This window comes from Muscardinus avellanarius (assembly GCF_963383645.1).
Source record: "Muscardinus avellanarius genome assembly, chromosome: 1".
NCBI classification, from domain to species: domain Eukaryota; kingdom Metazoa; phylum Chordata; class Mammalia; order Rodentia; family Gliridae; genus Muscardinus; species Muscardinus avellanarius.
The window spans coordinates 229,697,693-229,769,140 of NC_137786.1; the positions used below are offsets into that span (position 1 = coordinate 229,697,693).

Sequence of the window (71,448 nt, forward strand, 5' to 3'; positions counted from 1 at the left end):
TTGGTTAGAGACCAACTTAACCTGGATCAAAAATCAAGGTCAAGTCGGGAGTGGTTTGAGGACAGCCTCAGCTACTTAGTGAAACCCTCTGCAAATCAGTGAGACCTGGTTTCAAAATAAAGAATAAAAAACAGGGCAGGGGGTGTAGCTCGGTGGTTGAATGCCCCTGGGTTCCATCCCGAGTCCCAAAAAAGACAAAACAACTTAGTGAGAAGGACCTGTTTCAAAATAAAACATAAAAACCGATGGGATAGCACACATTTGTAATCCCAGTACTTGGGAGGCTGAGACTGGAAGATCACAGGTGTGTGGCCAGCCTCAGCTACTTAGTAAGGACCTCCAAATTTAGTGAGACCCTGTTTCCAAATAAAATTTAAAATAGGTCTGGAGGTTTGGCGTGGTGGCACACGCCTATAATTCTAGCGCTTGGGAGGCTGAGACAGGAGGATCTAGGCCAGCGAAGACCTTCAGCAATTTAGTGAGACCCTTTATTTATTTATTTGTTTGTTTGTTTGTTTGTTTTTGGTGGTACTGGGGTTTCTGGAAACCCTTCTACCTCCGGGCTACACTCTCAGACACCTTTTTTAAAATATATTTTTTGGAAACAGGGTCTCTTAAGCCAGTGAGGCTGGCTTTGAACCTGCGCGATCCTCCTGTCTCCGCCTCCCAAAGCCAGGAATTACAAGCGTGCATCACCACGCCAGGCTAAGTGAGACCCTTTTTTGGTTTCTTTGGTGGTACTGGGAACGGAACCCAGGGGCCTTCTACCTCCAGGCTACACTCCCAGACCTATTTTTTTATATTTTATTTGGAAAGAGGGTCTCTTAAACCAGCTGAGGCTGGCTTTGAACCTGCTCGATCCTCCTGTCTCAGCCTCCCAAGCACTGGGATTACAAGCGTGGGCCACCACCTATGGCGTAAGTGAGACCCTTTAATTAAAAAAAAAAAAAAATAGGTCAGGAAGTGTAGCTGGAAATAGAAAGCTTTGGGTTCCACCTCCAGTACCACACACACACACATACACACAAATGAATGAATGAATGAATGAAGAAAATAAAAAATAAAAGCCGGGCATGGTGGTGCACACTTGTAATCCCAGTACTTGGGAGGTTGAGACTGGAGGATCGCAGGCTCACCAAACTTGAGACTGTTTCAAAATGAAGAATAAAAATTAAGGCTGTGGAGCCAGGTGTGATGGCACACTTTTTTTTTTTTCAGTACTGGAGATGGAACCCAGGATCATTCTACCTCCGAGCTATACCCCAGCCCTATTTTTGACTCTTTATTTTGAAACAGGGTCTCACTGAGTTGCAAAGAGCCTAAGTAGTAGTTGAGGCTGGCTTCAAACCGTGATCCTCAATCCTTGGTCTCAGCCTCCCAAATGCTGGGATTACAAGAGTGCTCCACCATGCCTGGCGATGGCACACTTTTTTTTTTTTTTGGTGGTACTGGGGATGGAACCCAGGGGACTTCTACCTCCGGGCTACACTCCCAGACCTTTTTTTTGTATATATATATATATATATATATATATATATATATATATATATATATATATATATATATTTTTTTTTTTTTTTAAATTTGGAAACAGGGTCTCAATCTTTTTTTTTTTTTTTTTTCTTTTTTTTTGCGGGTCTGGGGATGGAACCCAGGGGACTTCTACCTCCGGGCTACACTCCCAGACCTTTTTTGTGTATATATATATATATATATATATATATATATATATATATTTTTTTTTTTTTTTTTTTAATTTGGAAACAGGGTCTCAATCTTTTTTTTTTTTTTTTCTTTTTTTTTGCGGGTCTGGGGATGGAACCCAGGGGACTTCTACCTCCGGGCTACACTCCCAGACCTTTTTTGTGTATATATATATATATATATATATATATATATTTTTTTTTTTTTTTTTTTTTTTAATTTGGAAACAGGGTCTCAATCTTTTTTTTTTTTTTTTTTTTTTTTTCGCGGGTCTGGGGATGGAACCCAGGGGCATTTGACCTCTGAGCTACACCCCCTGCCCTATTTTTTATTCTTTATTTTGAAACCGGGTCTCACTGAGTTGCAGAGGGCCTCACTAAGTAGCCGAGGCTGTCCGCGAACTGCGATCCTCCAGGTCTCGGCCTCCCGGGATGACAAGCGTGGCCACCGCGCCCGGCTCTCTCAATCTTAAGCCAGCGGAGGCCGGCTTTGAACCTGTGTAATCCTCCTGTCTCGGTCTCCCAAGTGCGGGGATTTCAAGCGTGCGCCATCATGCCCAGCTTGATGGCACACATTTTATTTTTCTTTTAGATTTTTTTATTGGTGCATTATATTCATACAACATATTGGGGTAAAAAACTTGTGTGTACAAACATGTACTCATCGCTGATTTAACCCCTACCCAATTCCCACCCCATTCCCTCCCCGTCCCTCTCTCCCTTGCCTGGCTTAGTGGTTGACTTCGATATGTTTAAGCACATTGTGAGCTTTAGAGATTTTCCTCTTCCCCCCCTCCTTTCTCCTCCTTTCGGTTGTCTTGTTTGCTCCTCTATAGGATTTCCTCTTTCAAGAGTTCCTCCTATGACCCATTTCTCCCTCACTCTCACATATTAGGGAAAGCATCTGATTTCTTATTTTTTGGATGGCACACATTTTTAATCCCAGCACTTGTGAGGCTGAAACAGGAGGATCCAGGTTCGCGGACAGCCTCAGCTACTTAGAGAGGCCCTTCGAAACTCAGTGAGGCCCTGTGTCAAAATAAAGAATAAAAAATAGGCTGAGGGGAACCGGACATGGTGGCACACGCTTGTAATCCCTGTGCTTGGGAGCCTGAGACAGGAGGATCACACATGTTCGAAGCCAGCCTCAGCTACTTAGTGAGCCTCCCAGCTCACTAAGTATTTATTTATTTCCAAATAAAGTATAAAATAGGTCTGGGAGTATAGCCTGGAGGTAGAAAGCCTCTGGGTTCCACCCCCCAGTACTACCAAAAAATTAAAAAAAAATAAAAATAAATAGAAGAAAAAATAGGGCTGGAGGTGTCGCTCAGAAGTAGAATGCCCCTGGGTTCTATCCCCAGTACCGGGATACATATATATATATATATATATAGATTATACTATAGTATATAGTATATATATAGTATATATAGTATTGTATGTATGTGTATATATATATACACATACAATACTATATATACTATATATACTATATACTATAGTATAATCTATATATATATATATATATTATAATCTCATACTGAGGGTGAAGCTCAGAAGTAGAATGTCCTTGTGTTCCATCCATAGTACTACAAAAAATATAAAAATTAAAAATAAGCCAGGTGTGGTAGTACATGCTTGTAATCCCTGTACTTGGGAGGCTGAGGCAGGAGGATGGCAGGTTTGTGGCCAGCCTCAGCAATTTGAGGCCCTCTGCAATTTTAGTGAGACCCGATAAGGAATAAGCTGGGTGTGGTGATGCAGGCCTGTAATCCCAGCATATGGGAGGTTAAGACAGGATCTCAGATTTGCAGCCAGCCTTAGCTACTTAGTGAAGCCCTTTGCAACTTAGTGAGACCCTGTTTCAAAATAAAGACTAAAAAATAGGGCTGGGAGCCAGGCGCGGTGGGGTATACTTGTAATCCCAGCATTTGGGAGGCTGAAACAGGAGGATCACAGTTGGCTACTTAGTGAGGCTCTTTGCAATTTAGTGAGACAGTTTCAAATTAAAGAATAAAACCGGGCGTGGTGGCGCAGGTTTGTAATCCCAGCATTCAGAAGGCTGACACCCGGATGACTGGTTTGTGGACAGCCTCAGCTACTTACTGGAGCCCTCTGCTAGTTCCACCCCCAGAGTCCCCAAAAAAGAAAAAAAAAAGTGCACCACTATGCTCTGAAGGAAATCAAGGTTCTGAATATCAGACCGGAGCTCATGTGGGCAGCGGGAGCTGGCTTAGGGAGGTGCAGGGTAGACATTAAGACTTGGGGTTGGGGATGTAGCTCAGCATTTAGAGTGCTTACCTAGCATGTGGAGACCCTGGCTTCAACACCCGCAGGAGAGATGCTATGATCCGGAACAGTGTACAGAAGGAATGAGGGTCATTCTGGCCCTGCTCTTCACATACAAGTCATTTCTGTGTACGCACATATGTGCATGTGACATGAGATTGAACCCAGGGGGTTCTGGGCTACTCTTTTTGGCAGTACTGATAGAACCCAGGGACATTCTAAGGTACACCCCCACCCAATTTTTTATTTTGAAAGTGAGTTGTAGAGGGCCTAAGTGGCGAAAGTTGTCCCTGAACCCAGACTCTCCTGTCTCAGCCTTCCAGATGCTGGGATTATCAGTGTGCATCTCCACGACTGGCTTTTCACTTTTTTTGCAGGTCTAGGGATGGGACCTAGGGGCATTCTACCTGTGAGCTACAAGTCTCCCCTCTTTATTTTGAAAGGGGGTCTTATAAGTTGTGGAGGGCCATCTGCAAACCGGGATCCTTGCTTTCAGCCTCCCCAATGCTGGGGATTACAAGTACACACTTTTTTAAACAGACTCTTGCAAAGCTGCTGTGGCTGGCCTGTTACCTGATCCTGCCTTCCCAAGCACTAAGGTTATAGGCACATAGGCACACACAACTAGACCTGCACCACGGTTGAATTACGTGCAGTAATGGGATAAAGAAACTCAGGACTTCCTGCATGCTAGACAAGATACCTCTGAAGTACATTCCCAACTTTTGGTCTTTTTTGCAGACCTGGGGATTGAATTTGGGAACATTTCTCCTGAACTTTAACCCCAGCCCTCTTTACCCTAGGTGAGGCTGCAAATTTCAGTGGGTGGTAAAAGGGGGACAAGGGCACTTAAGGCCTTCAAACAATTTAAGGGCAGATTAAACCAAATCCTCAGGGCTTATTCCCCAGTAGGGGAAGATCCAACACCAGAAAGCAGAATAAAGGTTAAAAGGCTTTATTAGTAAAATGACTGTGTCAACAACTGGGTTTATGAGTAGAATCTGCAAATTTACTGATATTGAACCTTTGATCACCATCCAGGAAAGTATTTGATAGAAAACAAATAAATATGCAGGTTTCAAGCAAGGGGCTGTGCTCAAAACAAAGGGCATGCTTCCACATTCTTCTGTTTGCCCCGGTTCCTCTTTCTTCACATCTGTAAAAAGCAAACAAAAGTTGAAACATTTTCCCAAGTGATGGTTCTTCCCTTTCCCACATAGAAATTCTGATGATCCCTCAGACAGTTCCTTCTGGAACAAGCTTTCCTCTTTTCCGCCAGCCAGCCCCAGTGGGTTCACCTTTACAGGCTCTGGGGCTAAGACAGGAAGTAAGACGTGTGAACGTTTCTTCATTGGGAATCATCTCACTCCACATTTAGGTTGAAATGACGACTCACCTCTGAACTTCAGCCTGGAGTTGAACAGACTTCACATTCCCTGCAACAAGAATGAGATCAAGTCTTTCAATCATCTGCTGCCTAGAGAAAAGGCACATTAACAAAGCCACACACACAAAGGCTAGGGGCATAGCCTAGAGGTATAACATCCCTGGGCTCAACTCCCAGGGCCCCCAACAAAAATTAGCCTGGTATGGTTTGTACATACTTGTGATCCCAGCATTTGGGAGGCTGAGACAGGTGAATTAGAGGTTTAAGGTCAGCCTTAAAGAGCCTCAGCTAATCAGGCCTACAACTCAGAGAAGGCTTTGTTTAAAAATAAAATTAAGGGCTGGGCATGGTGGTGCACGCTTGCAATCCCTAGGATTTGGGAGGCTGGGATCACACAGGTTTGAAGCCAGTCTCAGCTATTTAGTGAGGGAGGCCCTTTGCAACTCAGTGAGACCCTGTTTCCAAATAAAGAATAAAAAATAGGGCTGGGGGTGTTGCTTGGAGGTAGAATGTCCCTGGGTTCCATCCTCAGTACTGAAAAAAATAAATAGGGCTGGGGATATACCTTGGAGGAAAAATGACTGGGTCATACCCCTAGTACTTGAATGCAAAGCAAGCTCCCAACTCAGAGAATACCTTTCTTCACAGTTAATCAGACTGGGGCGGTATTCAATTCATCACTGGAGAGCAAATAAGGAAACAGCAGTTAACAAGTATCGCAAAATTATTTACCTCAGGCCATTCCTGGGACCCAGAGAAGAAACTGAATCTGAAACAAGACTTCAAGTCAGTAATGCATACATCTTGCACGGTGTCCTCACTTAATCATTATTTCTAGAAAATCAGAATTCCGAGTCTCAACAGCAAGTTATCAGCCGAACGAGATTCCATTAAGTCATCATATATGCACAGGTCGGAGGCTCCTGCCCTACACGTGCATGCACACCCCGAAAGCTACTCACCTTGTGCCCATCACAGGGTACTGGCAACAGTGCCTGGAAAAGGAAACCGGTGTGAAGTGCTTGCACATCCTGTACCCCCTACTCCCTTTATTCCCCAGTTTCTCAGGTGTTCACACATATTCATTATCATTCATAGTGAGCTAGTTTGATTCATCATAGAAACTGCCCACCTGCTGGCCTAAACCACAAGATAAAAGATCTCCCAAAGTACTAACCTCTTAACGTTGGGTAGGTTTCAGCGGTATATAGAAACAAGCTGCTCCTAAACCAGGAAATGACTTAAATTAGCAACGTATACAAAACAAAAGGTACCGGCATCTCACACTTCAACCGTCATCAGAACTCTAACATGCTATTTACTGCTGAGCCTCACAGACCATCAGCTTATAGATTCAAATCATCTGACAGTGATGTGACACGTGGGTGAGGGAAGATGCTGCTGGGCTGCGCTCTCCCTCCCCAGAGAGTGGTATCAAAAGTACAGGATGGAAGGAGCAATGCAATACTGTCAACGGATAGTAGAATCGGGACAGTTACCTGTTTTCATCCTGGGAGATAGATGAATCCCTCAAGATAGGTCACGGGATGCTGGAAGGAAGAGAATAGAAGCTTACTTGTACCTAAGAGCTTCCATTATAAACACCCCTCTCTGTGCTGCTGGCCCACTTCTCAGTGTTAAGATGACATCACTTAGACCTCAGCCATATGCTTGTCAATCTATGTTCATCATGGAGTGATACTCAAGAAGTCTCCCTTCCCTCTAACCACACACTATACCCACCTGGGGCATCACTTTAATGCTGTAATTAAAGGATGAATCTCGCCTCATTCTCCAAGCAGTACATTTATCGGAGCAGAACCACATCTGAAAGAAAAGCACTCTTCAGCAATACCTCAGCAACTCAGGGAAAGCCCGTTTCAAAATAATAGGGCTGGGGGGGTGTAGCTTGGAGGTAACCCCCCACACCGGTTTCAACCCCCAGCACCACAAATTCGTACGTCTCTCACACAGTGCTACTCAGAACATTATTTTCTCCACTAAACCATCAGAAAGAGAGAGTTCAATTTTGAGATCATCCCGGTAGCACATCCCGTGGGGATTCAATGAAAGAACAGGGTTGAAAGCCAAGAACACTTACCGTGGCCTCCTTGGTTGCTGCTTGAACGCGCACCTTCAATCTGCAGACAAGACAATCAGATTAGCACTCAGTATTTTAAAAACGCGTTGAGGTCTTGAGCTAAACCCCCCGTGCCACCAGGACAAGTTTTCAAAAATGCTTAGTTTTCTGGAGCAGCAGCAGAGTGGACCACCGAATGTGCTGGGCCCCTCTCCTCAGAGTTAAGTTATCCTCACGGAGCTCAGTACAGGTCTGTGAAAATGTCTTCATCACTGGGAGGGCGACCGGCACGGCCCGCTACCGCCATTTTGTCTTTCACAAAACCGCTACTGTTTCGATGGTTTTCGGGCCCCGGAGGCCTGCCGCACCCTCCTCGCCCTGGTCACCAAGTAGGTTAGACAAAACGTATGGAGGGCGTCATGCCACACGATCATTTAAAAATGAAAAAAATCAGCCCACGCAGGCCGTGATGGCGCACGCCTGCATTCCCAGTACTTGGGAGGCTAAGACAGGAGGGACGCAGGTTCGAGGCCAGCCTCAACTTAGCGTAACTCAAACGATCTAGCGAGAGGCTTTTAAATAAAATAAAAAGAGCTGAGCGCCGGGCGTGGTGGCGCACGCTTGTAATCCCCGCGCTTGGGAGGCGGAGACAGGAGGATCGCGCAGGTTCGAGGCCAGCCGCGCTGGCTTAAGAGACCGTTTCCAAATAAAAAAAATATAAAATAGGTCTGGGAGTGTAGCCCGTGGGAGTGTATCCCGGAGGCAGAAGGGCTTCCAGGAACCCCAGTACCACCAAAAAAAATAAAATAAAAATAAAATAAAAAGAGCTGCGGGTGTGTGTAGCTTCGAGGTAGAATGCCAAGAGCTCAACCCAGTTCCCTACACAGACACAATAACACAGAAACAACACTCACCGGCAGCAAAAGAAAATGAGGCCGAACGGCCCACCGCGAGACCCTTAAGTATCACGCCGCAGAGGCCCACGGGATTTGGAGGCGGGACTCTGACCGGCTCATGCGCACAAGGGAACATCGTCCTCGCCCGGGGAATTGTGGGTAGAGCCGCCTAGAGACCGCGGACGTAGAACGCCTGACTTTTGCGGCGCGAAAAGAACGCGCATGCGCCGTAGGGGAGCGCTGCGGCACGGCGCTGGGCAGCTGTGTCACTGCGGGCGGGGCCGCAGCTCTGCAGTCGCGGCTTCGGGCTGCTTCTGGTGGCTGCCGAGTACCCCTCGGACCTGCCCCTACCCTGATTATCCCCCTGCCCCCGCACACGCTAAACCTGGGTGCAAATCCATCTCCATGGACCCCAAGCCTACTGAACCCGCGACCGGAGATCTTTCGGTTCCGCCCCAGCCGCCCAGGGCGCATTCAGGGGCTGATGCCCAGGGTCACAGCGCGGGGGGCGACTCAGGTACTGGGGCCTGGGCTGAGCTCGGGTGGAGGTCCCTTGCATGGAGCCGTATGGGGACAGAGTCAAGGGAGTCCGTACTCCACTTACTGCTGAAGACAGGGTCTGATTTTTCCTGACTGTCAGGACCGATTAGGCCACCAGCCTGGCCCGGGCATGGCCAACACGAGGGATGTTTAGGGTGCAGTCCTCACCCCACCCCAGGCCAAGGAGCAGCCCCCGCCGGCTAGCCTGAGTTCCAGGCCAGTGCCCTACCCTGAGGCATCGTTTTAAGCTCTCCGTATGAATTGGTGAATCCTATAAAATCCCAAGAAGTAGGAACAAAGACAAGCTCTATTTTACAAATGAGAAGCCTTAGGAATGAAGTGCTCCCGTGGAGCTGCTTACAACTTCCTCGGGTTGTCTGGGTCGCTGTCAGGTAAACACCTGCGTATACAGGTGTGTTTTATTCCTACTGCATGCTCTTCTGCATGAACTCAATAATAGTGTTCTCGGAGGAAGTGTTGAGGTAATGTTAGATGAAGAATCTGAGGACGAGAGAGGTTTTTTTTTTTTTTTTTTTTTTTTTTTTTTTTTGGGTGGTACTGGAGGTGGAACCCAGAGGCTTTCTACCTCCGGGCTATACTCCCAGACCCATTTTATATTTGGAAACAGGGTCTCACTGAGTTGCTGAGAGCCTCACTAAGTAGCTGAGGCTGGCTTCAACCTGCGCGATCCTCCTGTCTCAGCCTCCCAAGCGCGGGGATGACAAGCGTGCGCCACCACGCCCGGCTAGTGAGAGAGGTTAAGTTGCTGAGTGTTACCCGCTAAGTAAATCAAGCCAAGGTAGGAATCTGGGCAGTGGATTCTAGAGCCTGCACTTCTAACCTCTCAGCGTAGCTGGGGAGCAAGGAAATACAGCGAGCAACAAATGGAATAATCCTTAGGCACTGTAGCTCAATCGTTTTCAAGGTTTAATTTTCACAACCTAAAAAATCGTGTTATGCTGGGCGTGGTGGCGCACGCTTGTAATCCCTGCGCTTGGGAGGCCGAGACAGGAGGATCGCACAGGTTCAGAGCCAGCCTCAGCTACTTAGTGAGGCTCTCAGCAACTCAGACCCTGTTTCCAAATAAAATATAAAATAGGTCTGGGAGTTTAGCCCAGAGGTAGAAGGCCTCTGGGTTCCATCCCCAATACCACCAAAAATAAAAAATAATAATAATAATAATAATAAAATAAAAATCATATTACTCCACACGGGGTGGCCCACGCCTGTAAGCCCAGTACTTGGGAAACTGAGACAGGAGGATGACAGGTTCCAGGAGAGCCTCAGCAAGTAGTGAGACCCATCAATCTAGCAAAACCCTGTTTCAAAAATAAAAATAAGCACGCTTGTAATCCCTGCGCTTGGGAGGCTGAGACAGGAGGATCGCGCAGGTTTGAAGCCAGCCTTAGCTGGCTTAAGAGACTCTGTTTCCAAATAAAATATAAAATAGGTCTGAGAGTGTAGCCCGGAGGTAGAAAGCCTCCGGGTTCCATCCCCAGTACCACCAAAAACAAAAACAAAAATGAAAATAAAAAGCCGGGCGTGGTGGTGCACCCTTGTAATTCCTGCACTTGGGAGGCTGAGACAGAAAGATCACACAGGTTCGAAGCCAGCCTCAGCTACTTAGTGAGGCTCTCAGCAACCTAGTGAGACCCTGTTTCCAAATAAAGTATAAAACAGGTCTGGGAGTATAGCCCGGAGGTAGAAAGCCTCTGGGTTCCACCCCTGGTACCACCAAAAAATAAATAAATAAATAAAAATAAAGCCGGGCTCGGTGGTGCATGCTTGTAATCCCAGTATTTGGGAGGCTCAGACAGGAGGATCTGGGTTCGCAGACAACCTCAGCTACTTAGTGAGGCCCTTTGCAACTCAATTAGTCCATGTTTCAAAATAAAGAATAAAAAAGTAAGGCTGGGGCTGGGCATGGTGGCGCATGCTTGTAATCCCCACGCTTGGGAGGCTGAGACAGGAGGATCCCACAGGTTCAAAGCCAGCCTCAGCTATTTAGTGAGGCTTTCAGCAACCCCAGTACTGCAAAAAATTAAAAAATTAAAAAAAAAATAAAGAAGCCGGGCGTGGTGGCGCACACTTGTAATCTCAGTATTCGGGAGGCTGAGACTAGAGGATCGCGGTTTGCAGACAGCCTCAGCTACCTAGTGGGCCCTCTGCAACTCAGTGAGATCTTATTTCAAAATAAAGAATACAAAATAGGGCAGGGGGTGTAGCTCGGAGTTCGAATGCCCCTGGGTTCCATCCCCAGACCAGCAAATAAATAAATAGAAAGAAAGAAAGAAAGAAAGAATAAGCTGGGCTTGGTGACACATGGTTTATAATCCCATTACTTGAGAGGCTAAAACAGGAGAATTGCAGTTCACAGACAGCCTCATCTACTTAGTGAAGCTCTTAGTGAATCAGTGAGACCCTGTCTCAAAATAAAGAATAGCACCGGGCGTGGTGGCGCACACTTGTAATCCCCGCCCTTGGGAGGCTGAGACAGGAGGATCGCACAGGTTCGAAGCCAGCCTCAGCTACTTAGTGAGGCTCTCAGCAACTTAGTGAGACCCTGTTTCCAAATAAAATAGAAAATGGGTCTGGGAGTGTAGTCCAGAGGTAGAAAGCCTCTAGGTTATATCTCCAGCACCACAAATTAAAAAAAAAAAAAAAAAAAAAAAAAAGAAAGAAAGAAAAAGCTGGGTGTGGTGGCGCATGCTTGTAATCTCAGCGTTTGGGAGACTGAGACAGGAGGATCGCGGTTTGCGGACAGGCTCAGCTACTTAGTGAGACCCTGTTTCAAAATAAAGAATAAAAAATAGGGTAGGGGGTATAGCTCAGAGGTCGAAGTCCCCTGGGTTCCATTCCCAGACCCACAAAAGAAATAAAAATAAAATAAAGATGCCAGGTGTGGTGGTGCATGCTTGTAATCCCAGTATTTGGGAGGTTGAGACGGGAGGATCGTGGTTCGCAAGTCAGTCTTAGCTACTTAGTGAGGCCTTTGCAACCTTAGTGAAAACCTGTTTCAAAATAAAAAATAAAAAAATAGGGCCGTGGTTGTACCTTGGATGTAGAATGCCCCTGGGTTCCACCCCCAGTACAGAAAAAAAAAAAACCAAAAACTGGAAAAGGAAGCTGGTCTTGGTCACCAATGTTCTCATGCTAGTTTTCCCAGCATTTAGGAGGCTGAGACAGGAGGATCTGTATTCGTGGATAGCCTCAGCTACTAAGTGAGGCCCTTTGCAACTCAAAAATAGGGCTGGGAGTGTAGTTTGGAGGTAGAATGCCCCTGGTTTCCATCCCCAGTACCTAAAAAATAAAAAAGTAAATAAGAATAAAAAATAGGGCTGGGGGTGTAGCTCAGAGGTAGAATGCCCCTGGATTCCATCCCCAGTACCTAAAAATAGAAAGAAAGAAAAGAAAAAGAGAAAGAAAAATGGTGATAAAGAGCTGGGTGTGGTTGTCCAAGCCTGTAATCCCAGTACTTGGGAGACTGAGACAGGAGAATTGCAGGTTTCAGGACAGCCTAAGCAAGTAGTGAGACTTTCAGCAACCTAGTGAGACCCTGTTTCCAAACAAAAAACAAAAAGGGCAGAGGTAGAACGCCCCTGCGTTCAATTCCTAGCCCCACAGATATAAGCCCAAGAGTAATTATTATTGCCCATTCCTATTTATTTATAAGAGTAATTATTATTGCCCATCCCATTTATTTATTTATTTATTTATTTATTTATTTATTTACTTATTTTGTGGTACTGGGGGTGGAACCCAGGGGCTTTCTACCTCCGGGCTATACTTCCAGACCTATTTTATACTTTATTTGGAAACAGGGTCTCACTAAGTAGCTGAGGCTGGCTTCGAACCTGTGCGATCCTCCTGTCTCAGCCTCCCAAGCGCTGGGATTACAAGTGTGCGCCACCACGCCCAGCTTATTCTTTATTTTGTAACAGGGTCTCACTGAGTTGCAAAGGGCCTCACTAAGTAGCTGAGGCTGTCCTCGAACTGCGAACTGGGATCTTCTTGTCTCAGCCTCCCGAATGCTGGGAATGCTGGGATTACAAGTGTGGGCCACCATGCCTGGCTGCTCTTTTTGTTAAGTAGCTCCCTTTTTACTTTTATTTTGCAACAACATAGTTTTAAATTTTTTTTAACAAATAATCAAATTATTAATGATTAAAAAAAGATTACAACTCACGTGTTGGTCTGGGGGTCAAGATTGCTGCTTGCTGAAGACTCTCACGTGATGGCGGGTGTGGTGGTACACACTTGTAATCCCAGTACTTGGGAGGCTGAGACAGGAGGATCACAGGTTTGCAGCCACATTCCCAGTAACTTAGCAAAGTACTCAGCAACTTAGCAAAACCCTGTCTCAAATAAAACTTAAAGGGTGTATTCATTTCGAGTCACCCCCTCATGCCATTTTGGCATGGAGCTATATTTCTATTTTCTGTATTTCTATCTTTTTAATAAACTTCTTTAAATTTTCAAAAAAAAAAAAAAACTTAAAAATAGAGCTAGGTGTGGTGGTAGAGGATTGTAATTCCAGTACTTGGGAGGCTGAGACAGGAGGATCGCGGTTTGCTGACAGCCTCAGCTACTTGGTGAGGCCCTTTGCAACTCAGTGAGACCCTGTTTCAAAATAAAGAATAAAAAACAGGGCTGGGAATGTAGCTCAGAAATAGAATGCCCCTGAGTTCCATCCCTAGTAGAACACAGAAAAAAAGTCCCTCATATGAATGACTCTGGGTCCAAATATTAATTTTTTTGACAGATTTTTTTTTTTTTTTGGTGGTGGTGGTACTGGGGGTGGAACCCAGAGGCTTTCTACCTCTGGGCTATACTCCCAGACCTTTTTTTATATTTTATTTGGAAACAGGGTCTCACTAGGTTGCTGAGAGCCTCACTATATAGCTGAGGCTGGCTTCGAACCAGTGCGATCCTCCTGTCTCAGCCTCCCAAGCGCGGGGATTACAAGCGTGCACCACCACGCCCGGCACCGATCATTATTTTTAATATCGGAATGAATTGAGGAGGAGCCAGGAATTCTTTCTTTCTGCAGCCAGCACCTTTATTTTACTGAGGAATTATTTATTCATTTTTTTGTGGTTTGGGGATGGATCCCAGGGGCATTCAACCTCTTAGTGCTATACCCCCTGCTCTATTTTTTATTCTTTTTTTTTTTTTTGGTGGTACTGGGGATAGAACCCAGGGGCCTTACCTCCAGACTACCCTCCCAGACCTATTTTATATTTTTATTTGGAAACAGGGTCTCTTAAGCCAGCAGAAGCTGGCTTCGAACCTGCGCTATCCTCCTGTCTCAGCCTCCCAAGCATGTTGATTACAAGTGTGCGCCACCACGCCCAGCTTTTTATTCTATATTTTGAAACAGGGTCTCACTGAGTTGTAAAGGGCCTCACTAAGTAGCTGAGGCTGGAGAACCACGATCCTCCTGTCTCAGCCTACGGAATGCTGGGATTACAAAAACACTGAGACCAAGCCGGGCGTGGTGACATACACTTGTAATCCCAGGATTTGGGAGGCTGAGACAGGAGGATTGCAGTTCAAGGACAGCCTCAGCTACTACTTAGTGAGGCTCTTTGCAGCTCAGTGAGACCCTGTTTCAAAATAATGAATAAAAAAAAATAGGGCTGGGGATGTAGCTTGGAAGTATAACGCCCCTGGGTTCCATCCCCAGCACCACACACACAAACAAAAATTATGACCAAATTATTTTCAGTCCAAATCACAGTCTTTTATTTTTACTACTTCTTCTTCTTCTTCTTCTTCTTCTTCTTCTTCTTCTTCTTCTTCTTCTTCTTCTTCTTCTTCTTCTTTGGTACTGGCGATGGAAACCAGGGGCGTTCTACCTCCGGGCTATACTCCAAGACCTATTTTATTTGGAAACAGGGTCTCACTAAGTTGCTGAGAGCCTCACTAAGTATCTGAGGCTGGCTTTGAACCTATGCGATCCTCCTGTCTCAGCCTCCCAAGCGTGGGGAATTACAAGCATGCACTACCACATCCGGCTCTAGCTCTATTTTTATTTCTTTATTTTGAAACAGGGTCTCACTAAGTTGCAGAAAGCTGAAATTGGGATTGCAGGTGTGTGCTACCACGCCTGGTTAGTCTTTTTGTGTGTGTGTGTACTGGAACCCCGGGGCATTCTACCTCTGAGCTACACCCCAAGTGTTACAGTTTAAATGGTGCTGAGGGTTCTTTTTCTTATTCAACTAAAGCTTGTTGAACAGAAAAATTAAAACTAATAAGTAGCTTGGTGTTACGGTGAAATATGTTACGGTGTGGGAATGTTATGGTTTTGGGGAAACTGTCCCCGGGGACCCCTATTAGGGTCCCGGACACAATTTCCCTCAAACCACAACATAACCCAAAAAAACCCCAGAAAAACCTCGGGTTCTTGTCCTAAGCTAAGGATAAGTATACATAGCTCGGACACTTGCTGAAGATTTAAAGAAGTTTATTAAAAAGATAGAAATACAGAAGATAGTTACAGCCCCATGCTGGAATGGCGGGGGGGGGGGGTGTCTGAGTCAATTCACCACCCAAAGATACAGCATGTGGGCCGGACTTTTTATACCCATGACCTCCATTTTCTTTACTTAATTCTTTTTTTTTTTTTTTTTTTTTTTTTTTTTTTTTTGCGGGTCTGGGGATGGAACCCAGGGGCATTCGACCTTCGAGCTACACCCCCTGCCCTATTTTTAATTCTTTATTTTGAAACAGGGTCTCACTGAGTTGCAGAGGACCTCACTAAGTAGCTGAGGCTGTCCTCGAACCGTGATCCTCCGGTCTCAGCCTCCCGAATGCTGGGATTACAAGCGTGTGCCACTACGCCCGGCTTTCTTTACTTAATTCTGATGTAGTGAGACCCTGTAAGGTTCCTCCCCCAGCAAGGTGTGGCGAGGTGTCTCCTTTCAAGAAGGCTGACCCTCCTCCCATCCTAGCTAGCTTATCTAATCATGTAGATCTGTCTTTAGACAGAGAAAGGCCTAGCTCCCCTCTCCTATCCGCTTGCTAATTACTTTTAGCTAAGGCAATCTAAGTTTCAATAGCTGTTTGCTCCCTGACCAGGCCAAGCCTTTCTCTCTCCAGGTCTGCCATTTTGACACAATTATTTCTGAAATATAACTATTAATACTCAGAGCTTTCTCAAATCTTCCTAAGCCATTCCCAATACTGGTTCACTTGGTGCAGTTTTCACAAGTCTTAAAAAATCAGTAGGAAATAGAGAAGAAAAGAAAATGCATGCTGGAGAGCCCCAGAATGGAACTGTGATCCCTTTTTGGGACCCCCCAACCTTTAAATAGATTTTGTATTGGTATTTTCTTATCAGGGTTACCAAGGCAATGGGCCAGTAACTTGTTCCTTAGCCAGGTGGCGCCTCTTTGTCTCCAGACAGTGCCCGTACTAAGAGCAGGGTCAGTAATCTACCTGGCCTTTGACCCTACTGTATGGGGCAGTATCACTGCTCATTAGCTAGGGTTGCTTTGAAGCAGCAGGTGAGTTTACCTTTCCTACACCCAGGCCAGGTCACAGGAGAGAGGAGGTAAACAGAGGCACTGATGCATCTATATACTTTTAGGGCTAAAGCCTTAGTTGTCTCTAAGGCTCTGTGTGTGTGTGTGTGTGTGTGTGTGTGTGTGTGTGTGTGTTGGTACTAGGGATGGAACCCAGTGGCATTCTACCTCCAAGTGACACCCTCAGCCCTGTTTTTTTATTCTTTATTTTATTTGGGGATTCTGGGGATGGAATCCAGGGGTATTTGATCTCTAAGCTATACCCCCTGCCCTATTTGGTGGTACTGGGGTTTCTGAAAACCCTTCTACCTCCGGGCTACACTCCCAGACCTATTTTATACGTTTTATTTGGAAACAGTGTCTCTTAAAGCCAGCTTGGCTGGCTTCGAACCTGCTGGATCCTCCTGTCTCTGCCTCCCAAGCATGGGGATTACAAGTGTGCGCCACCATGCCTGGTGCCCTATTTATTCCTTATTTTGAAACAGGGTCTCACTAAACTGCAGAGGGCCTCACTAAGTAGCTGAGGCTGTCAGAGAACCGCCATCCTCCTGTATCAGCCTCCCAAATTCTGGGATTACAAGTGTGCGCCACCACGCCCTGCTTTTTTATTCTTTCTTTTGAACCAGGGTCTCACTGAGTTGCAGAGGGTCCCACTAAGTAGCTGAAGCTGGGACCGCGACCCTCTGGTCTCAGCCTCCAGAATGCTGGGATTACAAGCGTGCGCCACCACGCCCGGCTTTATTTTCATTTTTATCCCTTTACCTTCACATGCTACTTTTGCTTAGCTCAGTCTTTTTCCTCCCTCCCTTCCATCCTTTCTTTTTCTTTTTTCTTTTTTTGGTACTGGGATTATAAACCTGCACCATCATGCCTAGCTTTATTAAAATTTTGAAACAGGATCTCTCGGAAATTGTTTAGGCTGATGTCCATCCCATGATCATCCTGTCAGCCTTCTAAATCCTGGGATTATAGGTGTGGGCCGCCACACCCAGCCAGTTTAGTTGTTTCTAGAGGAATTATGTGGGTTTGGGTGCAGTTCATCTATTCATTTACCAAGGTTTTTTTTTTTTTTTTTTTTTTTTTTTTTTTTTGTGTGTGTGTGTGTGTGTGTGTGTGTGTGTGTTACTGGGAATTGAACCCAGGGCATTCTACCTCTGAGCTGAGGCTGGCTGAATCTTTGATCTTCCTGTCTCAGCCTCCAAGTACTGGGATCACAAGCATGCTCCACCACGCCCGGTGTACCAAGCACTTAAAAGTTGCCTACTGTGCTATTGGCTAATTAACCTGCCTGCTCAGAGATACAAAACAAAGAATCAAAAATAGGGCAGGGGTGTAGCTCGGAGGTCGAATGCCCCTGGGTTCCATCCCCAGACCCGTAATAAAATAAAATAAAAAAATAGGGCTGGGGGTGTAGCTCTGAGGTAGAATGTCCCTGGGTTCCATCCCTAGTACCACACAAAAAATAAAGAACAAAATAGGGCTGGGGTATGGCTCAAAGTTAGAATGCCCCTGGATTCAATCCCCAGTGCCCCCCCCACACAAAAATTTTTTGATTCTTTTTTCTTTTTTGATTTTTTATTTATTTGATTATTTTATTTATTTATTTGTTTGATTTTTTATTTATTTATTTGATTTTTTATTTGATTCTTTTTTATTTTTTGATTCTTTGTTCTTGTCTTTAAGGACAAACAGACATCCAGACCAGGAAAGGTGTTAAACAAATGGGACATGAGTTGTGGCAGAGGTAGACGCAGGGTGAAGGGAAAGAATTCTGTGTGGGCAGTTTTGTGGTCTTGAGTAGGAGCTTATGAGGTGGGGGAAGGGGAAAGCCCAAACAGCAGAGGAACAGCCTGTGCTGGGTGCAGAAGCCTGGAGGATTCCGGCCTGTTGTGAGGTGGCAGCTATTTGAAGGCTGCTGTGGCTGGAGCGGAGGGCCTGTGGAAGGTGCGGTGGGAGAGGAGGCAGTTGGCTTCAGCCATCTGGAGTCGGGGGGCTGCACGATACTGCTTCTATAGGGCCTTAGGCTGAAACATCTCAAAGGGAGCTTCTGACCCACAGACCTCAGCCTTGAGCTTTCATGCTGGAATAAAATCTGGAACTTCTGCATAGTACTTCTTATCTGGCCTGCCCAGGGCACCCTGGACCTTACCACCTTCCAGCACTGGTCTCTATCCCCTTGCCCCCCTGCCCCCCCACCCCAGCTGCTTTCTCCTTTTCTAGGGTGGGGGTAAAAGGAAGGATCTTTTGGGATACCAACAGGGAATGGTGGCCGAGGATGGACTTTTCCATACCCCTTTCTCTCTGCTTGCTGCAGATCTTGGCTTCTGCTTTCAAACCCTGGCTTCCAGCCCAGGCGGACAGGGAGAGAGAACCTATTTGTTTCCAGCTGTTCTGGTCAGGAACAAGGAGTTCCTGAAAGTGTTAGCACCTTGTGGTGTTGATGTCCGGTTGCCCTTGCTGTGAGCCTTGTCTCTGCTCTGCTTGCCCTTTGGCTTATCCAGGGACTGTGCATGTGTGTGTTACTGGGGACTGAATTCAGGGGCATCTCCCTTAGAGCTGCACCCTCAGCCCTATTTTGTTTTTATTTCAAAACGGACTCCCTAGGTTGATGAGAATCTTGATACTTGCTGAGGCTGTCTTCAAACCTACCATCCTCCTGTCTCGGCTTCCTAAATACTAGGATTATAAGTGTGCAACCACCATACCTAGCTTCAAAATAAAGATTTTTTAAATTTTTTTGTGGTATTGGGGATTGAATTCAGGGACATTTTACTTTCAAGCTACACCCCCAGTCCTTTTTTTTTTTTTTTTTTGCGGTACTGGGGAGGGAACCCAGGGACATTCTATGTCCGAGCTATACCCCCAGTCCTAATTTTTGTTCTTTATTTTGAAACAGGGTCTCACGGAGTTGCAAAGGGCCTCACTAAGTAGTAGCTGAGGCTGTTGTGATCCTTCTGTCTCAGTCCCCCCAATGCTGGGATTACAAGTGTGCGTTACCATGCCCAGCTCCCAGGCCCATTTTTTATTCTTTTTTTTTGTGTGTGGGGGGCACTGGGGATTGAATCCAGGGGCATTCTAACTTCGAGCCACACCCCAGCCCTATTTTGTTCTTTATTTTATTTTATTTTATTTTATTTTATTTTATTTTATTTTGTGGTAGTAGGGATGGAACCCAGGGACATTCTACCTCAGAGCTACACCCCCAGCCTTATTTTTTTATTTTATTTTATTACGGGTCTGGGGATGGAACCCAGGGGCATTCGACCTCCGAGCTACACCCCTGCCCTATTTTTGATTCTTTGTTTTGAAACGGCCTCACTAAGTAGCTGAGGCTGTCTGCATACCAGGATCATCCGATCTTCCAGTCTCAGCCTCCCCAGTGCTGTGCCAACCACACCCGGCTACCCAGCCCTATTTTTTATCCTTTATTTTGAAAAAGGGTCTCACTGAGTTGCAAAGTGCCTCACTAAGTAGAAATTGAGGCTGTTTTCTAACTGTGATCCTCCTGACTCCGCCTCCCAAATGCAGGGATTACAAGCATGTGCCACCACACCTGGTCTTTGGAGCCTTATTTTTTATTCCTTATTTTGAAACAGGGTCACACTAAGTAGCTGAGGCTGGCCGCGAGCCTGGGATCCTCCTGTCAGCCTTCCAAATGGGATTACAAGCTTGTGCCACCATGCTGGGCTCAAACTAAAAAAAATTATAAAGGGCTGGAGCCCAATGTGATGCACATTTGAAATCCCAGCACTTGGGAGGCTGACATAAAAGATCTGAGGCCAGCCGCAGTACTTAGCAGTTTAGTGAGATCTTATATCAAAACGAGAAAGCCAGCTAGGTGTGGTGGTGCACACTTGTAATCCCAGCATTTGGGAGGCTGACAAAGGAGGATCGGACAGCCTCAGCTACTTAAAGTAAGTGGCCCTTTGCAAGTAGCGAGGCCCTTTGCAAGTCAGTGAGACCCTGTTTCAAAGAGCAATTTAAAAAAAAGGGGGGACTGGGGGGTGTAGCTTGCAGGTAGAATGCCCCTGGGTTCCATCCACAGTGCTGCAAAAAAAAAAAAAAAAAAAAAATTGACAAAGCCAGGCATGGTGCCAAATGTTTGTAATCCCAGCATTTGGGAGGATGAGATTGGATTGCTGTTTGGTTCAAGGCCAGCCTCAGCTACTATCTAAGTAAGGCCTTTTGCAACTCAGTGAGACCTTGTTTCAAAATAAAGAAAAAATAGGGCTGGTCAACCCCGGCGTGCTGATGCATGCTTATAATCCCACTGTTTGGGAGGCTGAGACAGGAGGATCATGGTTCATGGACAGCCTTGGAAAAAAAAAACGGGGAGGAGGGGTAGAGGCATAGCTTGGAAGTAGAATACGTCTGGATTCCACCCCCAGTGCAAATAAATACAAATAAACATACTAGAGGTGTGTAGAGTGCTTGCTTAACATGTACAAAGCCCTGAGTTCATTTCCAATATGATGACCCCCGTAGTATGGTATTGAGGGGCTGTGGGGCCAGCTGGTTCCCTGGAGGAGTTTGGGAGACCCTGCAAGGTGGGAAGAGGCGTGCCATGGCATCTTCTGGTCTGTCCTAGGAGAAAGGTGGAGGCCTCGAGGCCCCCGAGGCTGGGCTCTGGAATGTTGGCTGTAGCCCACTGGACTCTTCCGGATGTCTGATTCCTAGCTGCCAGACATCTTGGCACCAGCAACTGGGGGGTGTGGTAGGGTAGAAGGGGATGGCTACTTCAATTCTCTTGTCCAAACAGACTGACCTTGAATTATGGAGAAGAATGGGTTAGAGTTAATCCAGTAGTTAATGAAGCAGAGGACTGTAGTGTGTGCTGCATGAGGAACTAACGGAAGAGGCGGCCAAGCAGAGTGCCCTGCGGGACGCTGAGGTCGAGTGCCAGGCTGAGGCCTGAGAGGACAAGCCTGGGTGGGGGAGCAGAGGTTGGGTCAGGCTGGCTGGGATGCAAGTGGCCCGGAGAAGCTGGGAAGACCAGGAGGTGGTGGCCTGCCAGGGGTAGATGGATGATGGTGTCCTGAGTACCCACATGTCTGCAGAGTGGGCGAGTAGGGACCTCGGGCTGCCTTTGGGAGATGATGGAGGGGCTTCGGGATGAATGAGTCCTCCAGGGGGGTAACTCCTGCTTCTTTCTTTCTTTCTTTCTTTCTTTCTTTCTTTCTTTCTTTTTTTTTTTTTGTGGTACTGGGGATGGAACCCAGGGGCATTCTCCCTCCAACCTACACCCTCAGGCCTATTTTATTTATTTAGAAACAGGTCCTGGCCGGGCGTGGTGACGCACGCTTGTAATCCCCGCGCTTGGGAGGCTGAGACAGGAGGATCGTGCAGGTTCAAAGCCAGCCTCAGCTACTTAGTGAGGCTCTTAGCAACTTAGTGAGACCCTGTTTCTAAATTAAAAATATAAAATGGGTCTGGGAGTATAGCCCGGAGGTAGAAAGCCTCTGGGTTCCACTCCCAGTACCACCAAAAAAAAAAAAAAAAAGAAAAGAAACAGGTCCTCACTAAGTTGCAGACGGCCTCACTAAATTGCTGAGCCTGGCTGTGAACCAGCAATCCTCCAGTCGGAGCCTCCAAAGTACTGTGATCACAAGGGCGCCCCGCCCCGCCCGGCTCTCCGCGCAGAAGGAACCCGATGGGGTGGAGTTCTAGCGGAGAAGCCGGAGGTCGCAGGGGTGGGAGGGCGCTCCGGCCGCGGCTGCCCCGCCCCGTGACCTCGCAGTCCCGAGTTCCGCCTAGAGGGGCGGGGCCTGGGCGGATCTGGGCGGGGCGACCCGGGGCCTGGGCGGATCTGGGCGGGGCGACCCGGGGCCTGGGCGGATCTGGGCGGGGCCTGGGCTCTCCGCGACGCCGCGCCCTCTTAGTCGGGCGCAGCGCGGGGCAGAGCCGCACTCGCCCGGGGACCGTCTTGGGCTGCGGAGTCTGGGCACCCGAGCTCAGGCTGCGTCTCGTCGTCGGTCCTGCAGGTGTTATGAGCCTGGACGCCGAGGTGGACATGAAGGAGGTGGAGCTGAACGAGCTGGAACCCGAGAAGCAGCCGATGAACGCGGCGTCGGGCGCCGCCATGGCGGTGGCCGGCGGCGGCGGGGAGAAGAACGGCCTGGTGAAGATCAAGGTGGCCGAGGACGACGCGCGGGCGGAGGCGGCCGCCAAGTTCACCGGCCTGTCCAAGGAGGAGCTGCTGAAGGTGGCGGGCAGCCCCGGCTGGGTGCGCACCCGCTGGGCGCTGCTGCTGCTCTTCTGGCTGGGCTGGCTCGGCATGCTCGCGGGCGCCGTGGTCATCATCGTGCGGGCGCCCCGCTGCCGTGAGCTGCCCGCGCAGAAGTGGTGGCACAAAGGCGCCCTCTACCGCATCGGCGACGTGCGGGCCTTCCAGGGCAGCGGCGGGGGCGGCCTAGCCGGTGAGTGCGGCGCACCCCCCCGCCCGGCCCGCACCGCGCCCCTCTGGCCCTCTCCCTGCCTGGGGGACTCAGGCGGTTCTCCACCGACTCCTTCCTTTGAAGAACACCAGCCCAGCTCCTATTGTTCAGGAGAGGGGCTGAGTCAGCACCCCCCCCCCACGCATACCATGCGGTCCCTGGGCCGGTCGTAACCGGTTTCTGAAGCAATGTGTAAGATCCCTGACATCAGCTCCTCGAGGCTCGAGTCTCATGATTCACTCTCCCTCCACCCCCACCCCCGTGGGCCCGGGGAGGAGGCCCGCAGCCTCTCCCAGGCCTGTTAACCCAGCTTGACCCCCTCCCCACTCCCATTCCAGGTCTGAGGGAGCACCTGGATTACCTGAGCACCCTGAAGGTGAAGGGCGTTGTGCTGGGCCCCATTCACAAGAATCAGAAAGATGACGTCGAGCAGACCGACCTGGAACTGATCGACCCCACGCTTGGCTCCAAGGAAGATTTTGACAGTTTCCTTCAATCGGCCAAGAAAAAGAGTGGGTGTCCAGGGCTTCCCGGTGAAGCAGGGAGAAGGGGCCTGGCCGTCTGGCGGGAGGAAAAGCAGGAGAGGATTTTTGCCCGATTAGCTCATAACTGGCTCTGAGTTTTCCTGGGCCAGGCACTGTGGAGATCTGTTAGGCTTCAGCCTGAAGTAGATTCCTTACCAAGTTCTGGACTTTCTACTTGGCTAGGCAGTCCTGAGCAGTTTACTTAACATCTGGGCCTTAATGTTCTTGTTTGCAAAAAAGGTAGACTTTTACTAAACCAGGTTTTCCTCTGCCCCCCTAAATCAGTGGTTTTTATTTTTAGTTTTTAAATTTTTATTTTTATTTTATTTTTTTTTTTTGGTGCTGGGGCTTGAACTCAAGGGCATTCTGCTCTGAGTTATAACCCTAGCCCTTTTAAATTAAATTAATTTTATTTATTTTGTGATACTGGGGATGGAACACAGGGACCTTCTACATCTGAGCTCCACTCCCAGAACTATTTTTTTGGAAGCAGGGTCTCACTAAGCTGCTGAAAGCCTTACTAAGTAGCTGAGGCATGCGATCCTCCTGTTGCAGCCTCCCAAGTACTAGAATTACAAGTGTGCACCAACACACTCAGCTCCGTTTTCCTTTTTTTTTTTTTTTGGTGGGTTTGGGGATGGAACCCTGGGGCATTTGACCTCCGAGCTATACCCCTGCCCTATTTTTTTTTTTTCTTTATTTGGAAACAGGGCCTAAGTTGCTGAGGCAGTCCTCAAACCAGGGATCCTCCTGTTTCGACCTCTCAAGTACTGGGATTATAAGCATGTGCCACCTTGTTCAGATTCAGTTTATTTTTTATATTTTTATTTTTTTTGTGGTTCTGGGGATGGAACCCAGGGGGCATTCATTCTACCTCTGAGTGACACCCCTAGCCCTATTTTTTATTCTTTATTGAAACAGGGTCTCACTGAGTTGCAAAGAGCCTCGCTAAGTAGCCGAGGCTGTCTTCAAACCTGTGCAGTCCTCCTTTCTCAGCTTCAGTGTTTTTTTTGTTTTGTTTTGTTTTGTTTGGGGATGGAACCCAGAGGCATTCGACCTCTGAGCCACACCCCCTGCCCTATTTTTTAATTTATTTTGAAACAGAGCCTCACTAAGTTGCGGAGGGCCTTACTAAGTAGCCGATGCTGTCCGTGAACTGCGCTCCTCTGGTCTCAGCCTCCCGAATGCTGGGATTGCAAGCGTGTGCCACCATGCCCAGCTTTGCTTCAGTGGTTTTTAAATTTGTAAAACTATAGATCTTTTTTTTTTTGGGAGAAGGAGCCCAATATTGTATTTCAGCTTAATTTACATATATTTATTTTTATTTGATACTGGAGATGGAACACAGGGGCCTTCTACCTCTGGGGTATACTCCCAATCTTGTTTTATATTTATTTATATTTATTTGGAAACAGGGTCTTGTTAAGTTGCTAAGAGCCTCACTAAGTTGCAGAGACTGGCTTTGAACCTACAGTCTTCTGTCTCAGCCTCTCAGGATTCTAGGTTTGCGCCACCACACCCAGCTCAGAAATGTATTTTATTTTTTTGTTGTACTGGAAATGGCACCCAGAGGTATTTTACCTCTGAGCTATACCCCAAGGCCAATTCTATTTCTTATTAGTAAACAGTCTCACTAGGTTGCTGAGAGCCTCACGAAATTGTTGAGGCTGTCCTTCAACGCGCAATCCTCCTGTCTCAGTCTCCCAAGTACTAGGGTTACAAGTGTGCACCACCACGCCCAGCTTAGAAATAAATTTTAAAGCATTCATTTTGAGACAGGCATGGTGGCGCACATTTATAATCCTAGTACTTGGGAGGCTGAGACAGGAGATTGTGGTTCAGGGCCAGCCTCAGCTACTTAGTGAAGCCCTTTGCAACTCAGGGAGCCGCTGTTTCAAAATAAAGAATAAAAGATAAGGCTGGGGATGTAGGTCAGAAATAGAATGCCCCTGGGTTCCATTTCCAGTATTGCAAAAAATCAACCACAAAAAACCCACAAAACATTTACTTTGGAGGGCAGGGGGAGCCCAGGGACCCACAACTCAGCGTTCTTTGCTACCTTCAAACCTTGGGGCTTTGGCAGGGTGTAGATCCAGCCTATAGTACTGAGTCACACCTATGAATGGCTCTGCAGACTTGTGGGCGTTCCCTTTCCCTCGCTCTCCCGTGACTTCCTCCCTCTTTTCCATTGTTGTAGGCATTCAAGTTATTTTGGACCTCACTCCCAACTACCGGGGCGCTGACTCATGGTTCCTCCCCACTCAGGTGGACCTCGTGGCCAGCAAGGTGAAGGTGAGTGACCATGCTGGAGCCGATGGCCAGTGGGAGCCAGGTGCTGGGGCTCTTTATGACCACTCATAGCCCATGCTACACCCAGCCTGGCTCCGGCAGCAGAGTACCTACCTCCTCCACGTAGCTGGAAGGGTAGGCAGGCCAGTAGTACCCTCCTGCTGTTTCTTGTTTCCCTGGCTCTGGGGGTGAGACAGTGCCAGGAAGGGAACTTGTCAGATGTCCATCTGGAGGTTTGATTTTTCTTTGGGGATAGGAAGTCCTTTTCTTTCACTGTGGGAATCATGTCCTGACTGCTTTCCCAGTTCTTGTTTGATGTATCTGGCGAGGAGCCCAGTCTGAAACTGTAAGCACCAGGTTTTTCTTATGTGTCTGGGACTGTGCCAAATATATTATAGATGTTTTTGATTCCCTGTATACATACAACATGCCCAGTGCTAGGAGACATGCTTGTAATTCCAGCACTTGGGAGGCTGAGACAGTAGGATTGCAGTTTGAGGATAGCCTCAGCTACTACTTAGTGAAGCCCTCTACAACTCATTGAGACTCTTAAAATAAAGAATAAAAAATAGGGCTGGGGATATAGCTTGGAGGTAGAATGCCCCTGAGTTTCCACCCCCCCACACACACCAAAAGTTACTGATAGAGCTGGGCGTGGTAGTCCAGATTTGTAATCCCAGCATTTGGGAGTTGTGTCAGGGCTGGGTAGTATAGCCTGGAGGTAGAATACCCCTGGGTTCAATCCTCAGTACCGAAAAAAGTTACTGATGAAGCTGGGCGTAGTGGTACATACTTGTAATCTAAGAATTTATAGGAGGCTGAAACTGGAGGATTGCAGGTTCAAGGGCCTCAGCTACTTTGTGAGGCCCTGTTTCTAAATAAAGACAAGGAGCCAGGCGTGGCAGTGGATGCTTGTAATCCCAGCATTTGGGAGCCTGATACAGGATTGAGGTTTGCTGACAGCCTCAGCTACTTAGTGAGGCCCTCTCTAACTTAGTGAGACTGTTTCAAAATAATGAAAAAAATAGGGCTGGGGGTGTTGCTATGTGGTAGAATGCCCCTGGGTTCAATCCTCAGTTCTGAAAAAGAAATTCCCAATAAAAAGCTAGGTGTGGTGGAACATGTTTGTAATCCCAGAATTCAGGAGGCTGAGACAGGAGGATTGTGATTCGTGGATAGCCTCAGCTACTTAGTGAGGCCCTTGGCAACTCACTGAGATGCTGTTTTAAAAGAATAAAAAATAGGGCTGGGGGTATAGCTCGGAAGTAGAAAGCCCTTAGATTCCATCCCCAGTACTGCAAAATAAATAAATATATAAGTAAAATAGGCCAGGTGTGGTTTGTAATCCTAGCATTCAAGAGGCTGAAACAGGAGGATTACGGTTTGCAAACAGCCTCAGCTACTTAGTGAGGCCCTCAAACTCAATGAGACCTCGTTTCCAAATAAAGAATAAAAAATAGGGCTCAGATAGAATGCCCCTGGCTTCCATCCCCAGTACCACAGTACTGCAAAAATAAAAAAATAGGACTAGGGTGTAACTTGGAGGTGGAATGCCCGAGTTCAATCCCCAGTTTTGCAAAAAAAAAAAGTTAAGCTGGGCGTGGTGACACACACACACACACACACACACACACACACACACACACACACTTGTAATCCCCGCCCTTGGGAGGCTGAGACAGGAGGATGGCACAGGTTTGAAGCCAGCCTCAGCTACTTAGTGAGGCTCTCAGCAATTTAGTGAGACCCTGTTTCCAAATAAAGTATAAAATAGGCCTGGGAATATAGCCCGGAGATAGAAAAAGGCCTTGGGTTCCATCCCCAGTACCACCAAAAAAAAAAAGTTACTGATGGAAGCGGGATATGGTGGCTCACACCTATAATCCCAGTACTTGAGAGGCTGAAGAGGGCAAGATTGGAGGTTCAAGGCCGGCCTCAGCAATTTAGCCTGGCCCTCAGCAACTTGATGAGACCCTATCTTCAAACAAAAAATAAAAAGGGTTGCCGGGCATGATGGCGCACACTTGTATTCCCTGCGCTTGGGAGGCTGAGACAGGAGGATCATACAGGTTCGAAGCCAACCTCAGCTACTTAATGAGGCTCTCAAAAACTTAGTGAGACCCTGTTTCCAAATAAAATATAAAAAATAGGTCTGGGAGTATAGCCCGGAGGTAGAAAGCCTCTGGATTCCATCCCCAGTACCACCAAAAATAAACAAATAAAAATAAAAAGGGTTAGCGGTATATAGTTCAGAGGTAGAACACCCTGGGTTCATTCTCTAGTTACACACACACACACACACACACAGAGTTCTGTTTCAAAATAAAAGGGCTCTGAAATACAGTTATCCGGGGTTCAATCCCCAGTTCCCAAAATGAAATAAAGAGGAAAAAAAGTTACAGATGACAGGGTATGGGGAGGGGTGGTAGGTTCAGAAGTAAATGGAGACCAGAGCAGGAGACAAGGAAGAAGGGGGTGCTGGGGCAGGGCGCGAGCTGTGCTCAGGCTGGGGCTTGCTCTGCGGAATTGGCCTCAACTACCCTGGGGCTGTGCTTTGAATTTCAATCTTTCATCCTGGGCCTCCCTCCAACCAGCCCTGCCCAGTCTCAGGAAACAAGGAGCGGGTTAAGCACTTTTGCCCCCCACTGGCACTTGAGGTCCTGTCTCTGCTGGGCCCTGATGAGGATCTTGAGATTCCTTGCTTTCCTGAGCCTGTTTACATATCTGCAAAGTAGAGGATCCCAGCATGCCATAGGCTGCGAGTGAAATGCAGTTATGCTTATGGACGCGCGGTTTTCTCTTGGGCCCTTTCCACAGCTGTGCAAGGGATGGCTGTGTGAGTTTCCACAGGCAGGAATAAAGAAAAATGCTAGATAGCACAGGGAGAGTCAGTGGGAGGTTAGAGAGGGAGGGGGCCTTTGTAATGCAGATGAGAGTTCTGTGCAGACCAGCTACTCCCTAAAGTCTGGGGGGAAGCTCCTTGTGGAGAAGGTTATGAGGGGCTGGGGTTTTGCAGAATCTTTGCCTGCGTGTTGATCCGTGTCCTGCGTTCGCGTGTCCCCTGTAGGCAGCGCTGCAGTTTTGGCTGCAGGCTGGCGTGCACGGGTTCCAGTTTCGAGACGTGGAGAATCTGACGGTGAGTGTCTTTCTGCACGGGAGGCAAAGCTTGGGTGTGAACAGAGGGCCGGGTAACGGTCCCCGTTTCTTGATTCTGCTTTCTTGCCTTCTAGAATGCCTCCTCATTTTTGGCCGAGTGGCAGAACATCACCAAGAACTTCAGTGAGGACCGGTGGGTGCCAGACTCCTTTCTCCGATTCAGCCCCTTTGGGGGAACCAGGAAACTTTGTTCACTTTTATTGTTGCTTTCCTGTCCCATACCAACGACGTCTCTGCTGCCCTGCCCTGCGCAGGCTCTTGATTGCAGGAACTGACTCCAACCTGCAGCAGATCCTGAACCTACTGGAATCCAGCGAGGACCTGCTGTTGACTAGCTCGTACCTGTCCAATTCCGTTGCCTTGGGGGAGAATGTGAAACTACTAGTCACCCAGTATTTGAATGCCACTGGCAGTGGCTGGTGCAGCTGGAGTGTGAGTACCACGCAGGCCGGCGCGCGCGGGGCAGGGCCTTTGGCTGGAAAGGCCTGCTGGGAGGCGGGGCAGAGGCGGGCCCTGGGGCTCACCGTGCCTGTCCCTGCAGCTGTCGCAGGCCGGGCTCCTGACGTCCTTCGTGCCGACTCCGCTCCTCCGACTCTACCAGCTACTGCTCTTCACCCTGCCGGGCACCCCTGTTTTCAGCTATGGGGACGAGATTGGCCTGGAGGCAGCTGCTGTTGTACCTGGACAGGTATCCCCTGCTCTCTGGCCAGCACACTGGGGAGGTCTTGTTCATCTGTTGTGTCCTGGGTTTTCTGTGGATGGTGGTGGTGGACATCAGCTTTGGGGTGGTCCCGTCCTCCATTCTCCCTAGTCAGCAGTTGTGTGGCCTTGGGGGTTATTTCACCCATCTCAGGGCTGGTCATCTGCTCCATGACACTGCATTTAAAGTGGTTAATTGGGCTGGGCGTGGTGGCGCACGCTTGTAATCCCAGGATTTGGGAGGCTGAGACCTGAGCATCGCGGTTGGTGGACAGCCTCAGCTACTTAGTGAGGCCCTCTGCAACTTAGATCCTGCCTCAAAAAAAAAAAAAAATAGGACTGAGTGCAGCTTGGAGGTAGAATGCCCCTGGGTTCAACCCCCAGTACATAAAAAAGAAAAAAAGAAAGAAAAAGAATGGTTAATTGTAGAATGCTTACAATTAAATGAAGGCCTATAGCCGGGTGCTTGGAATCCCCGCGCTCGGGAGGCTGAGACAGGAGGATTGCACGGGTTCGAAGCCAGCCTCTGCTACTTAGTGAGGCTCTCAGCAACCTAGTGAGACCCTGTTTCCAAATAAAATATAAAAAAAAGGTCTGGGAGTATAGCCTGGAGGTAGAAAGCCTCTGGGTTCCACCCCCAGTACCACCAAAAAAAAAAAAAAAATGAAGGCCTATTCTATGAGATGAGTTCAATCTTCTATTGTGGTACATACCTTTAATCCCAGTATTTGGGAGGCTGAGACAGGAGGATCACAGGTTTGAGGCTAGCCTCAGCAGCATAGTAAGACCCTCAGCAACTGAGTGAGACCCTGTTTAAAATATAAAAATAAGCCCAGCATGATGGCGCACACTTGTAATCCCAGCATTCGGAGGCTAAGACAGGAGGTTTGTGGTTCGCATCCAGCTTCATCTACATAGTGAGGCCCTTTGCATCTCAGGGAGACCCTGTTTTTTTTTTTTTTTTTTTGCGGATCTGGGGATGGAACCCAGGGGCATTCGACCTGAGTTGCAGAGGGCCTCACTAAGTAGCTGAGGCTGCCCACCAACCGCGATGCTCAGGTCTCAGCCTCCCAAATCCTGGGATTACAAGCGTGCACCACCGCGCCCGGCTCCCTGTCTTAAAATAATGAGGCTGGGCGTGGTGGCGCACGCTTGTAATCCCCGCCCTTGGGAGGCTGAGACAGGAGGATCGCACAGGTTCAAAGCCAGCCTCAGCTACTAGTGAGGCTTTCAACAACTTAGTGAGACCCTGTTTCCAAATAAAATATAAAAAAAAGGTCTGGGAGTATAGCCCGGAGGTAGAAAGTCTCTGGGTTCCACCCCCAGTACCACCCAAAAAAAAATAAAAAGAATAAAAAATGGGCTGAGGGTATAGCTTGGTAGAATGCCTCTGGATTCCATCCCCAGTTACACACACACACACACGCACACGCGCACACACACACACACACACATACACACACACACACAGAATGAAGAAATAGGGCTAGGGTGTAGCTTAGAGGTAGAATGCTTCTGGGTTCCATCCTTAGTACTGCAGATAATCCAGGCATGGTGGTGGGTTCCTGTAATCCTAGTACTTTGGAGGCCGAGACGGGCAGATCACAGGGTCAAAGCCAGCCTTGGCAACTTCGAATCGGCAACTTTGTGAGACTCTGTTCCCAAATGAAAATAAAATAGGGCTGGGGTGTGGCTCAAAGGTAGAATGTTCCTGATCTCCATCTACAGTATCACACACACAAAAAGTAAATTAAAAATGAAAAGGGCTGGGAATGTAGCTTGGAGGTTGAATGTCCTTCAATTCAATCCTTAGTAACAGCCATAAAAAAAAATTCTCCCTAACAACAGGAAAATAAATGAAGAGTTGGGCTCTCTTGCCCAAGCTGGCTCTGAATGCTTTGCTGCTGTCCTCCTGCCTCGCTTTCCTTGGTGGCTAGGACTGTGGGTGTATGTCGCCACACCTGACTAACGGCCTTTTTATTCTTCCTCTTTGATACTGGGGATTGAACCCAGGGGCATTCAACCTCAGCCTCACCTCAGCACCTTTTAATTTTTTATTTTGAGGCTGGGTCTCAGTTGCCGAGGGCCTTGCTAAGTTACTGAGGCTGTATTTGAACCTTCAGTCCTGTTTCAGCCTTCCCAGTATTGGGATTACAGGCATGCACCCCAGTCAGTGCCTGGCTTAGCTGCCTAGTTTTATTTATTTTGGTGGTACTGGGGGTGGAACCCAAGAGGCTTTCTACCTCCGGGCTATACTCCCAGCCCTACTTTATATTTTATTTGGAAACAGGGCCTCACTAAGTTGCCGAGAGCCTCACTCAGTAGCTGAGGCTGGCTTTGAACCTGCGCGATCCTCCCGTCTCAGCCTCCCGAGCGCGGGGATTACAAGCGTGCGCCACCACGCCCGGATAGCTGCCTAGTTTTTATGGCAGTACCTGGTCCTTGGTAGATGTTCAGTATGGTAGCCGTCATTCATTTGTTCATTGGACAATGGGTACTTGTACTAGGCTCTGAGTCCTCTAGCAGCTCACAGTTAGAGAGCCAGACAAGTAAACAAGGAAGTGTCAGGGTGGGTGATTTGATACTACCTTGAAGGCATTCACTAGCTTTAGCCATACATTAGAGTTGGTGTCCAACTGATATTTGTAGGACTGATCATTTAATCCACAGATTTTTTTTTGCGGTGCTAAAGATTGTAATCAGGAGCATTCTGCCTTTGAGCTATACCTTCAGCTCTATCTTATTTATTTGGAAATAGTGTCTTGCTAGTCGGGCGTGGTGGCGCAAGCTTGTAATCCCCGCGCTTGGGGGAGGCTGAGACAGGAGGATCGCACAGGTTCGAAGCCAACCTCAGCTACTGAGTGAGGCTCTCGGCAACTTAGTGAGACCCTGTTTCCAAATAAAATATAAAATAGATCTGGGAGTATAGCCTGGAGGTAGAAAAAGGCCCTGGGTTCCACCCCCAGTACCACCAAAAAAAAAAAAAAAAAAGAAATAGTGTCTTGATAAGTTGGTGAGACTGGCTTAAAACTTGTGATCCTCCTGTTTCAGCCTCCCCAAGTACTGGGATTGTAGGTGTCCGCCACCGCACCCTACTCTAGACCACAGATTTTTATTGGCCAACTGCTGTACACTACAGCCAAGAACACAATAGCTTCCTAAAAGTGCTGGAGGTAGTAAAATTTGATCATGAGCAAATATAATAAAGATGCCAGGTGCTGATAAGTGCAATGCCAAAAAAAGCAAGAGAGAGTCGGATGTGGTGGTGCACGATTGTAATCCCAGCATTCAGTAGACTGAGACCGGAGGATCGCAGTTCACGGACAGCTTCAGCTACTTAGTGAGGCTCTCCGTAACTTATGAGACCCTGTTTCAAAATAAAGAATAAAATAATAGTGCAGGTATTGTAGCTCGGAGGTTGAAAGCCCCTGGGTTCCATTCCCAGACCCGCAATAAGCAAGCAGGCAGGATAAACGACGTAGAGAATAGAGGATGGGATGCATTTTATATCGAGAGTCACAGAAAGCTGAGCAGAGACTGGAGGAAAGTGAGGGCGTGATGACGAGGGGCATGGGATGAGGGAGAGTGGACCAGGCCTTCTTCAAGTACTTTTCTCTCTGCTCTTCAGCCTGCGGAGGCCCCGGTCATGCTGTGGGATGAATCCAGCCTCCCGAACACCGCAGGGCCTGTAAGCGCCAATATGACAGTGAAGGTAAGGGTTTCAGATTGCAGGGAGCAGGCAGGTGGCTTGGAGAAGTGGCCCCAGGAGATGCCCTCACGCCCTCCTGTGTTTTCATTGTTCTCAGGGCCAGAACGAAGACCCTGGCTCCCTCCTCTCCCTGTTCCGGAAGCTGAGTGACCATCGGGGGAAGGAGCGCTCTCTGCTGCACGGGGACTTCCACGCCCTCTCCTCTTCCTCTTCCTCTTCCTTGGGCCTCTTCTCCTACATCCGCCACTGGGACCAGAATGAGCGTTACCTGGTGGTGCTCAACTTTAGAGACACGCGGGTGTTGGCCAGGTTCGAGACTTCCAATCTGCCGCCCAGCATCAGCCTGCCAGACAGTGCGGTCCTGCTCCTCAGTACCCAGCCGGGCCGGCAGGAAGATGTCTCTCTGGATCTGAAGCACCTGAGCCTGGAGCCTTACGAGGGGCTGCTCATGCACTTCCCCTATGTAGGCTGACCCTGCCGGCCCAGGACCGCCCCGCTCCCTACCCCTTTCCCAGGCCCTTCTGGCCTTTTTTCTTTCTCTTTTCTTTTTTTTTAAAAAAAAGGTTTTTTTGCAGATTACAGATGAACTCCCAAGTAGAATATTTTCTGTCTTCAAATAAAAGTCACTCCTGCCTGATGATGTCTCGCCTTCCCTTCACCCCTCTGTCACAATAGAAGTTTCTTTCCTCCTGTGCCCTCCTGGGCCTGCCCCATGGTGATCTCAGCCAGAGTCCCAGGAGTCTGCTTCAGTGCCCAGAGAAGAAGATGACTTCTTCTCTGGTGCCAGGCCTCCTGACTCAGGCCAGTCCTGGGTGTTCTTCTAGAAGGCTTGAGTATTGCCAGCTCTTTCTTTCCCTTAGCAAAGGTTTCTAGACAGGTGTGTTCAGATTTCCTGTTTTTGCAGACTTGCCCCCCTAGGGAAAGAGAAGGAGATGAGTGACTTGGTTTCCTAAACGTACTTCTAAAGGTAATAATAGATTAGGTCATTCATTCAACAAGAATGTATTAAAGACTGAACACATGGCCAGGAACTGGTACAGGTCCGAGGGTACAGCAGAGAATGAAGCACAAGAATCCCGGCCTCAAGCTGAGCGTGGTGGTGCACACCTGGAATCCCAGTACTTGGGAGGCTGAGACAGGAGGATCACAGTTTCAAGGACAGCCTCAATGTAGTGAAACTCATCAACCTAGCAAGACTGTTTCTAAATAAATAAAACTGGGCTTCAATCCTCCCTAGCAACACACACGCATGCACGCACGCACGCACGCACGCACTCTGGGTTGGAAGTAGAATGGCTCTGAGTTCCCAGTACCACAAAAATCCCTGCCTCGCTAGGAGTGTAGCTCAATAATAGACTTGCCTAGTGTGTACAAGGCCCTGGGTTTGATCTCCAAGACCACAAGACAAAACCATACAGAATCCCTGCCTTCTTGGGGCTTATTCTTATGAGGAGAGGGGGAAGAAATAAGAGGAATAAAACTTATAGTGGATACAGTGATAGTGTTCAAGGAGGAAAAAGTAAAGTAGGAACACATTTGGGCAAGAGGGGAGTGTGAAATGGAGGGCTCACCAAGGAGGGGACCTTCAAGTAAAAGACCTAATGTAAGTGAAACCATCTGGTTGTATCTGAGAAAGGAGCTTTCTCTTGTTTTTTCCTAGTGCACTGGAGTGGGAACATGATACGCTCATGAGGCAAAGCTGCGTAGTTGGCAATGGGTTGGCAGATCACCAAGGGTAAGTCGCAGGGTGCAGAGATTGGCAAATGGCAACATTAGTAGCACAGTTCCCTACAAGACTGCCCTTGCCACGGACCCTGGCTGCAGGTCCTCACATGCACCCTCGGGTGTGTAATTCTTTAGATAGACAAGACTCAACACAGTTTTACAGCAAAAGGACACACAGCCAGCCAAAGGTCCACAGGGCGGGATCTGAGAAGGGTCCAAATGTGAAGTTACCAGGGTCCTCTCCCAGCCACGATACCTCCTGCATGATGCTCAACGAGTAAGCAAAAAGCACGTGTGAACCTTGGAATCCGTCGGCCTTCTGCTGCCTGTGTGGCTGATCTTTAGTCTCCAGCCTCTCCTGGGATGTGGGGTGAATGCTTTAGTCTGTTTCCTGCAGAGATTGCATGTTCCAAAGCTCTCACCATAAAGCACTGGTGGCTTGAAGTTCCCAGACAAAGACATTCCAGGGCTGAGAGGTTACCTCATAGCTAAGGACAAAGGCCAGACTCTGGATCAGAGTATTTCTAAAGTGCACATAGGACTGCAGGGCGTGGTGGCGCACGCTTGTAATCCCAGCATTGGGGATGCCGAGACCGGAGGATCGGGGTTCGCGGGCAGCCTCAGCTACTTAGGCCCTCTGCAACTCAGTGAGACCATTTCAAAATAAAGAATAAAGAATTGAGCAGAGGGTGTAGCTCGGAGATCAAAAGCCTCTGGGTTCCATCCCCAGACCCACAAAAATAAATAAAGTGCATATAGGACCACTGGGTGTGGTGGCGCGTGCCTGTAATCTTGGTACTTGGGAGGCTGAGACAAGAGGATCACAGGTTTCAGGAGAGCCTCAGCCAACTGGTGAGACTTCATCAACCTAGTCAGACCCTGTTTCCAAAGAAAATAAAAGAGGGTTGGGGCTCAGAGGTAGAATGCCCCTGGGTCAATCCCCAGTGCCAAACCAAACCAAAACCAAAAAGTACATGTGGGGTGAGAAAGAGTTTTATTATTTATTTATTTTTTTGGTGCAGGGGATCAAAACCAGGGGCATTTTTCCTTTGAGCTACACTCCCAGCTCTTTATTCTGAAACAGAGTCTCACCAAGTTGCTGAAGTTGTGATCCTCCTCTCCGGAGAGATGTTGATTCATCAGTTGAGCTCTCCAGGCTCCTGGCTAAGGTGACAAAATTTTAGCGTGTGCCAGAGACATAGAGGTTTCTTTGGGAAAGTAAAAAAATACACATTTAAGAGAGAACACAGGCCACCTCCAGAGAGAGAGAGAGAAGCATTTTATAGGAGACCCCCAAAAGGGGGTGCATAGCGGTGTAAGCAGAGGTGGCAATCTGGTTTTTCTCAGTTTTCAAGCTTCTGTCATGTGATTGATGGATGCTTCTGGGCTTGATCAGGTATCATTGACCTTTTTTTTTTTTAATTTTTTTGGTGGTACTGGGGTTCCTGGAAGCCCTTCTACCTCTGGGCTAAACTCCCAGACCTATTTTTACATTTTTATTTGGAAACAAGGTCTCCTAAGCCAGCGCCCGCGGCTGGCTTCGAACCTGTGCGATCCTCCTGTCTCTGCCTCCCAAACACGGGGATTACAAGCGTGCGCCACCACGCCCGGCTTATCATTGACCTTTTAACAACATTTCTTCTAGATAGTCCTTATCAACCTAGAATATATACTGCTGGCCTATGGATGGAATTAACTAGATGTATAGTGATCTAAGACTTTGTTTATCAAATGTTATCTTTAGGGTTAAGAGTGAGGACCTTAAAAAGCCAGACTTGGTGCACGCTTGTAATCCCAGTATTTGGGAGGCTGAGGCAGGAGGATTGCAGTTCGCGGCTACTTAGTGAGGCCCTTTGCAACTCAGTGAGACCCGGTTTCAAAATAAAGATTATCAAATAGGCCTGGAAGTGTAGCTCGAAGGGAGAATGCCCCTGGGTTCCATCCCCAGTGCTGCAAAAACAAAACAAAAGAGTGAGGGCCTTTTAGGAATGTGTGTCTAATGGAAAATAAACTTTTAAAGTGAAGATGAGGACCATAATGGAGGCTATATTTAAAGCCATAGTCTCCCTTTTCTTTCCCTGTTTGTCTCTTTTTTTACCTATACTGGGTCTCACCAAGTTGCTGAGGCTGGTTTTGAACCTGTGATCCTCCCGTCTCAGCTTTCCAAGTACTAGGATTACAAATGTTTTGCTACCATGCCAGGCTACCGGGCTATTCCTATTACTTTTTTTTTTTTTTTTTCCAGTATTGGGGATGGAACCCAGGGGCATTCTATCTCCGAGCTATACCCACAGCCCTATTTTTTATTTTTATTTTTTGGAAATAGGGTCTCACTGAGTTGCAAAGGGCCTCTCTAAGTAGCTGAAGCTGTCCTCGAACCATGATCCTCCTGTCTCAGCCTCCCGAATGCTGGTATTACAAGTGTGCACCACCATGCCCGGCTCAAGTTGGAGGTTGTAAGTAGAGCGGCGTGGTCTGACTGATTTTAACAGTGTGGCTCTTTGACTAGTGGGGAAGGCAGGGGAGCCGGCGGGATAAGAAGCCGGTGTATCCTGTGTTTATTTTACAGGGAATCCCTCAGTATTTGCTGTTGGATCCTTCTGTTAGCCTGACTCTTAGGCAGACCTCAGGGTTCTTGGGGTTAACTTTAGCCCAGGTCTTGTTTGCCGGAGTGGAGCTTGAGAAGTATAGGGAAGGTGCTGGCTGAGCTGAGGTGTGATTCAGCAAAATTCCTGAGAAGACACACCCAGCCTTCCCTCCCTTCTTCCCCTGCCCACCTCCTCCCCACCCCTTCCCTTTCCTGGCCTTTCCCAGGGTCCCAGCACCCTCCCTCCCTTTCTTCCTCTTCTCTGCTGCCTGGCTTCCCCTCTGACTCCCAGCTGATGTGTGTGTGTGTGTGTGTGGGGGGGTAGTACTGGGAATGGAACCCAGGTGCATTCTACCTCTGAGCTACACCCTCAGTCCTATTTTTAATTTTTATTTATTTATTATTTATTATTATTATTATTATTATTATTATTATTATTATTATTGGTGGTACTGGGGTTCCTGGAAGCCCTTCTACCTCCGGGCTACACTCCCAGACCTGTTTTTTATATTTTTGAAACAGGGTCTCTTACGGCCAGCGCGGCTGGCTTCGAACCTGCGGCTGGCTTCGAACCTGCGCGATCCTCCTGTCTCTGCCTCATACACTCAGCAACTTAGAGGCCCTGAGCAATTTAGCAAAACCCTAACTTTTTTTTTTTTTTTTTGGCAGCACTGAGAATGGAACCCAGGGGCATGCTACCTCCGAGCTACACCCCAGTCCTATTTTTTATTCTTTATTTTAAAATGAGTTATAAACAGTCTCTCTAAGTAGCTGAGGCTGTCCACAAACTGCGATCCTCCTGCTTCAGCCTCCCAAATGCTGGGATTATAAGCATGCACCACCACGCCCGGCTTAGCAAAACCCTATTTCAAAATAAAAATTAAACTGGGCATGATGGCACATGCTTGTAATCCTCATACTTGGGAGATTGAGAAAGGAGGATAGAAGATTCAGGACAACATCAGCAAGTAGTGAGGTTCTCATCAACCTAGCAAAACCCTGTTTCAAAAAAAAAAAAAAAAAAAAAAAACCGGGCTTCTTGTCGCAGGTTTGTAATCCCAGCATTCGGGAGGCTGAGACCGGAGGATCACAGTTTGCAGGTAGCCTCAGCTACTTAGTGAGGCCCTCTGCAACTCAGTGAGACCCTGTTTCAAAATAAAGAATAAAAAATTGGGCAGGGGGTGTAGCTCGGAGGTCAAATGCCTCTGGGTTCCATCCCCAGACCCGCAAAAATAAATAAATAAAAATAAATAAATAATTAAACTGGGGAGGTGGGGGGTTGTGGATCAGAGGCACAGTGCCCCTGGGTTCAATCCCCAGTACCAAACAAACAAAATAAAAATTAAAATAGGACTAGGGTATAGCTCAGAGGTTGACTACCCCTGGGTTCAAGTCCTAGTAGTACACACACACACACACACACACACACACGCATAAAAAAAATGTTTTTTAAAGAAAGAAGGGTGAAGCCGGGCGTGGTGGCTCACGCTTGTAATCCTCGCACTTGGGAGGCTGAGACAGGAGGATCGCATAGGTTCGAAGCCAGCCTCAGCTACTTAGTGAGGCTCTCAGCAATTTAGGGAGACCCTATTTCCAAATAAAATATAAAATAGGTCTGGGAGTGTAGCCTAAAGGTGGAAAGTCCCTGGGTTCCATCCCTAGTACTGCCACCAAAAAAAATAATATAAAAGAAGAAAGAAAGAAAGAAAGAAAGAAAGAAAGAAAGAAAGAAAGAAAGAAAGGGTGAGTCAGGTGTGGTGGTGCACACTTGTAATCCCAGTAATTTGAGAGGCTGAGACAGGAGATTCCAGGTTCAAGGACAGCCTCAGAAAGTAGTAAGACTCTCATCAACCTAGCAAGATCCTGTTTCAAAATAAAAATAATATAAGGAGGTAGAATTCCCCTGGGTTCAATTCTCGGTATTTATAAAAATAAATAAATAAATAGAAAAGACAGTGGAGTGCTATTCTGCTTTATAAAAGGAAATGCTGAACCGTGCAGCAACATAAAAATGAACCTGGAGGACATTATGCCAAGTGAAAAATCCAGCCACAGGAAGATCAGTACTACTTGTTCCATTAAGGAAGTCTAAACTACAGGAGTCTAAACCACAGGAGTCTAAACTACAGGAGTCTAAACTACAGGAGTCTAAACTAAACTACAGGAGTCTAAACTACAGTAGTCTAAACTACAGGAGTCTAAACTAAACTACAGGAGTCTAAACTAAACTACAGGAGTCTAAACTAAACTACAGGAGTCTAAACTACAGGAGTCTAAACTACAGGAGTATAAACTAAACTATAAGAGTCTAAACTAAACTACAGGAGTCTAAACTACAGGAGTCTAAACTAAACTACAGGAGTCTAAACTACAGGAGTCTAAACTAAACACAGGAGTCTAAACTACAGGAGTATAAACTAAACTATAAGAGTCTAAACTAAACTACAGGAGTCTAAACTACAGGAGTCTAAACTAAACTACAGGAGTCTAAACTACAGGAGTCTAAACTACAGGAGTCTAAACTAAACTACAGGAGTCTAAACTAAACTACAGGAGTCTAAACTACAGGAGTCTAAACTAAACTACAGGAGTCTAAACTACAGGAGTCTAAACTAAACTACAGGAGTCTAAACTACAGGAGTCTAAACTACAGGAGTCTAAACTAAACTACAGGAGTCTAAACTAAACTACAGGAGTCTAAACTACAGGAGTCTAAACTAAACTACAGGAGTCTAAACTACAGGAGTCTAAACTACAGGAGTCTAAACTAAACTACAGGAGTCTAAACTAAACTACAGGAGTCTAAACAACAGGAGTCTAAACCACAGGAGTCCTACTGAGCAGGGTGGCACACACCTGAAATCCCAGCTACTTGAGAGGCTAAGGCAAGCCAGGTATGGTGGTGCACACCTATAATCCTAGGATTTAGCATGCTAAGACAAGAGGACCACAGGTTCAAGGACAGCCTCAGCAAGTAGTGACTCTCAGCCACCTGGCAAGACCTTGTTTCAAAATAAAAATAAAAGAGCTGGGCGTGCTGGCACACACTTGTAATCCTAGTACCGGGGATGCTGAAACAGGAGGATCGCAGGTTCAAAACCAGCCTCAGCGATTTAGTGTCTCAGCAACTTAGTGAGATCCTGTTTTCAAATAAAATATAAAATAGGAGCTGGGTGTGGTGGAGCACACTTTTAATCCAGCATTTGGGAGGCTGAGACAGGAGGATCGTGTTTCACAGACAGCCTCAGCTACTTAGTGAGGCCCTTTGCAATTCAGTGAGACCCTGTTTTAAATTAAAAGGATAGAGTGCCCGGCGTGGTGGCGCACACTTGTAATCCCTGCGCTTGGGAGGCTGAGACAGGAGGATCACACAGGTTCGAAGCCAGCCTCAGCTACTTAGTGAGGCTCTCAGCAACTTAGTGAGACCCTGTTTCCAAATAAAATATAAAAAAGGTCTGGGAGTATAGCCCAGAGGTAGAAAGCTTCTGGGTTCCACCCCCAGTACCACTAAAATAAAGAATAAAAAGTAGGGCTGGGGGTGTCACTCAGAGGTAGAATGCCCCTGGGTTTCATCCCCAGTACTGCAAAAAAAAAAAAAAAAAAAAAAAAAAAAAAAAAATCTTCTTATATGTAGATCTTAGCAACTTCAGCATTTTTTCTTTTTATTTTTCCCTTTGCTCTGTGTGTAGGAGGGGGCGGGAGATTGAACCCAGGAGTATTCTACCTCTGAGCTGTACCTATAGCTCTTTTTGTTTGTTTGAAATAGGTTCCTGGGCCGGGTATGGTGGGACACGCTTTTAATCCAGAGCTAGTAAAGCTGAGACAGGAGGATCACACAGGTTCGAAGCCAGTCTCAGCTACTTAGTGAGGCTCTCAGCAATTTAGTGAGACCCTGTGTCCAAATAAAGTATAAAATAGGTCTGGGAGTATAGCCCGGAGGTAGAAAAACCCCTGGGTTCCACCTCCAGTACCAAAAAAAAAAAAAAAAAAAAAACCAAAAAAAACTGGGATTATTGGCAATACAACATCTAACTCCTTTTCCCCCTTACGTCATAAAGTTTCATCTTTGCACTTACAGGAAGTACTTTATGGCTTCTCTTTGCCATACCTACTTGCCAGTGTTGCTACCCCTGTACTTTGGGATCCTTGTTAAGTCAAATAAGGCCTACTTGAACACAAGAAGTACAACAAGACTGCAATGGTCCATCTTATAATTAAGACAGCTGCAGAGCGACTAGACTATACAGCATGGATACGCTAGACAAGGGGATGATTTGTGAGCCAAGCAGGCTGGAGCAGATTTCATCACACTATTCTGAGCAGCACAATTTAAAACTTGTTTGTTTGTTTGTTTGTTTGCAGGTCTGGGGATGGAACCCAGGGGCATTTTACCTCCAAGCAACACCCCCAGCCCTATCTTTTATTCTTTATTTTGAAACAGGGTCTCACTAAGTTGCAAAGGGCGTCACTAAGTATCTGAGGCTGGCTTCCAACCTGTGCAATCCTCCTGTCTCATCCTCTCAAATGCTGGGATTACAAGTGTGCGCCACCACGCCCGGCCTTGTTGTACATTCTGAAATTTTCTTAACATTTTTGGACCACAGTTGACCAAGGTCCACTAAAACCATGGAAAACAAAACCACAACTAAGGAGGGACTATTGTAATCAAATTCCTAGAATCAAAGAGAGAAGTGGTTGCCAGCACCTGGAGGGAGGGGGAATAGGGAGTTACTAATCAACAAGGCTAAAGTTTCAGGGAAGGCAGCTGAAAAATTCTAGAGGTCTGCTGTACCATACTGTACCCATAGCCAGCGATGATGTTTTATACATTTAAAATTTGAAGCTGGGCACTGTGGCACAGACCTGTAATCCCAGCACTTGGGAGGCTGAGACAGGAGGATCACAGGCTCAGCAAGCAGTAAGATTCTCCTCAATCTAGTAAAAATCTGTTTAAAAAAAAAGGGTGGAGTGTAGCTGGGAGGTTCGATCCCCAGTTACACACACACACACACACACACACACACACACACCCCTAAAAAAAGCCAGGGCAATTACAGTTTGTTTCTGTTAACTCTAGTATCTACAGATTTTCCAGAAATTTGGGAGAGACCGACCTGGGAAAGAGAACTGGTTTGTGGAGTAAGAACGGAGGCATGTTAGCCCCAGGTTCTGTTTTTTTTTTTTTTTTTTTTTTCAGTACTGGAGATAGAACCCAGGGGCATTCTACCTCTGAGTTATACCCCCATTCCTATTTTTTTTTTTTTTTTTTTTTGGTGGTACTGGGGTTCCTGGAAGCCCTTCTACCTCCGGGCTACACTCCCAGACCTATTTTTTTATTTTTGGAAACAGGGTCTCTTAAGCCAGCGCGGCTGACTTCGAACCTGTGCGATCCTCCTGTCTCCGCCTCCCAAGCGCGGGGATTACAAGCGTGCGCCACCACGCCCGGCTACCCCCATTCCTGTTTTTTATTCTTTATTTTGAAACAGGATCTCACTGAGTTGCTAAGGGCTGCACTAAGTAGCTGAGGCTGGCTGTGAACCTGGCATCCTCCTGTCTCAGCCTCCTAAATACTGGGATTACAAACGTGCGACCCCACGCCTGGCTGTGCGCTTTTAAGTTATTGTAATAAGCTTCTAAGGATGGTGGGAACCTCCAGGTCTCTGAGAGGCAAGGGCCCCTCCTGGACACAGCCATTTAGACCCAGTCCTAAGCATAACCCTCAAGCACCTTGTGCCCCTGGACTTGGTGCTCCCCCAGAGCCCCGGCCAGTTTCCTGCCATTGGGTTGGGGAGGAGTCTGACATTTCTATTAACCCGAGCCATTCTTTCAGCACCAAAATCCAACCCGCTGAGGACAGAAAGGGGACTAAAGTTTCTCTGGGGGCTTCGCTGGTGGGGAGAGGCAGCTTGTGCGTCACCAATTGCAGGCCTGAACAGAAGACAGACCAGTGGCCAGGCCCTGTGGAGCAGAGATGCTCAACCCGGCGAGATAAGGGGAAGAAAGCTTCTGGGGGCCGCTCACCAGCTGCGACTGAGGTGCCAATAGGCATTTGCGTGACGCAGGTGCAGGAAGGAGCTGCCAGGCAGAGGGACATTATGTACCTGAACTCTGCTGAGATGGCACGGAGACAGAGAGGAACTGTGAGCAGGACCTGAAGCCTGGCCTGGGGTGGGTAGGGAGGACGGAGAGAGTGACCAGGGCTGTGACGGCCGCTCATGTGATCTCTAGTCCTATGTAAACCCAGCTGGGTTATACAGAGCGTTCCAGGAATATTTTATTTCTCTCACCCAACATGAATCAGAATAAGGGACTGAACCTGGGTCTGCTTTTTTTTTTTTTTTAATTTGTACTGAGAATTAAACACAGGAGCATTCTGCTTCCAAGCTATATCCCCAACCGTGTGTGTGTGTGTGTGTGTGTGTGTGTGTGTGTGTGTGTGTGGTAACAGGGGAAGGAACCCAGGGGCATTCTACCTCTGAGCTACACCCCCAGCCCTATATTTTATTTATTTTAAAACAGTGTCTGGAGGGCCTCACTAAGTAGCTGAGGCTATCCATGAACCTCGATCCTCCTGTCTCAGTCTCCCAAATGCTGGGATTACAAGATTGCACCACCAAGCCCGCCCAGGCCCTATTTTTTATTATTATTATTATTATTATTATTATTATTATTATTATTTGGTGGTACTGGGGGTGGAACCCAGGGGCTTTTTCTACCTCCGGGCTATACTGCCAGACCTATTTTATATTTTATTTGTAAACAGGTCTCATTAAGTTGTTGAGAGCCTCACTAAGTAGCTGAGGCTGTCTTCCAACCTGTGCGATCCTCCTGTCTCAGCCTCCCAAGCACTGGGATTACAAGCGTGTGCCACTATGCCCGGCCTTTACCTCTTTATTTTGAAACAGGGTCTCATTAAGTAGCTGAGGCTGGCATTGAACTTGTGATCCTTCTGTCTCAGCAAGTACTCGGTTTACAAGCATGCACTAACACAATCAGGTAGGGTCTATTTTTCTCTTTTCTTTCTTTCTTTTTTTTTTTTTGGTGGTACGCGGGGTGGAACCCAGGGGCTTTTCTACCTCTGGGCTATACTCCTAGACCTATTTTTATAGTTTATTTGTAAACAGGGTCTCACTAAGTTGCTGAGAGCCTCACTAAGTAGCTGAGGCTGGCTTTGAACCTGTGGGATCCTCCTGTCTCAGCCTCCCAAGCACGGGGATTACAAGCGCGCTCCACCACGCTCAGCGGTAGGGTCTATTTTTTTTTTTTTTTTTTTTTGTGGTACTGGGGTTCCTGGAAGCCCTTCTACCTCCGGGCTACACTCCCAGACCTATTTTATACTTTATGTTTGGAAACAGAGTCTCCTAAGCCAGTGCGCGCGGCTGGCTTCAAACCTGCGCGATCCTCCTGTCTCTGCCTCCCAAGCGCGGAGATTACAAGCGTGCGTCACCACGCTCAGCGGTAGGGTCTGTTTTTAATCACCTTCCCCAAACAACTCTAAAGAGAGGTCAGTGTTTCCCAAACTTGCTTCATTATCCTCTAGAACAATGACTAGAAGGAAAATTCCTAAATTTTTCTTTTGAAGTTTTGAGAAAGTTAAAAAAAGAAAAAATAAAATAAAATAAAAAAGGCTGGAGGTATAGTTCAGAGGTAGAATTCCTATATGGATTTAGTTCTCGGTAGGGGAGGGGGAGAAGAAAGCCAAATGAGGTGGTACATGCTTGTAATCCCAGTACTTGGGAGACCAAAACAGGAGGATGTGAGGTTCAAGACCAGCCTCAGCAAATTAGAGTGACCCTATTTAAAAAAAAAAAAAAAAAAAAAAAGCCAGGCATGGTGGCCCACGCTTGTAATCCCAGGGTTTGGGAGGCTGAGACAGAAGGATTGCACAGGTTCGAAGCCAGCCTCAGCTACTTAGTGAGGCTCTCAGCAATTTAGTGAGACCCTGTTTCCAAATAAAATGTAAAGTAGGTCTGAGAGTATAGCCCAAAGGTACAAAAGCCCCTTTCTTTCCCCAAGTACCACCAAAAAGAAAAAAAAAAAAAAAAAAAAGCTGGTTGTAGTGGCACATGCTTGTAATCCAGTACTGGGAGGCTGAGACAGGAGGATCACAGGTTCAACACCAGCCTCAGGTACTTAGTGAGGCTCTCTGCAATTTAGTAAAACCCTGTTTCAAACTAAAGAATAAAAAATAGTGCCGGGTGTGGTGGCGCACACTTGTAATCCCCGCGGTTAGGAGGCTGAGACAGGAGGATCCCACAGGTTCGAAGCCAACCTCAGCTACTTAGTGAGGTTCTCAGCAACTTAGTGAGACCCTGTTTCCAAATAAAATATAAAACATAGGTCTGGGAAGGTAGCCTGGAGGTAGAAAGCCTCTGGGTTTCACCCCCAGCACCATAAAAAAAAAAAAAAAAGAATAAAAAATAGGGTTGGTGGTGGAGCTCAGAGGTAGAATGCTCCTGGGTTCAGGTTCAATCCTCAGTACTGCAAGGGAAAAAAAAAATATACATATATATATATCTCTGGTAGTGTAGCTCAGACGTAGAATGCCCCTGGGTTCAATCATCAGCACTGCAAAAAATAAATAAAACAACATAAAAAATAAAATAAAAATAAAATAGAGCCGGGGGTATAGCTCTATTTTATATATAATATAAAATAGAGCCGGGCGTGGTGGCGCACACTTGTAATCCCCATGCTTGGGAGGCTGAGACAGGAAGATCAAAGCCGGCCTCAGCTACTTAGTAAGGCTCTCAGCAACGTATTGAGACCCTGTTTCCAAATAAAATATAAAATAGGTCTGGGAGTATAGCCCGGAGGTAGAAGCCTCTGGGTTCAACCCCAAGTACCACCAAAAAAAATAAAAAAATAAATAAAAATAGAATACTATATATACTATATATATATAGTGTAGTAGAATGCCCCTGGGTTCAGTCCCCAGTACTACAAAAAAAGAAAAAAAGGTGGAAGGGAGTTGTACATGTTTCTAGATAGCATCAGAATACCTGGTTTTCTCACGCAGCAAAAGAATGCATTGGCTGGCCCTCCCGGGCTGGCAGGAGGAAGCTGGAGCAGAGCCAAGGAGCAGGACATACAATTGTCTTTCAAGTGGAGCAGCCTGGGGCGCTGCCACAGGGGACATCAGCCAAGATGTAAGCGCCGGCACAAAGGCATTGGCCGCCTGGCGGGTGTGGGTGCCCTGAAATTCAAAACATGTTCTACTCGCAAGGACCCTGGTGTATCCGGAGTCCCCAGGATATATTTTCTTTGCCAAGTTTTGTCTTAGTGGTAAGGTCCCTGCCCTGCAAAAGCCCTTCTTTTCTTTTCTTTTCTTTTCTTTTCTTTTCTTTTCTTTTCTTTTCTTTTCTTTTCCCTTCCTTCCTTCCTTTCTTTCTCTTTCTTTTTCTTTCTTTCTCTTTCTTTCTTTCTCTTTCTTTTCTTTTCTTTCTTTCTTTCTTTTTTTTTTTGCGGATCTGGGGATGGAACCCAGAGGCATTTGACCTCCATTTTTTTTTGGTGGTACTGGGGTTCTTAGAAGCCCTTCTGAAACGGGGGTTTCTTCTGAGCCCCCCAAGATGAAAAGGGGGTTTCCTGAGAAGAAACCTGGAGTTTCATCATAGGTGAAACAGAGTTTCTTGAGAAGAAACTCGGCATTTCCTTACAGGGTTCTTGTCTACGGTGAGCGAAGAATGACACCCACGGACCTCAGGAAGGGGAGTAAAAGGTTTATTGGAAGCAGCAGGGAATGGGGAAAAGTGGCCGAACACCCCCAAAAGGGCTGAAACTCTGGGGTCCAGCAGCTGCCTTCAGCACAATACTTGAGAGTAGCCCAAGCCGAATTGCCTTCAGTTGTAGGCTGCTTTCTTCCAGAGTCCGCACAATCTGCCAGAGGGAATAGGAAAAGAGGCAGAATACCACTTGGGCTGTCAGGTCTTCTGTTGTCCAGTAGTTGCCTTTAGGTCACTACCCGAGTGTCGCCCGAGCCAAGTGCTGTCAGTTGCACTCTGCCTTCTCTCAGGGCTAACACGACCTGCGAGAGAGAGAACAGCTCCCCAAAAGGGGAGGGGGTCCTGAGAGGGAAAAGCCCCCATTTGCCGTCCGACTATGGCAAAGGCCTGACCATTTCCGACCTCTTTTGGTTAGGGTGACTTTGGGAATTCTGGGAAGCAGCTCTCAGGATTTGCATAGGGTATTTGCAAGTCCTTTGAAGGGTCTTATCTCCTTTCATTAAGTAGGAGTGTCCACTTGCTCTGTGCTGGCTCCTGGGTTTATTGATTAGTAAACAGATGGCTTTTGTGAAGCTCTGGTCCCTCTTATCTCTGAGCCTTTGGAATTTCAGATACTTGCTGCCCCTCAGGAAACTCAGGAAATTAACTTTTTTCTACCGAGGCCTCTTCCTATCTGCCTTTCTATCTCCTCACTTCTACCTCTGGGCTACACTCCCAGACCTATTTTATATTAAAAACATTTATTTTATATATAAAACTGTTTATTTTATTTTATATTAAAAACATTATTAAAAATATTTTGGAAACAGGGTCTCTTAAGCCAGCATGGCTGGCTTCGAACCTGTGCGATCCTCCTGTCTCTGCCTCCCAAGTGCAGGGATTACAATCATGCGCCACCACGCTCGGCTGACCTCCAATTTTTATTCTTTATTTTGAAACAGAGTCTCAGTGAGTTGCAGAGGGCCTCACTAAGTAGCTGAGGCTGTCCGTGAACCGTGATCATCCGGTCTCAGCCTCCCAAATGCTGGGATTACAAGTGTGCGCCACCACGCCCGGCTTCTTTCCTTCCTACCTTCCCCTCTTTCTTCCTTCCTTTCTTTCTTTCTTTCTTTCTTTCTTTCTTTCTTTCTTTCTTTCTTTCTTTCTTTCTTTTGTTCTTTCTTTCTTTTTGATGGCACTGGGGATTGAACCCAGAGGCAGTCTACCTCTTAGATAAACCCCTAGCCCGATTTTCTTATTTTGAAACAGGGTCTCACTAAATTACAGAGGCCCTCACTAAGTAGCTGAGGCTGGTTTTAAGCCTGTAATCCTCCTGTCTCAGCCTCCCAAGTACTGGGATTACAAGCATGTGCCACCACACCTGGCTAAGGGAGCCCTGTTCTAATGTCACCATGATGTCCATGAGGCTAGAGTGCCCTATGTTAACGGTTTGAGAATATGATGTTATGGTTTTGGGGAAACTGTCCCCGATGACCCCTGTTAGGGCTCCGGACACAATTTCCCTGAAAACACAAAAAACCCAATAAGATAAAAAAAAAAAAAGCGCGGTTTCTTGTCCTGAGCTAAGGATAAATACACATTAGCCCAGACTCTTGCTGAAGATTTAAAGAAGTTTATTTTTTTTATTTTTTATTTTTTTATTTTGGTACTGGGGGTGGAACCCAGAGGCTTTCTACCTCCAGGCTATACTTCCAGACCTATTTTTTATTTTATTTGGAAACAGGGTCTCACTAAGTTGCTGAGAGCCTCACTAAGTAGCCGAGGCTGGCTTTGAACCTGCGCGATCCTCCTGTCTCAGCCTCCCAAGCGCGGGGATTACAAGCATGCGCCACCACACCCGGCTTGTATTTCTATCTTTTTAATAAACTTCTTTCAGCCACCACGCCCGGCAAAAAAAATTTTTTTTTAAGATGAGCGTGGTGGCACATACTTGTATGTCCAGCAAGTGGACAGAGGACTGTTAGGGTTTGAATGGTGGTTTTTTTTTTCTTATTCAACTAAGGTTTGTTGAATAGAAAGATTAAAACTAAAAGGCAGCTCAGTGCAATTTGAACAAATCTTTATTACAAAATTAGGAAATAGAGCAGTAAGAAATAGAGAAGAGAAAGAAAGAGCAGCATGCTGACCCGCACGCTGGAGAGCCCGAAAATGGAACTCCAGCTCCTTTTGGGGACCCCAACCTTTAAATAGATTTTGTATTGTGTCAGCGTTATCAAGGCAATGGGCTAGTTACTTATTCCTTAGCCGGGTGGTGCCTCTTTGTCTCCAGAGAGTGCACTTACTAAGTGCAAGGGTTAAGGATCTACCCGAAGCCAGGCGTGGTGCTTGTGCGCCCCCCCCCCCCCCAGGCTGAGACAGGAGGATCACCCGGCACAAGAACAGTTTGAAAAAAAATTTTTTTTTTTTTTTTTTTTTTTAAGATGAGCGTGGTGGCACATCACAGACAGCCTCGGCTACTTAGTGAGGCCCTCTGCAACTCAGTGAGACCCAGTGTCAAAATAAAGAATAAAAAAAATAGGGCAGGGGGTGTAGCTCAGAGGTTGAATGCCCCTGGGTTCCATCCCCAGACCCGCAAAAAACAAACAAATAAAAACAAAACAAAACAAAACTGTGGAATCTTAGGGCTGCCCCAGACCTATTTATTTATTTGTTTGTCTTGGGGATTGAACTCAAGTGCACTCTATCTCTGAGCTATACCCATAGCCCTATTATTTTATTTTATTTATTTAATTTAAATTTTTTTTTTTTTTGCGGTACTGGGGATGGAACCCAGGAGCATTCTTTTTTTTTTTTTTTTTTTTTTTTTGCGGGTCTGAGTATGGAACCCAGGGGCATTCGACGGGTCTCACTGAGTTGCAGAGGGCCTCACTAAGTAGCTGAGGCTGTCCGCGAACTGCGATCCTCCAGTCTCAGCCTCCCGAATGCTGGGATTACAAGCGTGCGCCACCACGCCCGGCTAACCCAGGAGCATTCTACCTCCAAGCTATACCCCCAGCCCTATTTTTTAGTTAATTAATTAATTATTTAATATTTTTGTTTGTGGTACTAGGGATGGAACACAGAGGCTTTCTACCTCTGGGCTACACTCCTATACCTATTTTATATTTTATTTGGAAACAGGATCTCATTAAGTGACTGAAAGCCTCACTAAGTTGTTGAGGCTGGCTTTGGACCTGCGCGATCCTCCTGTCTCGGCATCTCATGTACTGGGGATTACAAGCATGTGCCACCAGCCCAGCCCTATTTTATTTTTATTTTTGAAACAGGGCCTTAATAGGTTGGTGAAAGTCTCACTACTCGCTTAAACTGTCCTCAAACCTGTCACCCTCTGGTCTCAGCTTCCTAAATACTGGGATCATATAGGCCCGTGCCACCTGCCTGGCTGCCCCGAAATATTGGTTCAGAATCTGCCTTTTTTTTTTTTTTTTTTTTGCAGTACTGGGAATGGAACTCGGGGGCATTCTACCTCTGAGCTACACCCCCAGCCCTAGTTTTTATTCTTTATTTTGAAATGGGTCTCACTGAGTTGCAGAGGGCCTCACTGAGTAGCTGAGGCTGTCCGTGAACCCAGATCCTCCTGTCTCAGCCTCCCGAATGCTGGGATTACAAGTGTGTGTCACCACGCCCGGCTAAAATCTTTCTTCCTTCCTTTCTTTCTTTCTTTCTTTCTTTCCTTTCTTTTCTTTCTTTCTTTTCTTTCTTTTCTTTCTTTCTTTCTTTCTTTCTTTCTTTCTTTCTTTCTTTCTTTCTTTCTTTCTTTTTTTTGGTGGTACTGGGGTTCCTGGAAGCCCTGCTACCTCTGGGCTACACTCCCAGACCTATTTTTACATTTTTATTTGGAAACAGGGTCTCCTAAGCCAGTGCACGCGGCTGGCTTCGAACCTCCCGGGTCCTCCTGTCTCTGCCTCCCAAGCGCGGGGATTACAAGCATGCGCCACCACGCCCGGCCAAAATCTGCCTTTCAACAAGGTCCCAGATGATTGGGGTGCAGGTTTGACTTTGACAGGGCCTGATGCGGGGAAATGGGAGAGCCGGGGAGAGAAGGATAAGTTGATTTTCAGCGGGAGTTCAGCCTCTCAGTTATTTCTTTTTCTTTTTGTTTATGTGGTGTGGGGATTATACCCAGAGCCTTACGCATGCCTGGCAAGCATTCGACCGCTGAGCTACATTGCTAGCCTAGACCTGCCTTTGTTTCTGAGGTTGCTGCTTTGAAAATTTTATGTCCAACCCGGCGGTTGCGGTGGTGCATGCCTGTAATTCCAGTACTTGGGAGGCTGAGCCAGGAGGATTGCAGGTTCGAGGCCAGCCTTGGCTATTTAGTATGGCCTTGTTTCAAAATAAAAAATAAAGTCATATGTGGTGGCACATGCTTATAATCCCAGTACTTGGGAGGCTGAGACAGGAGGATCGCAAGTTTTAGGACAGCCTCGGTAAGTAGCGAGACCTTCATTAACTCAGTGAGACCCTGTTTCAAAATAAAATAAAATAGGCTGGGCATGGTGGCGCACGCTTGTAATCCCTGGGCTTGGGAGGTGGAGACAGGAGGATCGCGCTGGTTCGGACCAGCCTCGCTGGCTTAAGAGACCCTGTTTCTAAATAAAAAAATGTAAAATAGGTCTGCGAGTGTAGCCCGGAGGTAGAAGGGCTTCCAGGAACCCCAGTACCACCAATAAATAAATAAATAAATAAATAAATAAATAAATAAATATAAAATAAATAAGATAGAGCTGGGGGTGTACCTTGGGGTAGAATGATTCTGGGTTCGGTGTAGCTCAGAGGTAGAATGTCCCTGAGATAAATCCTCAGTGACAGAAAGATAGACAGACAGACAGACAGACACACACACACAGGCACACACACACACACAAAGAAAGTCCTAGTTTCCCTAACTGGTGCTGTCAATATTAACAACCCCCCCCAAAAAAAAAAAAAACAAAAAAGACCTCAGAATGATAAGAAGGAAAAATGTCCAGGTGTGGTGACACATGCTTGCAATCCTAGTACTTGGGAGGCTGAGATGGGAGAATTGCAGGTTTGTGGACAGCCTCAGGTACTTAGTGAGGCCCTTCCCAATTTAGTGAGTATGCAGGTATTGGGAAAGGGCTTCAAAATGTATTATTATTATTATTTTTTTTGCAGTACTGGGGTTGGAACCCAGGGTCATTCTACCTCTGAGCTATGCCCCAGCCTTATTTTTTATTCTTTATTTTTGAAATTGTCTCACTGAGTAGCAAAGGGACCCACTTAAATGGCTGAGGCTGTCCATGAACCCATTGACTTAGCCTCCCCAGTACTGGGATGACAAGCATGCACCACCATGCCCAGATTCAAAATGTATTTGAAAATAGCTTCGGTATTAGAGAGCCAGAGCTTGGGTGCAGGCAGACACGCAGACAGGGAAGGGAGCCTGCAGAGTTCCTGGCACCAGGGGGTGATTAGCAAGAAAACAGAGGGAGCGGGATCCCAGGGCCTTTGCTTTTTTTTTTTTTTTTTTTTGGTGGTACTGGGGTTCCTGGAAATCCTTCTACCTCTGGGCTACACTCCCAGACCTATTTTTTATACTTTTATTTGGAAACAGGGTCTCTTAATCCAGTGAGACTGGCTTCAAACCTGAACGATCCTCCTGTCTCCGTCTCCCCAAGCGTGGGGATTGCAAGCGTGCGCCACCATGCCTGCTGGGCCTTTGCATTTTTTTTTTTGCGGGTCTGGGGATGGAACTCAGGGTCATTCAACCTCCGAGCTACACCTCCTGCCCTATTTTTTCTTCTTTATTTTGAAACCGGGTCTCACTGAGTTGCAAAGAGCCTCACTAAGTAGCTGAGGCTGTCCACAAACCGCGATCCTCCAGTCTCAGCCTCCCAAATGCTGGGATTGCAAACGTGTGCCACCAACGCCCAGCTGGGCCTTTGCATTTTAATTTTTTTTTTTTTTTTTTTGGTGGTACTGGATGTGGAACCCAGGGGCTTTCTACCTCCGGGCTATACTCCCAGACCTATTTTATATATTTTTTTGGAAACAGGGTCTCACTAAGTTGCTGAGAGCCTCACTAAGTAGCTGAGGCTGGCTTCGAACCTGTGCGATCCTCCAGTCTCAGCCTCCCAAATGCTGGGATTGCAAACGTGCGCCACCAACGCCCAGCTGGGCCTTTGCATTTTAATTTTTTTTTTTTTTTTTTTTTTTTTTTGGTGGTACTGGATGTGGAACCCAGGGGCTTTCTACCTCCGGGCTATACTCCCAGACCTATTTTATATATTTTTTTGGAAACAGGGTCTCACTAAGTTGCTGAGAGCCTCACTCAGTAGCTGAGGCTGGCTTCGAACCTGTGCGATCCTCCTGTCTCAGCCTCCCAAGCACAGGGTTTACACCCGGCTGGGCCTTTGCATTTTAAAGGCAAGTAATTTCTAGCAGACAAACTGAAATGCTACAAATTCTGGCTCTGATAATAAAGTAACACCTTTTGGGGTCTTAAAGATTTGAATTTACACCTATAGGAAGAAGACTTCTTGTCAGACAGGATGTAAGATAGTGAATCCCCACATCAAAAAACTTGCCCTGAGCCAGGCGTGGTGGCGCACACTTGTAATCCCAGCATTTGGGAGGCTGAGACCAGAGGATCCCGGTTTGTGGACAGCCTCAGCTACTTAGTAACACCCTCCGTAACTTAGTGAGACCCTGTTTCAAAATAAATAATTAAAAAATTGGGCAGGGTATGTAGCTTGGAGGTCGAATGGCCCTGGGTTCCATCCCCAGACTTGGATAAAAAAAAAAAAAAAAAAAAAAAAAAAAAAACAGAACTTGCCCTGGAGAAGGGGTATATTTAGTTGGGTAAAAAAAAAAAAAAAAAAAAGATGAGCCGGGCGTGGTGGCACACACTTGTAATACCTGAGCTTGGGAGGCTGAGACAGGAGGATCCCACAGGTTTGAAGCCAGCCTCAGCTACTTAGTGAGGCTCTCAGCAACTTAGTGAGACCCTGTTTCTAAATAAAATATAAAAATAGGTCTGGGAGTATAGCCTGGAGGCAGAAAGCTTCTGGGTTCCACCCCTAGTACCACCAAAAACAAAACAAAACAAAAAACTCCAGTAACTTATTTTCAGGTTACTCCCCTACATCCCCTCTGGTGTAGGGCTTTATTAATCTGCCCCTTCTTTATATCAAAGTAATAATAAAATTACTTAAGTTTACAGCAAAAAAGAGTTCAGTCTACTCTTTTCTAAAATCGCTCAGAACAAGAACCCGCAGCTATATCTCACACTGTTACAGTTTCAAAACCCAACAGGGGCACTATAACTGTTTTACCATGACAGTGAGAACCTTTTTTTTTTTTTTTTTTTGGCAGTACTGGGTGTGCCAGTATTGGAAAATTGCTTTGGTATTAATTTCCGAAATATAAAAAGTAGTCAGGCCTGGGTGCTGCTCAGGCGCTCAGGCAGGGAGGGGCGGCAGCGGTTACAGTGCAGAGCTCCCCTCTGTCTTGGCCCTTCGTTCTGATGATTAACCTATGGTGAAAGCCTCAGAGTCAATTGAAGCCTTTAGCCCTAAAACTATATAGACGCTTCAGGGCCTCTGTTTACCTCCTCTCCGCTGTGACCTGGCCTGGGTGTAGGAAAGGTGAACTCCACCCGCTGCTTCAAAGCACCCATCGTTGACGAGCAGCCGACACTGCCCGGGACAATAGAGGCAAAGGCCAGGTAGATCCCAGACCCCGCACTTAGTAAGTGCACTGTCTGGAGACAAAGAGGCGCCACCTGGCTAAGGAATAAGTTCCTAGCCCGTTGCCTTGGTAACGCTGATAAAAAAATACTAATACTATTTAAAATCTATTTAAAGGCTGGGGTCCTGAAAAGGGTCAGAGTTCCAATTTCGGGCTCTCCAGCATGTGCGCCAGTGCGCTGCTTTTTCCTTCTCTATTTCCTACTGATTTTGTAATAAAGACTTGTTAAAACTGCACCAAGCTGCCTATTAGTTTTAATTTTTCTATTCAACAGACTTTAGTTGAATAAGAAAAAGAGTCCTCGCACCATTTAAACCGTAACACTGGGGATGGAACCCAGGGACATTGTACCTCCCAGCTACACCCCCAGTCCAATTTTTTAGTCTTTTTAAATTAATTAATTAATTTTATTTATTTATTTTTGTGGTACTGGAGGTGGAACCCAGGGGCATTCAACCTCTGAGCTACACTCCCAGCCCTATTTTTATATATATATATTTTTATTGGTGCAATGTATTCATACATCATAATGGTATAAAGAAAATACTTTTGTAGACATACATGCACACATCGCCCAGTTAGCCCCTACCTGATCCCCACCCCGTTCCCTCCCCATCCCTCCTTCCCATGCTTGGCTTAGTGGTTGACATCTAGTTTTATAGCAATTTATCCAATATTAATGATGATAATCTCACAAAACAGTTTCATTTGTCTGATACCAAGCTTTTGATGACTAAAAGATAACAGTTCAATATTTCTTTTTGCTTTCTTTCTTACCAGAGAATATTTTTTCTTTTCTTTTTTTTTTTTAGGTGAAGCTATCATACATTTATTTATTTATTTTTCAGAAAATATTTATCCTGATATGGAATATGGACTCTAGATACCCAAAACAATCTCGAAGAAAAACAAAGCTAGAAGATGTATATTTTCTGATTTCAAACCATATAAAGCTACAATAATTGAAACAGTGTAGTACTGTTCTAAAGGCAGATAAATAAACCATTGGAGTTAAATAAAAGCTTAGAGATAAATTCTTCCATATATTGTCAAGTTATTTTTGACAAGGTTTCCATGAACATTTGGTGGAGGAAATACTAATCTTTTAACTAAATATTGTTGAAAAATAATAATTACATGAAAAAGAATAAAATTGGACCCTTACCTAACACCATATACAAATATTAACTCAAAATAGATAAAAGACCTAAGTATAAATCTTAATACTATAAACTTTTAGAAGAAAATCTAGGTCATAAAACCTCACAACACTGAAATTGGCAGTGATTTCTTGGATATGATTTCAATGGCACAGGCAAGAAAAGGGTAAATAACCTCCCTAAAAATTAAAAAATATTGTATATCCAAAGACAATGTAAACAGAGTTAAAAGTTACTGATAGAATGGGATAAAATATTTTAAATTCTGTATCTGAAGGTATATTAATATTCCAACTAGAAATCCTAAAAATTAGCAACAATAAAAGCAAACAATACAATTTAGAGATAGGTAAAAGACTAACATAAATAATGATTCTCCACAGATAACCAATCTTAGTTGTCTGTTGGATGGAAAATCTTGTTTCTCTGGTTCTGGTGTGTGTTACCTATTTCTTCTTTGTAGTTAATCTCTTTGAGTATTTTCTCTAGTGCTGGTTTTGAAGACATAAATTCCTTCAGTTTCTGTTTGTCATGGAAGCTTCTTATTTCCTCATCTAATTTGATAGAAAGTTTTGCTGGGTAGGAAATTTTTGGCTGGAAGTTGTTTTCTTTCAGAGTTTGGAATATGTTACTCCAAGCCCCTCTGGCTCTCATAACTTGGTTTGGGAAATCTGGAGTGATTCTAATTGTTTTGCCTCTGAATGTCACTTGGCCCTTTGTTTTTGTTGCCTTTAAGATTCTTTGCTTGGCTTCCACAGTGGTCATTTTGACAATTATGTGGCGTGGGGATCCTCTTCTCTGATCCTCTCTAACGGGAGTTTTATAAGTTTCCTGGACTTGTGTATCGACCTCTTGCTCTATGTTTGGAAAGTTTTCTGCTATTATTTCCTTGAAAAGATTGTTAATCCCTTTGGTTTCACCTTCTTTTCTCTCCTCTATTCCAATTATTCTTAGGTTAGCTCTCTTAAAATGGGCCCATATTTCTTCAATGTCAGATTCCTGCTGTCAGATTTTTTTTTCTAAATTAGAAACTATGCGTTCATTTTTTGAATGATCATCTTTTAGGAGCAAGATTCTATTCTCCATGTGGTCTAATCGGTTGTTTGTACTTTGAATTGAGGCCTTTACTTCATTAATTGCATCCTTTATCTCTCTTTGGCTCTCTCTGAATTCTTTTCAAAACACCTCTATTATTTCTACAGTTATTTTCCTGATTTGATCTTCTAGAAATCTCTGAATTTCTGTTTTATCAGGTTCTGATGTTGTGGGGTTGTGGGCATTCATTGCTCCATTGTTATTCCTCTTTCCCATGATTTCGGAAGTTTGTGCCTTCTCTGGGTTCTTCTCTTGGGTCACTACGACTTCGCTTAAGGTGCTCTGGATCTCGAGTCTGTGGTATCTCAGACCCCACTACTCCTTTACTGGGTTGTATCACAGAGTCTCAGACCCAGGGAGTCGATAGAGGCTGCTTTAGATCATGGGGGGGTGCCAGGTTGGGCGTTCTCCTATGGTATAATATCTCTGCCATCACAACTCCCCCACTGGGTCAAGTCCCTGGGAGTACAGTACTGGGATTTCTCCTCTAGGGGCCCCAATTTAACTCACTGTTGAGTGCGCAGATGGAGCTGTCGTGGACTCTGTGAATTTGCTGCTGTTGCCGCCGGTAGCAATATGGCGCCACTGCTGCGCCCTCGACCGTGAGGCTGGTGTATTTCTTTTCTGTCTTTGAACTCCACTCTGAGTCCCTGCAGGGTGTGCTGAGCCCAGCCCCTGGGAGCTTTAGATGCTCCCTATGCTGAGAAATCTGCTGATTCCCGCCCGGCTGTTCCGCAGCGGCTCACCTTGGCTCGCTGTCCGCCGCTCCTCTCTGGAGCTTGGTGGGCTGTTGAGTGAGTTAGTCCGGTGCCGTCCGGTGAACTCGCCGCTGCCACCAGCAGTAAGGCGCTGCTGCCGTGTTCTCGGGCGTGAGGCCGGCGTATCTCCTCTCTGGTTTCTGAGCTCCATTATGAGTTCCCTTCCTCTCCGGAGCCTGGTGCTGCAAGGCAAAATGGCTCCCGCCACTTCACGCCGCGGCTCCGGCTGCAGCACTGCGGTCTGGTTTCTGGTGTCTCGTTTTTCCAGCCCTCTTTTTCTCTGTCCCTTAAAATTACATTTTTTGTTTCTCTGCTGATGGTGTTTTCTGGCTATGAAAGGCGCTGATTTTGTGGTAATAGAGATTGGTTGTTAGCGGGGCTCATAAGCCCTGTTTTGCTCCGTCGCCATCTTCCCGGAAGTCCCCAGCCCTATTTTTTATTCTTTATTTTGAAACAGGCTCTCACTGAGTTGTGAAGGGCTTCACTAAGAAATTGAGGCTGTCTGTGAACTGCGATCCTCCGGTCTCTGCCTCCAAAATGCTAGGATTACAAGCATGTGCTACTACACCTGGATATTTATTTTTTATTTTTTTATTTTGCAGTACTGGGGATGGAACCCAGGGATCTACCTCTGAGCTATACCCCCAGTCCTATTTTTTAGTCTATTTATTTATTTATTTATTTATATTTTTTGTGGTACTGGGGATGGAACCTGGGGCTTTCTACTGAAGAGTACGAGACTCGCCCCTCAACCCAAATAACGAAGGACTCACAAGAGATGTAAAATCTAGCAGGGTTTATTGTGTGCAAGCCAAGGGTCAAAACCCAGACGTCACTCACCAAACACCTCACAGGGGATTATAGGCTACCAGAGAGTGGCCCTGGCCAAGCCGCAGCCCCTTCAGTAGGCGAGGGAGTTCAGTCGAAGGTCGACCCCGAGCTCCCTGAGGGCTCTAAATTTATAGCCAGCGTAGGAGGTGGTTGCATCAGAATAGGGGGTGGCTACATTAGTCAGAGCCCGCCAAGAATAGGCTACATCCAATTAGAAAACTTTGTAAACAGGTACAGCCAATATTTTTTTTATTAATTTATTTTTTAAATTGGTGCATTGTAGTCATATATCAATCACATTGGAGTACAAGACTTGAGAGGATATACAAGCACACATCATCCAATTAGCCCTCCTCCAGCCCCCATCCCATTCCCTCCCCCTCCCTCCATCCCACGATTCTTTGGTGATTTACTTTGATACATTTGTTTATGTACCTCCTGCGTTTTAAAGAGGCTCCGTCCTCCAGTATTACATACCCTCTGATTGGTCACATTAGTTGCTTCACTATAGGGCCCTTTCTATAGCGCAACCTCTTCCTGTTGCCCTTTTCCTCCTAGTTATTGCTGATTAAGAGAAGCGTCTGATTTATATTTTCTGCGATATTTCTCTGTGCATGCTGCGTTGCAAGTACCGATCCCACTCTTGATGGTCCCAGTAGTGGCCTGGCTACTCAGTGGACTGATCCAGACCTCGCTGGTACAGCCAATAATTTTAAAAAACAAGCACACACACACTAGAATCACAGCAAATGGTTTTACAGGACAGCCTTTCTACATCACCGCCCACCCAGGCATGTCTATCTCTCTTAGGCTCGGTTACTATGGTAACCTTTAGCTTGACCCACGAACGCCAGGTGTTTTCTTAGAGATAAGACTGTAGCGGGCTTAGAACTCACTTCCAAGAAGAGTAGCTTTACTCTCTAAACCACTTTATAATGTTTTAAAAATATTTCAAACTTTAAAGAAACATCAAAACAAGAATCTCAAAAGACAAATCCAACCTTACGATAATTTCTAACAGCAAACCAGGTTTTTAGATTAAAACAACTTTTGGCATTAAAGCTTTTAGCATTAAAGTAAATGGGGCCTAAGCAGGATTACAAGGACCTGAGCAAGAACTCATACATTTTTTACCCGGCCCTAATTCTACGGAAGCCAAAAGCAAGCAGATCACTTAGTAAGACAGGAACTTGCCAATCAATTAAAATCCTACCAGTCGCTGCCTTCTATATGTAATTACCATCACTCTCAGCCTTATTCTATCTTAAGTTTAACTCTATATGCTATCACCTTATTTTATGTTCTTAGCTCTATGTCCTAATCTCTATGTCTTAATTCTATGCCCTATTAGATCCTATGTTCTACTTTCTTATTCCTAATAGGGGAAAGGGCTTCCTTAGCTAAAACCTCATGCTGAGGGGGAAACTCTATCCATCGGCCCCCTACACTACCTCTGGGATACACTCCTAGACCTATTTTTATATTTACTTGGAAACAGGGTCTCACTAAGTTGCTGAGAACCTCACTAAGTAGCTGAGGCTGGCTTCGAACCTGTGCGATCCTTCTGTCTCAGCCTCCCAAACGCTGGGATTACAAGTGAGCGCCACCATGCCCGGTTTAGTCTTTTTATTTTTGAAACAGGGTCTCAATGAGATGCGAAGGGCCTCCCAAAGTAGCTGAGGCTGTCTGCAAACCTGGATCCTCTGGTCTCCACCTCCTAAATGCTGGGATTATGTACGCCTGGCCTATTATGAACCTTTTTCTAAATAAAGAATAATAAAGGTGGGCGTGGTGGCGCATGCTTGTAATCTCAGAATTTGGGAGGCTGAGACAGGAGGATCGCAGTTTGCAGCCAGCCTCAGCTACTTAGTGAGGCCCTTTGCAATTCAGTGAGACCCTGTTTCAAAATAAAGAGTAAAGCCGAGCGTGGTGGCGCACACTTGTAATCCCCGTGTTTGGGAGGCTGAGACAGGAGGATTGCGCAGGTTCAAAGCCAGCCTCAGCTACTTAGTGAGGCTCTCAGCAACTCAGTGAGACCCTGTTTCCAAATAAAATATAAAATGGGTCTGGGAGTATAGAGCGGAAGTAGGAAGCCTCTGGGTTCCACCCCAGTACCACCAAAAATAAATAAATAAATAAATAAATAAATAAATAGTAAAAAAATAGGGCTGGGGGGTATAGCTTGAATGCAGAATGCCCCTGGGCTCAATTACTGTACTGAAAAATGAAAAAAAGAAGAAAAATGTTGCCCATATTGTTCTGTAATAACAGAAATAAACACAGGTTGTTTTTGAATCATAAAACTATCCTTGAGCTGGGTGTGGTGGCTCACGCTTGTAATCCCCGCGCTTGGGAGGCTGAGACAGGAGGATCGAGCAGGTTCAAAGCCAGCCTCTTTGGCTTAAGAGACCCTGTTTCCAGATAAAATATAAAATAGGTCTGGGAGTGTAGCCCGGAGGTAGAAGGCCCCTGGGTTCCATCCCCAGTACCACCAAAAAAAAAAAAAAAAAAAAAAAAAAAAAGCTTGTAAGTATTATTCTAACAAGTCTTGTCAGACAATGGAAGTTGAGAAGCTGCCGCTTTGTCCTGTGAAAGCAACCTTTAACTTAACAAGCCTGTGGCTCTGATAGCTTGTCTTCCTTAACAATGCGTTGCCCTGGCAACACTATTTAAATTCACATCTCTGTTTTCCAGGAGGTATAAATACCTGTGGATTTTCTTTGTTAAGCCAGAGGGGGAACATTGGCGTGTCTCTCTTCTCCCACGGGAGGAGGTAAAATAAACCCAGTGGCTGCAAGATGTCTAAAAGAGTTTGAGACTCTCTGTCTTTAATTTTTTTCATGCTAGGGATTCAACTCAGGGAAGTTCTGAGCTCCAGCTTCAGCCCTATGTTTAATTTTTTATTTTGAATCAGGGTCTTGCTAAGTTACTGAAGCTGGCCTAGAACCTGTGATAATCCTGTTTTTACCTCCCAACTACTGGGATTACAGGTGTGCACCACCAGGCCTGGCTCTGTTTTAGTTTTTTTTTTTGAGACAGGGTCTTGCTATGTTGCCAAAGTTGGCTTCAGATCTCTAGGCTAAGACGAGCTGCCTCAGCCCTCCCAGTACCCACCACCATGGCTGCTAGGGAGTCTTGTCTTGGGGACTATTTAAATCAACATGCGGCCAGGTGTGGTTGTGCACACCTGTAATCCCAGTACGTGTGAGGCAAAAACAGGAGGATTGCAGGTTCGTGACCAGCCTCAGCAATTAAAAAAAATTGAGGATGTAGCTCAGGGGCAGAATGCCTTTGAATTCAATCATCAGTACTGAGGAGGTAGAAGGAAAGAGGCAGATAGGGAAGAGGCTTCGGTAGAATAAACTTAATTTCCTGAGGGGTGACGACTATCGGCTCTTCCGAGGTTCAGAGATAAGAAGGACCAAAGCTTCACACAACCATCTGGTTACTAATCAACAAACCCGGGAGACATCACTGGAGCAAGTCTGACACTCCTACTGAAAGGAGACTCTTCAAAGGACATGCAAATTCTGAGAGCTGCTTCCCAGAATTCCCAGGATCCCAAACTCACCACAACCAACAGAGGACAGGCAGACATCTATAAAACCCCTAGCACAGTCACCAAGATGGGCTTTTCCCTCTCAAGGAACCCCTCCACTTTGGGGAGCTTTTCTCTCTCTCTCTCAGGTCACGTTAGCCTTGAGAGAAGGTGGAGTGCAACTGACGGCCACATGGCCTGGGCTACACTCGGGTAGTGACCTGAAGGCCTCTGCTGGACATCAAGGCCGACCAGGGCCCCTAGGGGTGACCTGCACCTCTTTTCTGGCAGATCGCGTGGACTTTGGGAGAAAGCAGTTTGCAACTGAAGGCATTCGGCTTGGGCTACCCTCAAGTATTGTCCTGAAGGCAGCTGCTGGACTCCAGAGTTCCGACAGCCCCTTTGGGGTGTTCGGCCACTTTTCCCTATTCCCTGATGCTTCCAATAAACCATTTACTCCCCTTCCTGCGGTCTGCGGGTGTCTTGGCTCACCACAGACAAGAACCCAGTAAGGAAATGCCGAGTTATTACAGAAGGAAATTTCTGTAATAACAGAAATAAATGCAGGTTGTTTTTGAATCATAAAACTATCCTTGAGCTGGGTGTAGTGGCACATGCTTGTAATCCCCGCGCTTGGGAGGCGGAGACAGGAGGATCGCGTAGGTTCGAAGCCAGCCATGCTGCCTTAAGAGACCCTGTTTCCAAAAATAAAAAAATAGGTCTGGGAGTGTAGCCCGGATATAGAAGGGCTTCCAGGAACCACCAACCCCCGCAAAATTTAACAATTCAGTGGACCCTGTTTCAAAATAAATAATAAAAAATAAGGCTAGAGGTGTAGCTCGGCAGTAGAATATTTCTGTTCCAGCTGGGCGTGGTGGCACACGCTTATAATCCCAGTACTAAGGAGGTTGAGACAGGAGGATTGTGCAGGTTCGAAGCCAGCCTCAGCCTCCCAAATGCTGGGGTCTTTCTTTCTTTATTCTTTATTTTGAAACCGGGTCTCACTGAGTTGCAGAGGGCCTCACTAAGCAGCTGAGGCTGTCCGCGAACTGCGATCCTCCGGTCTCAGCCTCCCGAATGCTGGGATTACAAGCCTGAGCCACTACGCGCGGCAACTTTTATTTTTGAAACAGGATCTTACTAAGTTGCTGAGTCAGGCCTAAAATCTGTGATCCTCCTGTCTCAGCCTCCCAGATACTGGGATTACAGGGCAACCTACTATACTCAGAACAACCCACAGTTTGAAAACCCATCTTATTGTGAGCCTCTCCAGGACATAGGCGTTTACTTATTTATTTATTTTCAGCACTCACTGTAGCTCTATCACTGAGCTATATCCCAGCCCTTTGTAGTTTTTATTTTGAGACAAAGTCTCACTATGTTGCCCAAGCCAGCCTTAGTGCAATGGCAATCCCCCTGCCTCAGCCTCCTGAGTAGTTGGGATTGCAGGTATATGCCACTACACCCTGCGGCCTTGTCCGATTTACCTTTGCATTTCCCCCCAGCCTCTGTGACGGAGTGGGGGTTAACCAATATTTTTTTTTTTTACTTTTTTATTTTTTATTTTTTTTTAATTGGTGCATTGTAGTCATATATCAATCACATTGGAGTACAAGACTTGAGAGGATATACAAGCACACATCATCCAATTAGCCCTCCTCCAGCCCCCATCCCATTCCCTCCCCTCCCTCGATCCCATGCTTGTTTGGTGATTAACTTTGACACATTTGTTTTTGTACCTCCTGTGTTTTAAAGAGGCTCCATCCTCCCCTATTCCATACCCTTTGATTGGTCACCTTAATTGCTTCACTATAGGGCCCTTTCTATAGCTCGACCTCTTCCTATTGCCCCTTTCCTCCTAGTTATTGCTGATTAGGGGAAGCATCTGGTTTTTATTTTCTGCGATATTTCTCTGTGCATGCCGCGTTGCAAGTACCGATCCCACTCTTGATGGCCCCAGTAGTGGCCTGGCTACCCTGTGGACTGATCCAGACCTCGCTGGCTCAAGCAGCGGCCTTTTCTCATGGGAGGCCCCGATTCTGGTCTCGCTGGCTCCGACACCAGCCTAACCCCTCAGCTGGCTCCGATCCCGGCCTCGGAGGCCCCAGTAGCGGCCTTGCCTCACGGCAGGCTCTGATGCCAGCCATTGGCCCTGGCACCGGCCGGGGTTAGCCAATATTTAACTGGACCAGTCAGGTATAGCAGCTCTACTTTCCCAGTTAAAAACAAAAACAAAAAACAAAACAAAACAAAACAAAAAAAACTAAAAAACAAACCCCAAACTGAAACCAAAATCGAGCCGGGCGTGGTGGCGCACGCTTGTAATCCCAGCATTCAGGTGGCTGAGACAGGAGTATCTCAGTTTGAGGCCAGCCTCAGCTACTTAGTGAGGACATCCACAACTCAGTGAGACCCTATTTCAAAATAAAGAATAAAAAATAGAGCTAGAAGCGACGGATCAGCTCAGTCGGCACTGAAACCGCTGGGACTTTAGTTCTTGGAAGATGGGCAAAGGGCTCGGCTTAGTTCTGCAGAGGCTCTTCTGCAGCGATTCCTCCCGCTTACCAACTAGACTTCTTCAAGTCCTTGTTCACGGCCCAAACTGTAGAGATCAGTCTCCAGGACTTGGAAGGGAGAAATCTGAAATATTTTGAAACGGACAATTGCCTCTTGTGCAACTGACAAAGTTTTATTTCCCAAAACCAAGATTTTTATATCCTTCCCCAGTGAGATTCCTAGTAGAAAAGTGTAAACACCAAAGAACAATAGTGAAGGGCATGTAAACAAGGCAAAAAGGACACTGGTCTTGTAATTAAGATTAGCCCCGGATTTTGTGATTAAGGCCAGCCCCTTGGCCTTGCAGATGGGTGGCCTTAGAGGGCAAATTCCAGAAAGGACAGGAGTCACATCCAGAGGTTTTTGGGGAATTTGGCTTTTAGAATCTCCTTTAGCCCTTTTGGAACCTTCCGTTTCTTAGGCTTTGTCCATGTCGTTGGCATGGGGAAATCAGATGGGTCCGAGCCGTGTACGTCTATGACGGTCCAAAGGACTGCGATGGATGTCTGTCAGGTCCTGTCTGTAACACCATCTGAAGTCTGAAAGCTTCAATCCTATGAGACAACACTCACAATACATTTTAGCAGACGGGGCCCAAAAGCAACATGAAGTTTTTAGATTTAATTGTCAGATGTACTCCTCTAGCCTCTACCTGCTGCTGAGCACTTTCTTCTTGGGAACACACAAGCGGTAGGCTTATTAGAAACCTATTCCTCTTTTAATAATCCATCTTCATCACATACCACAAACCTTCTGCAACCTGCTTTTAATCTTCTGCTTTTTATCCTGGTCCTTTCTTTCCCATTTGGGACAATCTTAGGATAAACTTTACTTCATACAAAATGCTTTCTTATTCTCACAAGATTTCCTTTCTTTATCTCCATCAAAACTTCATACCTGCACACTTATTATATCTGTCTTTTGTTCTGACATATTTATTCCTCAGCCAGGTGGGTGCCTCTTTGTCTCCGGGCAGTGCACGTACTAAGTGCAAGGGTCAAGAATCTACCTGGCCCTCGGCTCTATTGTATTGGGCAGTATCGGTTGCTCATCAACTAGGCTGCTTTGAATCTGCACACAAAGTTTACCTTTCCTATATCCAGGCCGGATCATGAGGAGAGGAGGTAAACAGAGGCACCGGTTGCCTTTCTTATAGTTTTAGGGCTAATGGCCTCAGTTGATTCTTAAGGCTTTTACTATAGGTTAATGATTAGAATGAAGGGCAAAGATAGAGAGGAACTCTGCATTGTAATTGCTGCAGCCTGAACGCTTGCATAGCACCTAAGCTCTGACTAGATTTTATTATAGCTTGGAGCAAGGCAGGGGGAGTCTAAAGGCCCAGACATATGTTACCAGAATTTTTTATCTTCCACGGACTCAGTTTCTCCCATAGTCCTGATTTTACATCACCAGAGCAAGTTGTGTGGAAAGTTAATAGAATCATTACCAAAAGAACAACAGCTCTGCAAGAACGTTTCAGAGCAAGGAGCAGTCTGACCAGGGGCCGCGCTCCCTCAGGGCTTTGCCTCCTTGAGGTTTGCCACGTCATGCGTGCAGGGTCACGCACGGAGACTCGAAGGGAGGCAGGCCGTGGCAGCTGGGGGTGTAGCTCAGAGGAAGAATGCCCCTGGGTTCCATCCCCAGTACCATAAAAAACAAAACAAAGCAAAAAAAAAATGAAAGCCCAGAGAGGCTGAACAACTTCCATGAAGTCAGACAGCTCCTAAGTAAAGCCTCAGCAGGAATAGCTGAGACTGAACCTGAAACACTCCTGTCTCAGCCTTCCAAGTACTAGGATTGCAAGAGTATACCACCACACCTGGTATATATATATTTAGTTAGTTTTTTTTTTTTTATGGTACTGGGGATTGAACCCAGGGACATTCTATCTTTGAGCTATACCCTCAGCCCTGTTTTTTATTTTTTATTTGGAAATTGGAAACAGGGTCCCATTAAGTTACAGAGGTCTTTACTAAGTAGCTGAGGCTGGCCATGAATCTGTGATCCTCCTGTCTCAGCCTCCCAAGTACTGGGATTACAAGCATGCATCATAAGGCCCAGCCATTGTTTTATTTTGAAACAGGGTCTCACTAGGTTGTTGAGGGCCTTACTCAGTTGCTGAGCTGGCCTGGAACTACTTGTGATCCTCCTATCATTCTCTCCCAAGTGTTAGGATTACAGGGGTGCATGGCCAGCTCTAGGCTTTTGAAGGCTAAGAATCTTTTACTTTTACAGTGCTGGGGATAGAAATCAGGGTCTTGTGCATGCTACATAAACACTGTTACTGAGCTACACCCTCAGCTAGAGGAGCTTTTTTTTTTTTTTTTATGGAATGGGGATTGACCCCAGGGGCATTCTATCTCTGGGTTATATCCCCAGTTCTTTTTATTTTTTACATTTATTTATTTATTTATTTATTTATTTTATTAATTTGATGGTACTAGGGGTAGAACCCAGAGGCTTTCTACCTCCAGGCTATACTCCCAGGCCTATTTTATATTTTATTTGGAAACAGGGTCTCACTAAGTTGCTGAGAGCCTCACTAAGTAGCTGAGACTGGCTTCGAACTTTTGCGATCCTCCTGTCTCAGCCTCCCAAGTGCGGGGATTACAAGCATGTGCCACCACGCCCAGCTTATTTTTTATTTTTTGAAACAAGGTCTCACTAGGTTGCTAAGAGTCTTGCTATTAGCTGAATCTCTCTTCTCTCTCTTCTCTCTCTCTCTCTCTCTCTCTCTCTCTCTCTCTCTCTCGTCCTGGGGATTGAACCCCAGAGGCATTTTTCCTGAGAGCTATATCCCCAGCCTTATTTTATTTTTATTTTGAAACAGGGTCTTGCTAGTTTGATTAGTCTCACTGCTTGCTGAGGCTGTCCTCGAACCTGCGATCTTCCTGTCTCAGTCTCCCAAGTACTGGGATTACAGGTGTGCATTAGATTAGCACACCTGGCTAGGAGTTTTCTTTCCTTTTCTTTTTTTTTTTTTTTTTTTTTTTTGCTGTACTGGGAATGGAACCCAGGGCCATTCTACCTCTGAGCTACACCCCCAGCCCTATTTTTTATTCTTTATTTTAAAACAGGGTCTCATTGAGTTGCAAAGGGCTTCACTAAGTAGCTGAAGCTGGCTGCGAACCGTGATCCTCTTGTCTCTGCCTCCCAAATGCTGGGATTGCAAGCATGTGCCACCACGCCCGGCAAGAGTTTTCATTTCCTTCCTTCCTTCCTTCCTTCCTTCCCTCCCTCCCTCCCTTCCTCCTTTCTAGCTCCCTCCCTCCCTCCCTCCTTTCTCTCTTTCTTTCTTTCTTTCTTTCTTTCTTTCTTTCTTTCTTTCTTTCTTTCTTTCCTTTCTTTCTTTCTTTCTTTCTTTCTTCTTTCTTGTAGTTCTGGGGGTGGAACCCAGGGGCTTTTCTACTTCCGAGATATGCTCCCAGATCTATTTTATACTTTATTTGGAAACAGGGTCTCACTAAGTTGCTGTGAGAGCCTCACTAAGTAGCCGAGGCTGGCTTTGAACCTGCGCGATCCTCCTGTCTCCGCTCCCTAAGCGCTGGATTCCAAGCGTGCGCCACCACACCCGGCTAGTTTTTATTTTTAATGTCAAGCTATCGACTAGCTGTGAACAAGGGATTGAAAGCGTCAGATCTGTGTTTTGGCAAGATGATTTCGACTGGAGCATGGTGAATGGGTGGGAGTGGGGCCAATTAACACAGGGGTTGGCCAAATATTGCCAGCGGGCCCATTTTTATACCAACTGTGAGCATTTTTAAAAGGCTGACAAATCAAAAGAAAAATATTATTTTGTGACACATGAACATTATATGAAACACAAATATAATTTTATTGGAAGCCTGCTCCCTTGCTTATATCTATTTTTCTATGGCTGTTTTTATTTTTTGTTTTGTTTTTGTGGTCCTGGGTATGAAACTCAGGGGCACTCTACCTTCGAACTACACCCCCAACCCTATATTTTACTCTTATTTTTTTTTGGTACTAGGGGTGGAACCCAGGGACTTTCTACCTCCTATTATACTCCCAGACCTATTTTATAGTTTATTTGTAAACAGGGTCTCACTAAGTTGCTGAGAGCCTCACTAAGTAGCTGAGGCTGGCTTCGAACCTGTGTGATCCTCCTGTCTCAGCCTCCCAAGGGCGGGGATTACAAGTGTGTGCCACCACGCCTGGCTAATTCTTTATTTTTTAATTTTTAATTTTTAAATTTTTTTTGGTGGTACTGGGGTTCCTGGAAGCCCTTCTACATCCGGGCTACACTCCCAGACCTATTTTATATTTTTATTTGGAAACAGGGTCTCTTAAGTCAGCGTGGCTGGCTTCGAACCTGCGCGATCCTCCTGTCTCTGCCTCCCAAGCGCGGGGATTACAAGCGTGCGCCACCACGCCCGGCTAATTCTTTATTTTGAAACAGGGGCTCACTGAGTTGCAAAGGGCCTCACTAAGTAGCTGAGGCTGTCTACAAACCATGATCTTTCAGTCTCTCCCTCCTGAATGCTGGGATTACAAACGTGTGCCACCACGCCCGGCTCTAGTCTTTTTATTTTTTGAAACAAGGTCTCACTGAGTTGTGAAGGGCCTTGCTAAGTAGTTAAGGCTGTCCGTGAACCATGATCTTTTGATCTCTGCCTCCCGAATGCTGGGATTACAAGCGTGTGCCACCAGGCCCAGCTTCTTTTATTTATTTATTATTATTATTATTTTTGTAGTACTAGGGATGGAACCCAGGGACATTCTACCTCCGAGCTACACCCCCAGCCCTACTTTTTATTCTTTATTTTGAAACAGGGTTTCACCGAGATGCAAAGGGCCTCACGAAGTAGCTGAGGGTGTCCCTGGACACGATTCTCTGGTCTTAGCCTCCCGAATGCTGGGATTACAAGCGTGTGCCACCAGGCCCAGCTTCTTTTATTTATTTATTATTATTATTTTTGTAGTACTAGGGATGGAACCCAGGGACATTCTACCTCCGAGCTACACCCCCAGCCCTACTTTTTATTCTTTATTTTGAAACAGCATCTCACTGAGTTGTTGAGGGCCTCACTAAGTTGCTGAGTCCAGTCTCAAACCTGACATCTTTCTGTTGCCTCTCAAGCACTGGCACTACAAGCATACACTATCATGCCTGGCTCCCAGCCCTTTTAATATTTGAAAGAGAGTTTTAAGCCGGGAATGGTGGTGCATGCTTGTAATCCCACCATTTGGGAGGCTGAGACCAAGGATCATGATTCTCGGACAGCCTCGGCTACTTAGTGAGGCCCTTTGCAATTCAGTGAGACTCTGTTTCAAAATAAAGAATAAAAAATCAGGCTGGGGGTGTAGCTTGGAGGTAGAATGTCCCTGGGTTCCAGCGCCAGTACTGCAAAAAAACCCCCCAAAAAACCCCCACAAAAAACCCTCAAACCCAACCCAAACCAAACAAACCACAAAAATACAGAGTTTTATTAAGTTGCTGAGGGCCTCACTAAGTTGCTGAGGGTAGCCCGGAACCTGCAATCCTCCCATCTCATCCTCCTAAGCACTGGGATTACAGGTTGTGCACCGGCCTTCAGGCCTATTTTGTGTGACAGTTTGATTCCTAGAATTCTGCTGTTGGTAATCAAAGATGCTAAAAACAAAGATGTTAGAAGCAATAGCCTTAAGTCCTTTAGAGCCTGAGGCTGGTGTGGGTACCTGGTATTAAAAAGGTATTCATGTTCCAAAGGTAAATAGGTAGGTGTGTGTGTGTGTGTGTGTGTGTGTGTGTGTGTGTGTGTGTGTGTGTATTATTGGGACAGAACCCAGGGACATTCTACCTCTGAGCTGCACTCCCAGCCCTATTTTATTTTTAATTTTGAAACAGAGTCTCACTAAGTTGTCAAGAGCCTTAATAAATTGGCCTTGAACCTGTGATCCTCTTGTCTCAGCCTCCCAAGTACCACGATTACAGATGTCCGGCCACCTCACCCGGCAGGTTATTGGTCTTCATTTCCACTTGGGTCAGCATGAGTTCTGTAAAACCCGAGCCAGGCTCCTAAGGAGGAAACCTAGGATTCTAGAGGCCCTGGGAGGCCCTGGGAGAAGACCCGGGCTGTCGCAAATGGACAAGTGCTCGCTTACCCATATCCTGGTGTGAGGGGAGCATAGTTGAGGGAAAGGTAGGACCTGTCTTTTCATGTTAGGAGCCAAGCGAGATGACCCCTCTGGGGCCTCGGGTTCCTGTGGAGACAGGACACAGCTAAGACCACCTATTCCACACTTACTCCATTATTTGGTTCTGGTTCCCTGCACCTACTGGCTGGGCCCAGGCAGGTCCGGGGACCAGGTTTCTTGGCAGGGCTATTCCTTTGATAGCCAGAAGATGGCGATAGAGTAATATGAAGGGAGTGGATGTGGCGTGCTGGCGGCTGGCGGAGGAGACTGGACCCTAACGGGTTCCCCTACTCCTGGCCTGCTCCACCCTGGCGGCAGAGCCTAGGAAGGAGGTTGCAGGCACAGAGCCTCTTCATTCTCTCCCTACTTCCTGCTCAGCCACGAAAAGGC

At 46.3% G+C, this 71,448-nt stretch overlaps 1 protein-coding gene across 1 annotated transcript; it reads left to right on the forward strand.

The window, feature by feature from the left end:
• Positions 1-22,402: 22,402 nt before the first annotated feature.
• Positions 22,403-33,704, forward strand: SLC3A2 (solute carrier family 3 member 2; the record flags this gene model as incomplete). The annotated part of the gene is made up of 9 exons (XM_080692009.1): positions 22,403-22,837; positions 23,194-23,367; positions 25,577-25,671; positions 28,736-28,804; positions 28,899-28,957; positions 29,079-29,256; positions 29,366-29,512; positions 33,152-33,235; positions 33,330-33,704. The coding sequence occupies exons 1-9, from the start codon at positions 22,408-22,410 to the stop codon at positions 33,702-33,704; spliced, it is 1,611 nt and encodes a 536-aa protein (XP_080548135.1). The 5' UTR covers positions 22,403-22,407.
• Positions 33,705-71,448: the final 37,744 nt, after the last annotated feature.